This window comes from Lissotriton vulgaris, chromosome 3_1 (assembly GCF_964263255.1).
Source record: "Lissotriton vulgaris chromosome 3_1, aLisVul1.2, whole genome shotgun sequence".
NCBI lineage: Eukaryota > Metazoa > Chordata > Amphibia > Caudata > Salamandridae > Lissotriton > Lissotriton vulgaris.
Genome location: NC_141689.1, coordinates 1,695,364,215 through 1,695,436,303, shown reverse-complemented (window position 1 = coordinate 1,695,436,303; position 72,089 = coordinate 1,695,364,215).

Sequence of the window (72,089 nt, the reverse complement as noted above, 5' to 3'; positions counted from 1 at the left end):
GCAGCAATATTATTGTTAATGAGGCGATAACCCTCCTTAACCTGTGTGGCTACTAGGTTCCAAAAAGATTGATGGTCACCCTTTTTTGCAGCATCCAGAAGGCCTTCCCATCTCCCTTGATCCCATTCCTTTTTTTGCTTCAGTGACATATTTGTTATAAGCCGCCCTCCTCACTGATATCATCCTTCTGTCATGTTGCTTTATAGGAGCAATAAGTGCAAGCTTTGCATTTTTACAAGTTAGATTAAACTAGGAGGGGGGCTTCTCTTGCTTATCACAGGCTTGGTTTTCCCAAAAAATAGTTCTTGAGGCCCTTGAACATTACCTAATTCAATTCCCTAATCTTCTGTAGTAACTCACCCTGGTCAAGAACCAAATCTGAACTAAGCAGTTTCACAATAATTGCCTCCACTAATCTGTAAAATGAATCGAACAGCTCTTGTGAGTATACCACGGTACTTCATTTAACTCTACGCCAGTTGGAAGATAATTGGAATCTACTGTCACATGGGTCGTTGTGACAAATTAGCCCCCTTCGGTCAGGGAGATACAAGGTAAGACAAGAGTATTGTGATTGCTGCCATGTCTAAATTAACCTGGAATGTCAATGAGATATGTCCAGAGCCTTACATCTATCCGTATGTAATCTAAGATTGGTGTTATAAATGCGGTTGAAGGAGTGCTTCCCATCCCTGTCAGAGGGAGTTTTACCATTGCTTGCACTGTTTTAGGAGTAGAACATTTATTTGTAAGGTCAGGGGGATCATTTTCTGATAGTGGAAATGGCTAATTCTGGAATGAACCAAACTCTATCTTCCTCTTGTGAGAGATCAACAGTATTGCTGTCCAGGGGCTCAACATGACAGTTAAAGTCCTCACCCAAAATGCTGCATACTCTTTCTGGCAGAGATGCCAGGTGTGCAGACAATATCTCAACAGCTGGTGCTTCCTATTTATTCACCGCAGGTCTAAGATGAACATTGTATACAAATATGACTGTATTCTAGCAAAATGTGAATGCGAAATAGTGAAATGCGCTGTACCACACATTTCCGCATCGCAAATTAAGAAAACGCAATTCATTGAGATTTCTTAATTTGCGAGGCAAGAAATCTGTGAATATTTTTGCGAATTCGCAGTCTGCGATATGCAGGCTACGTAAATTGAAAGTTAAGAAATCGCAAATTAAGAAGTCGCTAAGGAATGTATCAAAAAATCCCAAATTTGGAATTACGAAAATTCGCAAATTTGAGCACTGCAAAATTATCACCAAGTGAATGCAGGTGGTAACCAGGTACAAGCTATTTAAACAGGCCCATGGTGCAATATGAACTTCCACAATGGCAGCGCTATATGTGATAGCCAGGAGGCTGATAATTCGAGCAGCAGCACAAAGAAGGAGGCAACAGGAACGGATCTTCAGAGTGCCAATCACTCTGTTCCAGCAGACTGAGGAGGAGATCCATGAGAAGTACAGGCTGGACACAAATACCATTTTACACCTGATAGAGGAGCTGAAAGCCTATCTGGAACACCCAACGCGCAGGACTCAAACCATTCCCACCCATGTGCAGGTCCTCTGCTCACTGCACCTACTGGCCTCAGGGAGTTTTCAAGGGTTAATAGCAGTGGCAGGTGGGGTCTCACAGAGTTGTCTGTTGCACTTCTTCCATGCATTCTGAGATGCAATGTTACATTGCCTAAAACATCACACAACAGGCATTACAGCAAACAAAACTGGACTTTTATCATATTGCAAGATTCCCCCACGTAATGGGCTGCATAGATGGGACCCATGTGGCCCTCACACCCCCCAGCAACCAACGAATATGTCTTCAGAAACCAGAAATCCTACTATTCCCTGAACATACAGGTCATCTGCAATGCCAAACTTATAATCAATGACATTGTAGCCAAATACCCAGGCAGTACTCACAACTGCTTCATCTTTAGACAGAGTGGGATACACAGACAGATGAATGCTGGCGAGTTTGCTGAGGACTACCTGCTAGATAAATGCATGACACACATCCCTACATACACTACATCTTTGGGGTGTGGGACATTGACTCACCTCTTATTTTCATCCCTGCAGGTGACAGTGCATATGCAGTGCGGGACTTCATCCTGACCTCGTACCTAAATCCAGCCAATTCAAGGGAGCGGAGATACAACTGTGTACACAAATCTACGTGCTGTGTAATAGATCGTACGTTTGGGATCCTGAAGAGTCGTTTCTGCTGCCTGCATAAGAGTGGAGGAGCACTCCCACACAGCCCTGATACCTGCTGCGAGATTGTGGCTACCTGTGCAAGGCTCCACAACATGGCAATGAGAAAAGGCATCCCAATAGAACTGAGTGATACAGATACGTCAGACAATGATGGTCCAGCTCCCCTTGGCAGACCAGCAATTGGAGTTGGGGCAGCTGTGAGATGGCAGAGACGGGCTGAGATCACACAGAATTACTTCTAGGTGAGTAATGATGACATGAGGCAGTAATAATTTAGTAGCAGATCTGTGTTTGTTCATACCTTTAACTGCAGGATGGAAGTTTGTCACACAGTCTGACCAACACAATATGTGTCACTGTCCTTAGCACATGTTAGTTCCACAGGGCAGGTAGACAGGCAAGTTCTGAGTCCTGTAGGAATGGGTTGCCTCACCCATTTGCGTGAATCATTGTTCCAAATTTAACTCCTCCTTGAACGGACTGCTGCAGGCCATTCTGGCGGCTTATTGCCCTCCCTTGGGTCCACAGGTACTGCACCCTGTCTACCACTGCGCCTTCTTGGATCTGGCACTGGTGGGGTGATACCGCTCCTACTGGATGTCTCCTCACTCTCCCCTGTGGCCATGAGTGCTGAGCCACCTGCTTTTTCCGTCTGCAGTAGCTCAACACCAGTGGTGACCTGCGCAATGCCTTTTGAAATGTCATCGCAGGAGTGGGACATCTCCACTTGCATGCTGATGCTGCAACGTGTCAGCTGGCTAGTGGCAGTGCACAGGCGGTTCACCGCCTTGGTGTAGCTTTGCAGTCGTAGGTTTGAGTGCTGGATAGCCCTATGCCTGGCTGCATGGTACCCTTTTAATGCTGCACAGAGCTCACGGATGGCAGCTCCCATGCCCATCATGCCCTCCCCCATGTAGCACAGGTTCTTGTTCATTTTGCATAGCTGTCTGTTAATGGACCTCATTGATTTGTGTTGCAGGCGCTGAATCTGCAGCATGTTGCCCTCCAGTCCTGCAAATACTGTGGCATCTTCGTCAGTGGTACAGCTGGTCCTGGGCCTTGACCTGCGTCTGACTGCTCCTGACTCCCTATGTTGGGGTGCGTGCTGCTCATTCACCTGGGTGACACACTGCCCTGGCTCTGCCTGTCCATCCTCCTCCCCTGTGGACTGTGTTTCATCCTCCAGTGGTGGCACAATGGTGCGCTTCCTACATGGGACAGGTGTTGCCTCTGAGTCTGAGTCTGAGTCCCCATGACCTGCCTGTTCTTCCAAATTGTCACACTCCTCGTAGCCTGCGCTGTCTTCCTGTGTCCTGGCTTGTGCTGTGGAAGGGAGGGGGAATATTTGATTTTGTGACTTTGTCTGCATTTCTCACTCAATAAAGTTTTCTGCATTTGTATTGGCTAACTGCTATCTCTCAATTTTCCCCTGAATATGAATTCATATACTGCATTAACATTGCTAGGTCTCACTGCCCCACTGTTATGCATCTGACTACATCTCCCATGATGCATTGCTGTGTGTGCTGGAAAAAGTGTACCGGAGTGACATGTGTAGTTTATGTTTGGTGCATTCCTGACTGTGTGAATGAGATGGTGATGTGTGCGGCTGCATTTGGCATGCATCTTACCTTGGCTGGTGGATGCAGGGTCAGAGCTGTCTATGTCAGCCACACTACTGACGCTCTCGGGCAGGAGGGTTGACTCCACCATCTCCTCATGGGGTGTTGAGTCGGTGGCAGTAGATGTTCCACCCCCGGTCTTGTTGGCCTCCGCCAGCCTGGCTTCCACCTTCTCCTTTGACCTTTGGCGCATGCCACACCAGCGCTTTCTTAACTCCTCCACTGTGCGCTAGGTCACACCTACTGCATTCACCTTTTTCTGAATGTCCAGCCAGATCCTCCTTTTCCTGGACTCAGGTACCCGGAGTGCCTTCTTGCCAAATAAAAGTCCATGGCTGCACACCATCTCCTCAATGAGCACCTCCTGCTCCCTTTCACTGAATTTCTGTTTTCTTTCTCTTCCTGAACCCTTCTTGTCCTTCTGTTTGTCCTGGGACTCCATTGTAGCAATTTCACTGGTGTGTTGCCTCCTCTGCCTCTCCTCACAGCCTCTGACTCTGCCTCAGGCAATCAGGTGCAGCAAATCACTCCCACTTCCTGGGTGTGATGTCATCAAGCTGCACCTGAATTGTAGATTCCCTAAAATTGTGATTTCTTATTTGTGAAATTCACAAATAAGGAATCGCAAGTAGGTATTCTGAGAAATGTCTGCGATTTTTAAGGAATCACAAACAGTTAGCGACTTTTTATTTACATCACGATTAGCGATTCGCAAAATGCGATTCGCAAAAAATCGCATTTTGAGAATCACTAATCGGAGTTTTAATACATAGGCCCCCTATGTCTCTTGGAAAAGACAAAGACAGTGCAGATCTATGAACAGTCTCCAGTCAGCACAGTCTAATTTGGAGCCCAGTCCTGCAACATTCCATGATAGGATCTTAATACGAGGTGGGTACTGAGTTACTCCTGGCATTTCAAGGTTCCTTTCCTAGGAAATCAACCCAGAGTCTGAAAGCAAATTGGAATCTAGGGATGATGCCCTTTCTTGATTCTCCCTCCCTCTACTAATCTTACTGGTACTGGGCTTACCAGGGGACTTATGTGAGGTGTCAGTGAATTGTTCAGGATCCTTAGTCCTACTACCTGCTGGACTGGGGGTGGGGTTGGGCCTTGTCTCCTCTATAGATAACTGAGAACGGCCTGCTAACTCTGTTTCTACTCTAGCACTTGTCTAATTATTGCCCTGCTGTTCAGCAGAGTGGTCAGCTTGATTCCATTCTCCATCAACCTGATATACTGAACAGTTCACCTGCCCCGCACCCACTTGATGGTGCATAGCCAAACAACACTCATTGCTGGTTACTGCAGGCAGGGCAATACAATCATCCCCCCCTTTGTCAATAAGTCAATCAACTTCTTCTAGGATGTCAAATTGATTGGAAAGAGGAGCATTAAAGACCACACATTTGCGTTGCAGTCAAATACTTGGAATAATGTCTGGGGGAAGCTTTGTTTCAACAGTGTATGGTCATGTTTGACGTAAAGTCTTGGTTTGTAATAGGAGCCTAGGGGCACTAGTGAAATACCCAACCCACCTACCTGTTTGCCTACAGGATCAAAGAGCAAGTTGCGTACCAAAAGATTATTTTTTAACTTAATTTTTACACTGCCCCTTGGTTGATCTGCATGCCCTTGGTCAATCCACCACCCCCTGAGGGCGAATAATATGGTATTTGCAATAGAGAGGGGAAAATCCTTACTCCACTTGAGCCATTCCATTGTTTTGTTTACCAGCTTGTAGTGAAATTCTCTCTGATCCTCATGCAGCTGCGGAATACCTGTCTGAATTGCCACACAAGGGTAAGATGCATGGGGTAAATTTATCACGGGGAGTTTCCGGCTTCTTGTAGAGCAATGAGACCCAGAGGATCCATTGATGCTTCCATTTTGGTGCATTAGTTCCCCCTAAGGGTTCTTATTTGTATGTTGGCCTCATTCTAGGGTATTTCCAGTCTGCTGTGAATATGTGCTAGTAGGGCCAAAGTTACCATATTAAGGAGCACTTCTGGCAGGTGTATTAGACCTAGACGAGGTCACTCTGCTTATGGGGACAGGCCCAGGCACCTGCAAGATTGAGGGCTGTGATTTTTGGCTCTCTTTACGTCCTTGCACCATTGCTGAAAGGCACTCCAGGATTAGGGTAAGTTCCGTACACATGATCTCCTTGACTTTAAAAGGAAGATCCACCACGTATTGGGCCATCCAAGGTGGCTGCCTGTCAGTGACCCCTCCTATTGGGTTGCTAAATGGCTGATCATAGAAGAGAGGGATCGTGATAGGATCAACTTGGGTGCCAGTCTCAAAAAATTTATGCTGAGCCAACCTTCTAGTCCTCTTGGTGACTGCCGGGAACCGGTGATACTCCTTGTGACACAACTCAAGAGAAAGCACTACAATAGAAGAACCTGGGAGTTGGACTTAGTCCTTGTTCAAATCGTAAGATGCTGTATTAGCTATAATGATGGATGTACTGATTGTGTTAGATCGTGAGGTGAGTACAAACCAGAGCCCAAAGACAATCTCCTCTGTGTCAGTTCAGTCTCATGGAGATGACCCCCATCGTCCTCTGCAGCATCCAATCAAACGAGGTAGCATCAGGGTGGTGGGTAGATAACCATATACCCCCAACGCTTTTTCTTTTGTCCATAATATGTACACAAGAATTAGCTAATAGAGCTCAAACACGCAGGGAATGGAGACCTATAAAGCCCTTATCATGTGTTGAGTTCAAAGGGCCTACTTTGTTGGGTTCAGCACCAGTGCAGGGTAACATACCAAAGCATCTGAAAATTATGCTCTAAGCAGGTATATAGGGTGCTGAAGAAAGAGAGGAGAGAAAACTCTCATCCCAACTTGGAAGCATGTGCTAAGGGGGAGGACAAGCCCAAACTCAGCAGAAGGTGGACAGGCATAGATGGGCCTGTCTTGGCTCGGTCTTCACCCAAGTGAACAAAGGGGAACGGGGAATGTCCAAAGTGCTTCATGTGCTGCAGGACTCAACAAGAGCTTCTAAGTGCATCTCCTCCTTGGCTCCCTGGGACACACCATGCCTTGATGGAGTTTGATGGATGTAGTCCAACCCCAGACCAGGCAACAGAGAAGAGTTCAGGGCAGTGGGCAGGGAACCTCGGACACAACCCCAATTTCAGATTGCCCTCAAAGCAGTACTCAACTTTCCTCAACAAGGAGGTGCAGAAGGCTTAAACTTCCAAAGTAGCTCTATGAAGTCACCATGTTAGTGCTAGCTATCTCCCCCAATTGATAGGCATGACTTGTGGGTTGTGGTCAGGTAGGGTCCCTCCTAAATAGAATAAAAGGAGTACTCCCTTACCATGGGGTAGCTGTGTCCTCATATATCTGTCAGGGAGCAGTGATTCATCCAGTTTGTGAAGGCTTTTTGATATTGTATGCATTGGTGTATGAGCCAGGGGTAGGACCAATCTAATTGTATAACAAGTACCCTGTTGAAGGTCTCCGCTAATGGAATGCAGTAAATTTGTTAGTATTGGTGAGAGGAAAGAGAACTACAGTTGATTAAGAAAGAAAACATATAAGCTTCCCAGAACCACAGCCTTCCCATCCAACATTTCCTCCATTATTACATTTTTACTGTCCTTGATGATAAGTTGTTTAGAGATATTGAATAGTAACACTTGGGACATTCAAATTAGAGCACCGCTGTCATTGTGTGTCCCCTGCCTGCCCCTACGACTTAGCTTGTAGTTTTGCATCCTCCCTTCTGTCAGAGGTGTTTCATTTAGTAATGCCATGTGTGTGCCCGTACATTTCAAAAGGAAATGCTTGCTTACAGTGGACATCACATATGCATTCCATGTTCAAAAACTCTACTCACATCATGTATACTTAGTGAGAACACTTAGGCTCTAGTGCAAGGCTTCTCCACCCTTACCAGAACCAGCCTCAACCGGCCTGACCCATGACCAGATATAGCCCCAGCTACCATTAGTGTAAAAACCAAGAAATTTCCTGTTGATTCAAATACACTTGAGATAACCAGTTAACTGTGGTGTTTATGCTGAACATCGCCATAAGGAAATAGCTGTGCATCAAGGCGGGGGGCCTGGCTCTGGGCAGGTCTGACCTATGTGAGCCCTCAGGCATTAGTTGCGCTCTACACATGTTATTTGCCTTACAGTACATTACAATAATCCACCATCCTCCTGAGTATCTGGTTCAGCCATCTAAGGATGACATATGTTTCTGGATATTGAACCCACAGTGCAAATATTTGCTTCTTCTGAATAGCAGGTGCCTACTCTTAAATTCTCTACATATGCCTTTGTACTGCATTGTCACATACTAATGCTGGCTACTTTCACTCCAAACCCGTGCTCTAGTGACTCTGATATTACTTTAATTAGAGGAGGGTGTCATTGTGAGGGGATTCCCCCAATGTTAACATTGTAATCCTCATTACAACATTGCTCTCAAAGAACTAGTTAGAGCACCTCTGTCATAGGAAGATAAGTTTGTGTCCGCTGCCTGCCCCTACCACTTAGCTTGTAGTCTTGCATTCTCCCTTCTGTCAGAGGCGTTTCATTTAGTAATGCCATGTGTGTGCCCGTACATTTCAAAAGGAAATGCTTGGTTACAGTGGACATCACATATGCATTCCATGTTCAAAAACTCTACTCACATCATGTATACTTAGTGAGAACACTTAGGCTCTAGTGCAAGGCTTCTCCACCCTTACCAGAACCAGCCTCAACCGGCCTGACCCATGACCAGATATAGCCCCAGCTACTGTTAGTGTAAAAACCAAGAAATTTCCTGTTGATTCAAATAAAATTGAGATAACCAGTTAACTGTGGTGTTTATGCTGCACATCGCCATAAGGAAACATCAAGGCGGGGGGCCTGGCTCTGGGCAGGTCTGACCTATGTGAGCCCTCAGGCATTAGTTGCGCTCTACACATGTTATTTGCCTTACAGTACATTACAATAATCCACCATCCTCCTGAGTATCTGGTTCAGCCATCTAAGGATGACATATGTTTCTGGATATTGAACCCACAGTGCAAATATTTGCTTCTTCTGAATATCAGGTGCCTACTCATCAATTCTCTACATATGCCTTTGTACTGCATTGTCACATACTAATGCTGGCTACTTTCACTCCAAACCTGTGCTCTAGTGACTCTGACATTACTTTAGGGGTGCCTTCTGAGATTTGCCTCTGTTTCATGGAGAGAGACAGACTCCTGCCTGCTTGCTGCCCAGCCTAACCCGCTACCTTTCGCGACACCCGCTTCGCGGGTGCCGCTCATTTGCATCCTGATTCTGCCTTACCTGGTGTGAGCGGCTCCACAGTCGGTGGAGAGTCAACGCGCTCCCAGAACGAGGCATTTGCAATCTGCAGAGCGCGTGGAGCCTACCGGGGGACTGCGAGGACCAGCAGCCTCAGCTCACACAGCTGGTGCCTCTTCCCCCGGCGGCCACGCCCCCAGCCTCCGCTGATAACTGCGCCTGGGTCCCCTGGCCGAGTGGGTGCCTTCTGAGATTTGCCTCTGTTTCACGGAGAGAGACAGACTTCTGCCTGCTTGCTGCCCAGCCTAACCCGCTACCTTTCGCGACACCCGCTTCGCGGGTGCCGCTCGTTTGCATCCTGATTCTGCCTTACCTGGTGTGAGCGGCTCCACAGTCGGTGGAGAGTCAACGCGCTCCCAGGACGAGGCATTTGCAATCTGCACAGTGCGTGGAGCCTACCGGGGGACTGCGATGACCAGCAGCCTCAGCTCACACAGCTGGTGCCTCTTCCCCCGGCGGCCACGCCCCCAGCCTCCACTGTTAACTACGCCTGGGTCCCCTGGCCGAGTGGGTGCCTTCTGACATTTTGCCTCTGTTTCACGGAGAGAGACAGACTCCTGCCTGCTTGCTGCCCAGCCTAACCTGCTACCTTTCGCGACACCCGCTTCGCGGCTGCCGCTCATTTGCATCCTGATTCTGCCTTACCTGGTGTGAGCAGCTCCACAGTCGGTGGAGAGTCAACGCGCTCCCAGGACGAGGCATTTGCAATCTGCACAGCGCGTGGAGCCTACCGGGGGACTGCGAGGACCAGCAGCCTCAGCTCACACAGCTGGTGCCTCTTCCCCCGGCGGCCACGCCCCCAGCCTCCGCTGTTAACTACGCCTGGGTCCCCTGGCCGAGTGGGTGCCTTCTGAGATTTTGCCTCTGTTTCACGGAGAGAGACAGACTCCTGCCTGCTTGCTGCCCAGCCAAACCCGCTACCTTTCGCGACACCCGCTTCGCGGGTGCCGCTCATTTGCATCCTGATTCTGCCTTACCTGGTGTGAGCGGCTCCACAGTCGGTGGAGAGTCAACGCGCTCCCAGGACGAGGCATTTGCAATCTGCACAGCGCGTGGAGCCTACCGGGGGACTGCGAGGACCAGCAGCCTCAGCTCACACAGCTGGTGCCTCTTCCCCCGGCGGCCACGCCCCCAGCCTCCGCTGTTAACTACGCCTGGGTCCCCTGGCCGAGTGGGTGCCTTCTGAGATTTGCCTCTGTTTCACGGAGAGAGACAGACTCCTGCCTGCTTGCTGCCCAGCCTAACCCCCTACCTTTCGCGACACCCGCTTCGCGGGTGCCGCTCATTTGCATCCTGATTCTGCCTTACCTGGTGTGAGCGGCTCCACAGTCGGTGGAGAGTCAACGCGCTCCCAGGACGAGGCATTTGCAATCTGCACAGCGCGTGGAGCCTACCGGGGGACTGCGAGGACCAGCAGCCTCAGCTCACACAGCTGGTGCCTCTTCCCCCGGCGGCCACGCCCCTAGCCTTCTTGTACTTTATTGGCCCCAGCTCAACCGCGACGCGGGACGCGCGTGGGACGGAGCACGGGGCGAAGCCCGGGCCAAGGGCGGGCCCGTTGTTGCCCGTTAGTGACCGGTAGAGACCGGACCGGGCCACCCCCTTTTCACTCCGGAAACTACAGCCAACAGACTACAATCATGCCACCCAAAACCAGGAGTAATACAAAGACCAAATCCAAGAACGCCCAGGAGGTAGCACAAATAACCGGGCCTATTGATTTATTCATTTCACGAATACACGAGGTAATCAATCAGAGCATCTCCCTTCTTGAAAAGAGAGTGTCACTGGACCTTATGAATGCGAAACGATCGTTCCAAGGCACCTTAGCAACCGCTACTTCCCCCATTCACCTTGACTCCCAAAATTGTTCCCTTCCCGTGACTGTGTCTGCCCCCGACATTAATACAGTCCCATCTATAGTAGATCTATTTGTAACGCAGTCCGAGTCCGACCTATCATTAACCTCAGACAACTTAGAGGCAACCCCCGATTTGGCAGCCTGTCAAACCCAGGAAGGATCCCAGACCAACATAGACCTGCACCTTCGAGGAGAAAGGGAAGGAGCCATTTCAAAACTAGGCAGTACAAAACCCACTGATAATGTAGCAGTTATGGCTCTCTGTTCAGGTCATGTCATAGAGCAGCTAAACCTCACAACACAATCCCTGCAACAAAATACACTACCCCCTCCTGTAGCTAACCTCCCTCATTCTACAATCCCCAATGAGGCTAATGATAACCTCTGCAGAACATGTAAAGTTACCTCACAAGTTCTAACTACAACAAAAGACCTCCTGTTCCAGTATCTGAAACCTATCCAACTAAGCATCAGAAACCTGGAAGCTCAACTGGCCATACTTTCTGCAACATTCTCGATACCAATACACGCATAGAAAAAAAGGGGCAGCGAAATGTCCCACAGTCTTCCAAAACTCATCCTCAATCACAACCACCCAAAGTAATAAAACGACCAACCCCGACCACTCTACCCCCAAAAAACCAAAAACAAAATACTTCGAACCAAAATTTACAAAATACAACGCCCCGACCACAGCAGAGTAAAACCACTGTGGTGCCGAACCAACAAACACCTAACACAGGCTCGGCAACCCTAGTTACTCCAGGACTCGTGACAAATAATCCTAGCAAACCTCACCCCATAAAAAAGCCAACACCTATCCCATCAAAATCAGCGGCCCCCCAGCCTTCTCCTAAAAATATCCCCAAAAAAACACCAGGACTCAGACGCCCAGCTCACCTGCCTCCAGAAGCCACCCCATACACAATAGTACTTACCGGTGTACCAGAATTAACTGACGACACACCTGAAACTGCATGGTCACTTAAAAACAAGGTCATGCAATGGCTAAGCATCAACAGGCCACTAGAATCCCATCACTCGGGAGGGATCTCCACAGTCCGCAGGGTAGTATGGGTAGGTAAAACAACAAAAACGACCCGCGGAGACTGCATCATAGTAACATGTAGAGACCCCTCCACAGTGGATTATATCTGCGCTTGGCCCTCGCTGGAGAAAAAGGGGGGAATTGATGCTCGGCATCTCTCTTTCTTTTATCCTCCAACAAGACAACATCACTATACCCCCTCCTGGAACTGGCACCAGCCCCAAAATGAACCATGGAAGCAGATGGAGTATACCTACGACCACGGAACCAGAAATGCCCCGAGAGATTGGCCAAGGCAATACTGGCAAGATAGACCCTTCCAATCATACGAAGGCTGGCAGGGCTTTCCAACACAAAACCGCTTCGACTGCCTCGAGATGGTCGATTGACCATTCAGGGTTGAACCTAAGAGTATAAACACCATTATCACATCACAACAAATAAATCCAATCCAGCAGCGAGTACCCTCGGAGCCTATTCCCTGTAACCAAAAAAACCCAATCCCAGAAACTATAATTGTCTCCCCTAGGACTTCTAACAATGTTATCTATACAATCTCCACAAACCCTGATGGAACCACCTTTGGCCCATACCACCAGCAAATCATAATTCTTAAAGATTCTTCTAACCCCTCACAGGCCCAGAAACACCAACCGACAGAAACCAAGACTGTGAATACCCCGTTAGTAACACCAATCCCTCACTTCTCCCCTGACCCCACAAACCTGAGTTTCTCCACTGCATACTGGAACATTGCAGGCTTGTCCTCAAAAATAACACTGGGGTTATGGCTCGACACAGCCAGGGAACATCCGATACTGTGCCTTCAAGAAACATGGTGCACAATCCCATTACACCTTGCGGGATATAAAACTCTCTTCACCCCAGCAGTTCAGGGAAATATGGGCAGACCAAAGGGGGGGCTCACGACCTATGTTGCTAATACTCTCCCCCTCAGAGTGAAATTACTAAAGGAGTCTCCAACATTCCAAATTATGCAGATAACATCTTCCAAAGACAACAACTATATTTTCATAAACTACTACAACAACTCTGGTACCTCGGACTGCTGGTCAAACCTAGAAGAGATCGCCACATTTCTATCCTCTATCCAAAACGATAACAATACATCTACAACTCATATAATCTGGGGTGGTGACTTCAACTTCCCTCTGTGCCCAAACCACAAAAACGGAAACTGTGGACTTCAAAACAAACTTGGTAACCCCATACCCCACTTCGTGCACTCGATATGTGGAAACAAACTTAAGGACATCCTATTTTCCTTAGACTTGGACTACGTAAACAAATTGGTTGACCCGCAGCAGGATTTCTTACCTACTTTCCATGGGCGAGGCTACTCAACAACCATAGACTACATAATAGCCTCCCACTCACTCAAAGGGCAACTAGGGAATTTTGAAACTGGGTCAAACCCAACAAGTGACCACTACCCGCTCAGTATAAAAATCAACATCAAACTGGCAAAAGTTTACCCTGTAAAGTCGAGCTCTCTCAACCAGCAAACACTGTCTTTGAACAAACTGAATGGTTACACAGTTAAATGGGCCAAGATCGACCCAGAAGAGGTGACACAGAGGGTCCTTGGAAAAACTGAACATTGGCTATCCAAATGTATGTCTCTGGAGACACCACCCCAAATAATCGTCAGTTGCTTCCAAAGTATCCAGGAAACAATAAGGGATGAGCTATTTGTCAACTTAAAAAACAAGATTATGTCCCCTACCACGAGATGGTTCGACACCGCCTGTCGGAAGGCACTTTCATCTCTTAAAGAAGCCCTGCATAAACCTATGAGAGACCCCCAGGAAATTTCTAACCTAAGAAAAATATATAACTCTGCCAGGCAAGACCGCAAAAAACAAATAAAACAAGATCTTTGGCTACGATTACACGACAGTGCCCGAAGAAAAGACAGCACCTCATTTTGGCAAGTCATAAGATCTCCTTTCTTGGCCAATAGCACAGAAATTCAACATCTTGACGTGGCAATAACCGAGGAAGACTGGGTTTCCCACTTCGCAAAAATCTTTGGAACACCTTCAGACTCCGCGGTAGATAATGTAACACACGAGGCCCAGCCAGTGAGAAATAACACCTATCCGATAAAGATATACTTCCATCTCAGCGAAATCATAAAAGCAATCAGGGCTTCTAAAACTGGTAAGGCCCCTGGCCCTGATGGCCTTCCAATGGACTTGTTCCTTCATGATGTAGACTTTTGGTCGCAGATAATCACCCGGGTCATGTCAGCAGTAACTTCGGTCGGCCTTTTTCAGTCATGGTCAACATCAATCCTCTTACCCATCTTTAAGAAAGGCGACCGCAACGATCCCGCTTGCTACAGACCAATCTCCCTTCTGGACTCCATGGGTAAGATTGCAGGTCGAGTACTCCTGGACCGATTACAATCTTGGGCCCGGGAGAAAAACATCATAACCGACCTGCAATATGGTTTCCAGAAGGGGCTCGGGACCGTGGAACAGGCCCTCAATCTTGTTCTCCTGGCTGGTAAATACGTTCACGCCAAAGGAGGTAACATCTTCCTCATCTATGTCGACCTAAGCGCGGCATTTGACTGCGTCCAGCATGCGAAACTTTGGCAAACACTCAGCGACCTTGGTGTGGATCCCCCGATAATAACCTTCCTACGAGAACTCTACTCTAACGCCGTAGGCCGAGTAAGATTTGGTACCAGCGGTGAACTGTCCCGTTCATTTAAAATAACGAAGGAAGTAAGACAAGGATGTGTACTGGCTCCCTTCCTGTTCAACCTTTATACAAACGGGCTTGAACAGGCTATGCTGGAAGGGAGTCAGGACCTACCCTAGATAAACCATCGCCCGATACCCACACTCTTGTATGCTGACGATTCAGTCATTCTAGCACGGACTTTGAACCAACTTCAGATACAAATCAATAAATATGCAGCATTCATGGATTCACTTGGTCTCAAAATAAACATAAAGAAAACTTTCACAATGTATATCGGTCCAAGGATCAAAAACCCCAAATCAATAATGGTTGACAACATCAAACTGGAAAAAACCCCAGTCTACCCATACCTGGGAATCCTAGTGGACGATGCAATGAATTGGCGAAAGGCAATTGAATCCAGGAATCTCCACTTCCGTCGCGCAACATCGGCACTTACCTCTTTTTTGAGAAAATTGGGGAAACCAGCGCCACCTGAACTCCTGACTATATACTATGCAAAATGCCATAGTGTGGCCACCTATGGAGCTGGAATCTGGGGTCATGGACGTATCGATCAACTACAGGTCACTGAAAACGCTTTTATAAAATACATTCTAGCTCTCCCTCAAAGTTCCCCGATACTAGCTTCACACCGGGATCTTGGCATGGAAAATTTCATTGACACCATCCGATGCCAGCCTATCCTACTGTGGCATCGAATATGGTCCAACCCTGAATGTCACCTAACTCGCTCCCTCATCACTGACTGTTTAGCCCTGACAAAATGGCGAAAAATCCCGTGGCTAACCTATATATGTAACTTCTTTAAAGACCTGGATCGCGAGTCCTATTTTGAAGAACATCCTTCAGTAGAAGACATTTCCAGGAAACAGTTAAAGTTAATGTGTATGGGCCACTTGAGGGATCTACGGAACCAGGCAGAGATCACAAAACCACTAAACGAAAAAATTTGTGCCCAACAGTCTGGAAAATGCATACAGCCCTATCTGACGTATTTTTTATCTAATCATGAAAAGTTTTTACTAACAAGACTCCACTTTAACATCTTTTTCCGTTTAGTTTCATTTCCGGAAACTCATAATTGGTCGCGCAACCTGATGAACTGTCCCTGTGACGGAACCTCCCCACAATCTACGATCCATGTTATTCTATTCTGTAAATACTATAAACTTCCAAGGAAAACGTGGATTATCCCGATCCTCCGAACTAGTGGATACAGACAATGCTACCCTGCATTTCTTTATTTGCAATCCTTGAAATCGTTACATGAAGCTAAACTCATAGTGACTTTCCTTAAAGCAGTCTTAACAATGCGTCGTAATGTTTCAAGTTAAACCAGAACTATACAGAACTGTAAACCCTTTTTTTTTTTTTACCTAAATTTCTTTACAATTCGACTTATTTTATCTGATTCATGTGTTCATAATCTTTTTGTATGTACTTTTTATGATTATTCAAACTGATAATCGAATAAAAGTTGATGAAACTGAAACTGAAACTGATATTACTTTAATTAGAGGAGGGTGTCATTGTGAGGGGATTCCCCCAATGTTAACATTGTAATCCTCATTACAACATTGCTCTCAAAGAACTAGTTAGAGCACCTCTGTCATAGGAAGAGAAGTGTGTGTCCCCTGCCTGCCCCTACCACTTAGCTTGTAGTCTTGCATCCTCCCTTTCTGTCAGACGTGTTTCATTTAGTGATGCTATGTGTGTGCCCATACATTTCAAAAGGAAATGCTTGGTTACAGTGGACATCACATATGCATTCCATGTTCAAAAACTATACTCACAACATGTATACTTAGTGAGAACACTAGTGCAAGGCTTCTCCACACATAACCAGAACCAACCTCAACCTGCCTGACCCATTACCGGATATAACCCCAGCTACCCGAAGTGTAAAAACCAAGAAATTTCCAGTTGATTCAAATAAACTTGAGCTAACCAGTTAACTGTGGTGTTTATGCTGCACATCACAATAAGGGACCAGCTGTGCATCAAAGAGCGGGGCCTGGCTCTGGGCAGGTCTGACCTTTGTGAGCCCACGGGCATTAGTTGCGCTCTACAAATTTTATTTGCTTTACAATACAATAATCCTCCATACTCCTGGGTAACTAGTTCAGCCATCTAAGGATGACATATGTTTCTGTGTATTGAACCCACAGCACAAATATTTGCTTCTTCTGAATAGCAGGTGCCTACACATCAATTCTCTACATATGCCTCTGTAGTGCATTGTTACATGCTAATGCTGGCTACTTTCATTCCAAACCTGTGCTCTGGTGACTCTCATATTACTTTAATTAGAGGAGGGTGTCATTGTGAGGGGACTCCCCCAATGTTAACAGTGTAATCCTGTTCTCATTGCAACATTGCTCTCAAAGAACTAGTGGTTAGTGATGTAGGTGCAGATTTACTAAGATTTTGCATCTGGGTTGTGTCACTTTTGTGGCGCAGCCCTATGCAAAACCATTTGTGGCATTTACTAGGCCATGCAAATCCACGTTCATGACTGCATTCGAGAGGTGATCCATGGATGGGGCATTAGCATTTCCATGCACCCACCAATGGAGTTTGTTGCAATCCCAGGATTATTACAGTCAATAAACTTGGGATTGAGACAAAATGGTGTGCCTTCCATACCCAAACGTAACAAGGAGAAATATATTTATTTTAAATGTTTTTAAGGATTGTTTTTGTGCAGAACAGTACTCTTTACTGCATAAAAGCGATCCTGCTCATAACGCAAGCACCCTTGAAGCATGGTACAAGGATTCCTGCATTGCACTAGGCAGAACACATCATGTCAGCACAAGTAGGAAGCAGAAGCAGAAGTGTGCCATATTTTAGTAGATATGGCTCATTTCTGCTTTTTCCGTTTCACACAACCCAGCGCAAAATAGTTTCTTGTTGCCCTTTCTTGCTGGAAACTGTAGTACATATGCCTGTAGTTTCTAGGAACTACAGGAGGTTGTTGGCTGGATACAGAGTGCCTCTTTGACAGAGGTTTGGGTGAGGGCATCCTCTAATTAGTAATTTCATGTTTTTGACAAAGAGTTACTGCTACTAAAAGTGCAACTTGTTGGTTCTGTTGCAACTGAGAGAACACAATGAACAAGACCGTGCCTTGCGGCTATACTGTGGGGGTCAGTATAGCCACTAGGCCTGTTCTTGTTCATGGTGTTCTACGGCATAATCACTGTTGTTTCAGCGTGGCTAGTCTTCACTATTCTGGGTGCTCTTCTCCCTCAGTGACCCACCCTGTTCCGCCCAGTCCCATGCAGCTTGTGGGTCCGTAAATAACAGAATGAATTGATTTGTCTTAATCTTTAACTTGACCGAGTTGTGGAGGACTTATCTTAGACTCATGTCTCTCAGTTTCTTCCTAACCTCTGAGAAATTAGCCCTACAGTGCTGTTCCAAGAGGGTATAGTCTGGGAATATCATGACTCAGGAAAACGACATTCTTTCAGTGCATGCTGAATTATAATGCCTCTGTTTTGAAACTTCACACCACAATGGACCTGTGAGTAGAACTTGATGGTGGGGGCCTCAATGCATCTCTTTGGGCTCCTACCACTGTGAAATAATTGGACATGCCGCAAAGGGCCGCTGTCATGGTGAGCAAGAACTCAACAAACTCAGTAGGTTTGGCACCCCCACAACCTGTCATTTGTTTCACCAATCCCTGCCTTTCACACCTTACACTCATCCTTCCAGGTAGCAGACACGGACTGTCAATTCCTGCAATTTTTTCTGCCGGTCTGTGGTTTGAGGTTGGATTTCGTGAATCACAGTGTCGGCATGGTGAACCCTACCGAATAGTTTGCCCTGATTGTCCCATACAAGTCCAAGATCTGAGGCCACTACATTTACTTTGGTCTCACCTACGGATTTCAAGATCTTGTCCAGCATTGTTTGCACCACATTCTTGGAGGCAGTAGCTGACATGAATGAATGAATGAATATAAACTGTATAAAGCGCTAACTTATCCCACGGGCGTCAAGGCGCTAACAAGAGAGCAACATGCAGACAGGAAGGGACACTCAGACAGACTTCGAAGGGAACAGCCAAGTCTTTAACACCTTTCGGAAAAGAGTGTGAGAGCGTTGTCCAGAAATTTCGTCAGGGAGAGGGTTGCACAAATTGGCTGAAGCAATTGAGAAGGATCTCCCGCCCCATCTCATTCTTTTAAACTTAGGAACAGTGAGAAGATGCTTGCTTGCTAACCTGATATTTCTAGTCGGGACATAATGGTGAAAGAGGGCTGTAATGCCGTCAGGACCCAGACCATAGTAGGCATTATGAGTAATGCAAAGTGTTTTAAACATGATCCTGTTGTCCATAGGGAGCCAGAGCCGAGAAAGAAGAGAGGCAGAGACGGAAAGATGTTTAGGCAAGTGAAACACCAACCTGGCAACAGCATCCTGCACCAGCTGCAAGCGCCGCATCTGTCCCTTGTTTATGCCCAGATAAAGGGCATTACAGTAATCCAGTCTGGATAATATTAGAGTAACGACAACTTGTTTGTGTGCCTCAAGCAACAGAAACTGCGAGATCTTCCTCATGAGCCTTATTAACCCAAAACAGGTAGCCACCGTACTGCTGCTCTGCAAATTCAGGGACAAAGAATTGTCCACCAAGACTCCCAATTTTTTACCCTGGGATACAGGGCTTGGGCAAGTGCCCAGAGCATCAGACCACCAGTCCCCAGACCAGATGTCAACCTTCTCCCCAAAAATGAGAACCTCCGTCTTCTCGCCCTTCAGTTTCAGATAGTTTTGCACCATCTAAAACTAGACTGCTTGCATACAGCTTTTAAAATGGCAAGCAACGTCACTGATGTTATGAGTGATGGATACCATGATCTGCGTATCGTCCGCATATGACAACACCTCCAGAACAAAATATTTTACCATTTTTGCCAGCGGGGCGACGTAGATATTGAATAATGTAGGGCTCAGGGAAGAGCCCTGAGGCACCGCGCATGGAAGGGGAGTAAGATCTGAGTAGAAATTGCCCAATTTTACTGTTGGGGTCTGCTCACTGAAGAAAGAGGCAAGAAGCCCTAAAGCCGAGCCCCCAACACCTATCTCCATGAGACGTTCCACGAGTCTCAGTGGAGATAGGGTATCAAAGGCTGTGGTGAGATTGAGTAAAATTAGTAAGGTGGTAAGACCTGCACCACCTGTGTACGGATGTTATCAAACACTGGAGTGAGCGCAGTTTCAGTACTATGACTGCTTCTGAACCTATGTTGAGAGCCATCAAGAATTTGATGGTCCCTCAAGTAGGCACTCAGATGAGAATTCAGGTAGGATTCTAAAATCTTTGCTGGAACCGGCAAGAGGGAGATGGGACAATAGTTTTTCAGTTCCAATGTATCCAGAGAAGACTTTTTCAAAAGTGGACTAACTACTGCCACCTTCCAGGCCAGGGGATATTGCCCCTCCGAGATAGCTAAGTTTAGAACAGTGGTAAGATGCGGTAAGATAGCACCTTTTGCAGTTTTTAGTATTTTCAGGGGGCAAGGGTCCATTGGAGATGTGAACTTGATTCCTTCTAGTAGGAGACAGACTAGGAAAGGAAAGGAAACTAGAAGTCGTATTAATGCTAGAACTTTCCATAGAGTGGAGTTCCAACTGGGCATCAAGGTCCTTCTTTAGGTTTAAGGCTTCTAGCTGAGCATATATTTCTTAAATCTTGGAACAGAAGAAAGCTGAAAGCCTGTCACAGAGCTCCTTTGAGGACTCCACAGGGTCAATAATTGAGGGGGAAATTAGGGAGTTAACATTGTTAAAAAGCTCTTTGGGGGATTTAATCGACTCAGAAATGTTAACAAAGAACCTTCCCTTCTCCTCCAAAACAGCTTCTTCATATACTTTAAACCATTGTTTGTGCACTTTTCTGCCTGACTGTGTTAAGTGAATGTGCCATAATCTTTCCTGCCTCCTACACTCCTGTCTAAGCTCACACAATCTGTCAGAAAACGAAGGAGCGGAGGGCCTTTTCCTTGCTGAATAATGACCTTTTATAGGAGCTAAAGTGTCCATTACTACTAGTAACTTCTGCAGCTAAATTAGCACTTAGATGGCCTGGAATCTGATAATTTATCAGAACATTTGCAACAGTCTCATTAAGATTCTGTTTATCTACCACTTTCCTATTTTCAAGTCGCGTGTTCCCAGAAGCCGAGACCCTTGAACTAAAGGGGATGGCAAAATGGTCTGACCAAGCTAGCGGAAGGGGCTCTTCCACCCTAATACGTTGATCATAAGAGAAAATCCCATCCAAGTTGTGGTCCGCTGCATGAGAATAGAATGTGACCAGTTGTGAGAAGCTAGAGTAGTTCATATTTCAAAAAGGGTTTGAGTATCATGACTTGCGCTATTCTCTAAATGAAAATTAAAATCCCCAAGAAGTGTAAAGTTAGTTCTTTCTAGATAGGGCTCCAGAAGATTACAAAAGTCCTGACTAAAAGAGGCCCTAGGAGGCCGCTAACAGAGCACCCCTGAAAAACTTTCAGTGGGATGCATGTTTATAGAGAAACATAAGGCCTGATACTGATCAGTAGGTGAGGTGAGTGGATTAGAGCGACAGGTAAATATATCTTTGAGCCAAATGCCCAGTCCACCCCGTCTTCTTCCTACTGTATCCAATCTTATCAGAGAGTATCCCGCAGGGATAGCCTCTACCAGATCAAGACCAGAGCAATCATTAGCCCATGTTTCAGTTATGAACACCCAGTCCGGATTATGTTGTAAAAACATAATCTTTAAAAGCAATATTGTTTTTAGTCAGGGATCTAACATTAGTGAGGAAGCCCTGATCTAACTTCTCATTTGTGGAGGAAGTACCAATGTCCTTGGTAATGGCCCCACAACCATTGGCTGTAGCCATGGTTATTTCCCGTTCCATCCTCACTGCTCATTCACCCATGTTATTCTCTTACCAGCTTCACTCCTACCTTTGAGAGTAGTCACTCTAATAGAGCAAGTACTACCTCACCGGTAGCACTTGTGCATGAGATTAGTCCGTACAACCAATTTGCTATTGATGGTTCACAGAGCACTATTATTAGGTTTACAAGGGTTTTAGGTCACCAGCCTGCCTCACACAACTCTTACCCTATTCAAGATTAACTGCCATCTAGCTTGTCGGGAAATGTGGGGGCATGAGCAGCGGGTCTTGGTCATATCTTTAGCGCTAGTGCCAAGGCAGCAACACTCAAACAGCTTGCCCTCCCTCTGCATGGTGTGAGGCTATCCCCAGAGGTATTCCTCCTAGTCCCTCTGCCTCTTATGTATAGTGATTGAGCTCATCCCGGCCCAGGAAGAGTCCTGGGTCAGGTCGACAGTCAGTGGGCCCTCCTCCACTGCTTGGGGCTTCATGTATGGGTCTGTTGCCTTATTCTTGCACACAATAATCTTCTCTTTTGCCCAAGGGATTATGGCAAGGGTCAAGCCTGTATCTGAGCAGTGGGGGGGGGGGGGGAGTTGAGGGCCCTATGCTGCACCCAGTCAAAGTTAGTGCATTCTTCCACTGGGCATTACACATAGAAAGGTTAGATACGTCCTTTGTTTCACCTGTGCTCCCACCACCAGGGCACAGTGGATCCTGAGTTGAAATGGCAAGTGGGGACAAGCCAATAGTTGAGCTGTTACAGAAGTGGAGGGTAGTCTCAGATACTTTGTGCAGTTGTTAGTTCCACCCTCCCCCTGGATTATGAGGCACTAATGGCAGGGAAAGGAGTGAGGCATTTCACTGATTCCCTCTTCTTTTTTTGAGTCATGGAGACCTCAAGTTTCTGATGCTGTGGGGGCACTCTAGGCCCCAGCTGCCATCCTACTGGAACACTCTCTCTCTAAATGGCACCCTCCAGTCGGTGATGCAGTCCCTAGCTCAAGGAGATGCTGCCATAAGGGGCCACTCTATGTGCTCCAGGTATTTCTTGGTTGTTTCAGAAAGGGAATGCCTTCTTGAGCACTAGAGGCTCTTTTTTGCTACACAGTCCCGTCTCTGGTGATCACCAATGGGGATCTTTGGTCTAGTAGGAGCCCGGTTTTACTATTGGATATGGATGTAGGCCAGGCCAGCCGTGGAGCTCATGCCACCCATTTGTGCAGCCCTGCCACACCCCCTCCCTTTATTGTACCAAATCTTTTCAAGAAATCCTGGGTCTGCCCCAGTCTTATTCCACTCTGAGCATCCTATTTGGCTCTGTGATTGCTGCTTTGGGTATTCTCATAAAATATGCCTTTGAAGATATAATCAGTAGATGGAACTCTGTCTGAAATTCTAGTATTTTGGGATTGGCTAGATGTAGAAATGGGATTGTTGGCTGACAGGGGTGTGAACTCTGGTCAAGCAGCAACCACAATCCTTGTCAGGGTAAGCGACAAGCAAACCTCAAATTAACCTGAGCTCAACCTCCTGGTAGCTTGGCACTGAGCAGTCAGCCTAAACTTTGGGGTAGTGCGCAAAGTATTTGTGCAACTCTTCAAACAGTAACACAGTAAAAACCTGCCACAAAAGGATGCCACACCAGGTTAGACTTGTAGAGTGATTTATCATGAATAAAAAAAGACCAAAACAACAAAAATCCAATCAGAATCCTAGATATTCACTTTTAAAGGTCTTAGTAAAAATAGCACTAAATGAATTCAAGCACCAACTGTGGGTATCATGCTCTAGACTTTGACAAAGTCACAGGTTCAAGCCAACCATGATGGCATGCAGGCCTGCTAACAGGACCGAGTTAGGATGGCTGAACAGAGTACCTTATATTCTGCATATTGTTGTGAGGATCCACGTCGAAGACCCAACGCCTAGTCTAAGTGATGCATTGGTTCTGAGATGCGTGAGGCTGCCGTGCTAGGCCCTGCATTGTCGTCGATGATCCCCTCGACAAGGGCTTGCAATGCAAAGTCTGACGTTGAGGATGCATTGCACAGTTTTGGCAAAGATTTGATTCCGAGGAGCTGTAAGGCTGCAATGTGGATTCCAGCATCATCATCGAGGATGCCGTTGACAAGAGATGCAAGGGCCTGCACCGAGAATGTGTTGCACAGTAGCAACTCCATTACTGTGTCAAGCAGTGATGCAAGCCTTAGTGGTGGCTTTGATCCACTCAATAAAGGCAGTACCTCAGTTCTGCTCAGGGTTGTGCAGCAGAGGAGCTGTGTCAATTTTGCAGCCCTCCCAAAGGCTGGTAGAGACCCTCGGCCCACGCCCAAGGGTCCAGGACTGGGTTTGTACCACTTGGCAGGGTAGAATCACAGATGGCGAAGTCCAGGTGTAAAAGAAAGGTTGTTGGAAGCCTCTAGTTGACCTGAGGTTTCAAAGCAGGAGGTCAGCTGACTGGCCAATGGAGTAACTATGGGGTTCTGGGTTCAAGAACTGAAGGCCCAGTTCTTCTCACCCGTTCAAGAGGTATCAGCCAGGAGGTCAGTTTAGCAAGGCAGCAGGCCAAACGTTTAGCAGAGTGGCAGTCCTTCAGCAGCACAGCAGTCCTTCTTCTTGGCAGATTATCCACAGGTCCAGAAGTCAACTGAAGAGCTGGTGTCTTAGGTCCAATATTTATACACAGGTCTGCCTTTGAAATTGGGGTTTCAAGGCTAACCTTTCGAATCCTCAGGATCAGTTTGAGGCTCAATCTGGTCCACTCCTTCAATTCCTCAATTTCGAAAAGCTTTAATAGCACAGAAGTTTGAGGAGATCACGTGGGGGAAGGAAAGAAAGGTGAATCAAACCATAAGACCTCTGTACAGCCCTGTTAAATGGCAAGACAAGAATACTCATGAGATAGGTTTACACAACTGTTGTGCTTATTTTTCAACATAGTGCCCCATCAAGTATTTACATCGCTTTATTATGTTTGAATCTCAAACAGCTATAACCAATATAAATATATCACATGCAAAAAATGTAATGTTACTCCTTGTGACTAGTGAGACAACCAGAGTCTCAAAGGTGAGTCCAGACTGTTAGAAAGACACAGTCCCAATCTTTTATGAAAGGTAGACTAATATAGTCTTGTAATGGATATCATTATCTCTGAATAAAGTAAGAGAATTCTTAGCTACATTTATAGCCAAGAAACAGGGTAGATAGCATGCCACAGTCTAGGGAACTCAATATGTGGCTTGCAATTCAGGGAATTCCTTGCAAAGTTTCTGCTATAGAAAGTAATCACCAACAACTTCAAAGTTTAAAATGCAACCTCTGAGCTCAGTCCTGAATACTGAATCCAAAAGAATTAAAGCAGAGGACTTTATTCATGGCAAAGGGAAGAAACTAGTGTAGATACACTCTTACTACACCTCCAACAAACATTTCTTCTGACAGAAATGTATCACCAAACTGCAACTTCCATGAGGAAATCCGAAAAAATTGCCGCCACTGTGAATATCAAAGTACCTTTTAAATGCTTTTGGGTTATGACTGGCTGACGTTGTTGCTTCCGTGTATTTGTGTAACTCTTCCTGGTTGCTGTGAATCATACTCACCGTCCCTCATTGCTGATTCCCTGTTACCAGCCGAATGGATGCTGCACTACTTCCACCATTTGGGTGAGGCTGCGATATATCATCTGGTAAGCATTGAAAGCAGTCCATATGCATGTGACTCCCAGAGGCTCTGCCCTGTTTAGTTATGGCAGCATTCCCGCCCTACTATACTGGCCACAGTTCAACTTGTAACTTAGGGAGAATCTTCTATAGGCTTTCCATTGAAGTACACAGATGCATGCCTTCCCTGACCAGGCACCATGCCTTCTCTACCTGGTGCCAGACTAACTGCAGGGGGTATGCAGCCCTTTGTGTGGAGGCAGGACACTACCTATTCAAGTGTAAGCACGGCTGTGCCCAGCTCCTCCCTCCCATCCTACCAGTGATGGCCTGCCCAGGCACACCTAAGCTCTCAATTGTGTGAGGCTGTCTAGAAGGAATAAACAAAGCCCAGCTGTCAACTACATCCAGTCATGTGAGCCAGAGGCAGGCTATAGCACTAAAAGGCTAAGGCAGGAAAATGCCAGCTTTCTAAAACTGGAAAAAATACAGTTGATGGACTGAATGAAGAACAATGTCTTACATTCACCCCAGTACAAAGATCTGGGCCTAAATACATCGTTTTTTTGCACTCCACACCACCCTAGGTCAGACAATGGCTATATGCAAATCAGCCTTGACCCTGTGCCTCATGGGAACAGTCCAGCCCGAACTACCAAGCCATGTCTTTCCTAGACCGGAATTAAGCATCCAAGGACCGGTTTCTGGCTATCAGCTTTCTTCAGCCTGGATTGCTTGACTCCAGTGATGTGGAGAGCCTGGGACTCACGTCTGAGCATACCCAGCCCACTCGGGGTGAAAATTGCAAAAAACACAGTTGATGGACTGAATGCAGAACAATGTCTTACATTCACCCCAGTACAAAGATCTGGGCCTAAATCCATCGTTTTTTTGCACTCCACATCACCCTAGGCCAGACAATGGCTATATGCAAATCAGCCTTGACCCTGTGCCTCATGGGAACAGTCCAGCCCGAACTACCAAGCCATGTCTTTCCTAGACCGGAATCAAGCATCCAAGGACCGGTTTCTGGCTATCAGCCTTCTTCAGCCTCGATAGCTTGACTCCAGTGATGTGGAGAGCCTGGGACTCACGTCTGAGCATACCCAGCCCACTCGGGGTGAAAATTGCAAAAAACACGGTTGATGGACTGAATGCAGAACAATGTCTTACACTCACCCCAATACAAAGATCTGGGCCTAAATCCATCTTTTTTTGCACTCCACACCACCCTAGTAAGCATGGGCGAATTTTGCGAATCTCGCGTTCGCGAATTTTGCGGATTTGCGAACTCGCAATCCGCAAAATCCGCGAATTCTCGCGAATTTGCGGATTTTTTTTTTTTGTGTTTGCCACTCTCTGTCACCACTGCCACTCTCTGACTACTCATGCCACCCTCTGGCCCACCCATGCCACCCTCTGTTTCATCACAGCACCCTCTGGTTGTCCAGTCAGTGTACATTATTGTGGCATAGCAAAGCACACCTTCCCTGCCTCAAGTGACCTGAATTAATTTGGGGCTGATTAATGTGTCACAGAATATTTTTTTAGCTGGCACCTGCTTCCTTAGTGCTTCCTGATTAGTGATCTTTTGCACTTGCTAAGTGCTTTCATTGTTGCAAAATTAGTTACAACACCTGCCCTGCCCCAGCTGACAATAATGAATTAGGGGCTGATTAATGGATTTGAACTTCCAGCCTGGCTCCTGCTTGTCTCCCTTAGCTGTAATTCAGGACCTTTGTGGCATATGTGTAACTATTCTGAGGTTCAGAGCAGGGTCACATAATAGTTGCAACTGGCAACTGAACTCTGGAGGGGCCCCTCAGGAAGCACTACACGAAATGGCTACTAATGATGAGCCTGAACTTTTGAACTTGGTAAGTAGTTTCAGTTTTGCTAAGATCGTATTTCTGCAATTTAGCGCTTATTCGCGGGGCGCGAAGTTGTACTGGGAAGCCGCGAACTCACGCGAACAGTGCGAGCAAGCCATAAAATCCGCTGCTCGCGGATTTGCGGATTTTGTGGGAGATTCGCGAATCTCGCGGATTGCGAATTTACCGAGAATCCGCAAAAATCCGCGAGCGAAACGGATTTTCCGCCCATGCTTACACCCTAGGTCAGATAATGGCTATATGCAAATCAGCCTTGACCCTGTGCCTCATGGGAACAGTCCAGCCCGAACTACCAAGCCATGTCTTTCCTAGACCGGAATCAAGCATCCAAGGACCGGTTTCTGGCTATCAGCCTTCTTCAGCCTGGATAGCTTGACTCCAGTGATGTGGAGAGCCTGGAACTCACGTCTGAGCATACCCAGCCCACTCGGGGTGAAATTTAAAAAAACACGGTTGATGGACTGAATGCAAAACAATGTCTTACATTCACCCGAGTACAAAGATCTGGGCCTAAATCCTTCGTTTTTTTGCACTCCACACCACCCTAGGTCAGACAATGGCTATATGCAATTCAGCCTTGACCCTTTGCCTCATGGGAAGAGTCCAGCCCGAACTACCAAGCCATGTCTTTCCTAGACCGGAATCAAGCATCCAAGGACCGGTTTCTGGCTATCAGCCTTCTTCAGCCTGGATAGCTTGACTCCAGTGATGTGGTGATCCTGGGACTCACGTCTGAGCATACCCAGCCCACTCTGGGTGAAAATTGCAAAAAACACGGTTGATGAACTGAATGCAGAACAATGTCTTACATTCACCCCAGTACAAAGATCTGGGCCTAAATCCATCATTTTTTTGCACTCCACACCACCCTAGGTCAGACAATGGCTATATGCAAATCAGCCTTGACCCTGTGCCTCATGGGAACAGTCCAGCCTGAACTACCAAGCCATGTCTTTCCTAGACCAGAATCAAGCATCCAAGGACCGGTTTCTGGCTATCAGCCTTCTTCAGCCTGGATAGCTTGACTCCAGTGACGTGGAGAGCCTGGGACTCACGTCTGAGCATACCCAGCCCACTCGGGGTGAAAATTGCAAAAACACGGTTGATGGACTGAATGCAGAACAATGTCTTACATTCACCCCAGTACAAAGATCTAGGCCTAAATCCATCGTTTTTTTGCACTCCACACCACCCTAGGTCAGACAATGGCTATATGCAAATCAGCCTTGACCCTGTGCCTCATGGGAACAGTCCAGCCCGAATTACCAAGCCATGTCTTTCCTAGACCGGAATCAAGCATCCAAGGACCGGTTTCTGGCTTTCAGCTCTCTTCAGCCTGGATAGCGTGACTCCAGTGATGCGGAGAGCCTGGGACTCACGTCTGAGCATACCCAGCCCACTCGGGGTGAAAATTGCAAAAAACACGGTTGATGGACTAAATGCAGAACAATGTCTAACATTCACCCCAGTACAAAGATCTGGGCCTAAATCCATCGATTTTTGCACTCCACACCACCCTAGGTCAGACAATGGCTATATGCAAATCAGCCTTGACCCTGTGCTACATGGGAACTGTCCAGCCTGAACTACCAAGCCATGTCTTTCTAGACCGGAATCAAGCATTCAAGGACCGGTTTCTGGCTATCAGCCTTCTTCAGCCTGGATAGCTTGACTCCAGTGATGTGGAGATCCTGGGACTCACGTCTGAGCATACCCAGCCCACTCGGGGTGAAAATGGCAAAAAACACGGTTGATGGACTGCATGCAGAACAATGTCTTACATTCACCGCAGTACAAAGATCTGGGCCTAAATCCATCGTTTTTTTGCACTCCACACCACCCTAGGTCAGACAATGGCTATATGCAAATCAGCCTTGACCCTGTGCCTCATGGGAACAGTCCAGCCCAAACTACCAAGACATGTCTTTCCTACATTGGAATCAAGCTTCCAAGGACTGGTTTCTGGCTATCAGCCTTCTTCAGCCTGGGTAGCTTGACTCCAGTGATGTGGAGAGCCTGGGACTCACGTCTGAGCATACCCAGCTCACTCGGGATAAAAATTTCAAAAAACATGGTTGATGGACTGAATGCAGATCAATGTCTTACGTTCAACCCAGTACAAAGATCTGGGCCTAAATCCATAGTTTTTTTGCACTCCACAACACCCTAGGTCAGACAATGGCTATATGCAAATCAGCCTTAACCCTGTGCCTCATGGGAACAGTCCAGCCCCAACTACCAAGCCATGTCTTTCCTAAACCGGAAACAAGCATCCAAGGACGAGTTTCTGGCTATCAACCTTCTTCAGCCTGGATAGCTTGACTCCAGTGACGTGGAGAGCCTGGGACTCACGTCTGAGCATACCCAGCCCACTCGGGGTAAAAATTGCAAAAAACATGGTTGATTGACTGAATGCAGAACAATGTCTTACATTCACCCCAGTACAAAGATCTTGGCCTAAATCCATCGTTTTTTTGCACTCCACACCACCCTAGGTCAGACAATGGCTATATGCAAATCAGCCTTGACCCTGTGCCTCATGGGAACAGTCCAGCCCGAACTACCAAGCCATGTCTTTCCTAGACCGGAATCAAGCATCCAATGACCGGTTTCTGGCTGTCTGCCTTCTTCAGCCTGGATAGCTTGACTCCAGTGATGTCGAGAGCCTGGGACTCACTACTGAGCATACCCAGCCCACCTGGGGATGAAAATTGCAAAAAACACGGTTGATGGACTGAATGCAGAACAATGTCTTACATTCACCCAAGTATAAAGATCTGGGCCTGAATCTATCGTTTTTTTGCACTTCACTCCACCCTAGGTCAGACAATGGCTATATGCAAATCAGCCTTGACCCTGTGCCTCATGGGAACAGTCCAGCCGGAACTACCAAGCCATGTCTTTCCTAGACCGGAATCAAGCATCCAAGGACCGGTTTCTGGCTATCAGCCTTCATCAGCTGGATAGCTTGACTCCAGTGATGTGGAGAGCCTGGGACTCACGTCTGAGCATACCCAGCCCACTCAGGGTAAAAATTGCGAAAAACACAGTTGATGGACTGATTGCAGAACAATGTCTTACATTCACCCCAGTACAAAGATCTGGGCCTAAATCCCTCGTTTATTTGCACTCCACACCACCCTAGGTCAGACAACTGCTATATGCAAATCAGCCTTGACCCTGTGCCTCATGGGAACAGTCCAGCCTGAACTAACAAGCCATGTCTTTCCTTGACCGGAATCAAGCATCCAAGGACCGGTTTCTGGCTATCAGCTCTCTTCAGCCTGGATAGCGTGACTCCAGTGATGCGGAGAGCCTGGGACTCACGGCTGAGCATACCCAGCCCACTCGGGGTGAAAATTGCAAAAAACACGGTTGATGGACTGAATGCGGAACAATGTCTTACATTCACCCCAGTACAAAGATCTGGGCCTAAATCCATCGATTTTTGCACTCCACACCACCCTAGGTCAGACAATGGCTATATGCAAATCAGCCTTGACCCTGTGCCTCATGGGAACTGTCCAGCCTGAACTACCAAGCCATGTCTTTCCTAGACCTGAATCAAGCATTCAAGGACCGGTTTCTGGCTATCAGCCTTCTTCAGCCTGGATAGCTTGACTCCAGTGATGTGGAGATGTCGTATTTTGACGATGGCTGGGTTAGCGCTTAGCTTTGCTACACGTTTCTCGCTTAAATTGGCTATACATGGAAACGCCATTTTATATGTAGCGGCGGCCATTTTAGATCATGAGCGGCCTCGTGGCCAGCGTGCCCTTTAGTCCTTTGTCCGTTCCACTGACCACTCGAGTCTGCCCAGCAACAGGCTATTTTTAGTATTGGTCAAGCTCACACATGCGCAGTTCACACTGACCAGTCACTCCTTAGGAATGTGCCGCAAACTGACCAGTGGGTTTGAAACCCTCCAATGAGCTGGCAGTGTTCCAAAACATGCCCTTATATGTGCATAATGTTCTGTAACTTTGTGCCGCTTGTTCGTTTTATTACCTGTAGAATTGTATAAAAGAGGGGGTCACACCGATGTTCGGTGTGATACCTCTTGCATTACCGAAGGGTGCTGTATGAGTGTACCACCACCCCATGGGGTCTTAATAAACTTGTTCTTTGACTTTTACAGTTTCCGTGCCAACAGTTCTTCCAATGTATGTGGGTTATCTTCGGAACATGTAGGCCTTGGGAACCCGATACAACAAATTGGCGACCACGAAGGGACTCATCGGCGACTCGGATGCCCGAAGGAGAGGTCGTGACGAAGGATTGGACACTCGCCATGGACGCGCGCTGCCACTAAGTGACCCGAGTCTTGGCACCCACGGTGTTTTTTCCTTTCCTTCCGATCTGACCTACCAGGTGGCGCCGGTCTCCGACTGAGTTTCGATCGTCTGTGTTGCTGGATAAAGTGCCGTTTGGCTGATTCGATTAAAAGACCTTGGCAGTTGGAATCTGGACCTTTGAGACTTTGGGTAAGATTTGTGATCGGTAAGGTAGTCTGCGGACGCTTATTGAAGTTCTATGATTTGTGATCGGCGGTAAGGTAGTCCTTGGACGCTTGCCGAAATTCTGTGACCTATGACTTTGATTTGAGTTAGCTAACATTTGTGAACTTGTGAATTTGTGAATTTGTGAACTTTGAATCTATATGTGTAGTGCACTTCACATAGGCAGGCATGTAGAGATGTTTCTCTAACTTTGTTTTTTTTCTCTGAGCGGCACATTTGTGTGAAGTACTGTAAGTGCCATTTTATACGGTGTCACGCTTTCGTGATACTCTTTGAACATGCCTGTTTTCAGCACGCTTCAAGGGATGTGCTGTCTTGGAAATGGTACCACAATTAGGTTAGCGGAATCGCAGCCGGCTCCCCCAGAGGGGACACCAAATCGCGAAATGTACATTAAACATGGCCTTCCCCCTATAATGTACAGTAAACTCTGGCATAAGTATACCAAGTCGGATCCTGAATTGCAATGACCACTACATGGGTCGTTCGATTTGCAAAAAGTGCAGTTTGTGGAGCAATGTCTGTTTCAACGCAGGTCTAGACAAAACATGTTTGATTGTGTGCGAATGTGGGAGAAAGCGGTGCGTGAGCGAATGAAACGTGAAGTTGCCTTGGCGGACAAAGAGCAGCGCAAGGCTGCTCGGGATAAGGCTTTACAGCTTGAGGAAAAAGAGGCTCAGGAGAAAAGAGAGAGGGAGGAACGGGAACGTAAATTGCAAACGACGGGTCAATTCCCTATTCGTCGACCGCTTTATCCTGTCCTTAATAATGAAATTGATGATTTTTCATTGCTAGATCGGTCACCGCCTCCGTATGTTTCGCCGACGGCTCCAGCTGAAGATTCGGGTGATGATGGGCAGGATAAGTCGGAAAAGAAGGGTATAACTGCTCTCAGGTTTACCACAGAGAGGTCCGCGCATTTACGTAGTTGGGCTCGTAAAGTGAATAAGAATTGTGTTTCACAGGCTGAGGTGGTTGCGGAGAGGAGTAGGTGGACAGATCATGAATTACTGTATTTTCTGTCTAATTTGGCGGATGAAGTTGTTGCCGCGTATCGTCAACTTTCAGATACGTTTGAACCTAAAGCTGTGTCAGTATGTCGTGAGAATTTGGATAAAGGTGTATTTGATCTTGCAGATGTTGATGACCTTTTCAAGCAACTGATCCAGCTGCGAGATGAAACAACCAGATTGCGGGAGGAGCGGAAAAGGAAGCAAAAGGAGTCCGAGACGGAGAATAGCGAGCAGATTAAGGAGTGTTCTCTCCGGGGTTCAGATAAGAATTCTGCAATGCATGTTATGCCTATGCGTGAAGCTGCACCTTTGTATGTTCCACCGAAAGGGGAAGGTACAGATGATGATAGAAGGTCAAAAGATGCGAAGGGGTATTTTGTATATAATTGGGTGTATACGCCTTGGAATAGAGCGGATGTTATGGCATTGAAAAATTCTTTACCTGATCTTCGTAAGAATCCGGCAGCATTCTACGAGGGGGTGGAAGGGGCTATTTCATCTTGTGTGATGACTCTGGTTGATATAGATTTGTTCTTTGGGTTAATACTTCCGCCTGATATGTGGAGACAGATTTGTAAGAATAATGATGAAACAGTGCTAGGAGGTACATGGAAAGAGATTAATGAAGCTGATTTAGAAAGGAAACCAGCATGCAAGCCTTGTCAGTTGATATTAGACCTTCCAGCGGCTATTTTGATTAAATTAAAAACGCTCGTTCCTTCTAAAAAGATCGATTGGACTATGTTAGCTTCGTGCAAACAAAAGCCTGATGAAACGGTTTCAGATTTCTTTACACGCTTCGAGGAGGCATTCCATGATTACAGTGGTCAATCTTTAACAGACGATACGGGTCGGCATTTGTTTGTAGATAAGTATGTGACTAATCTCCTACCGGAGATTGCAAAACGATTGAAAACGAGTGAAAGTTCCTGGGCCACGGCGACCCCTGCGTCTTTGCTAACGATGGCTCAGTATTATGAGCGGCAGGAGATAGAGGCTAAAGAAAGTGTTGATAAGAAAGCGAAAGAATTGAAGACGAAGGTGATGTTGGCACAGGTTCGTGGGACTCAGAATAGAGGGAGTGATAGAGGAAGACGAGGTGGAGGTACTACGTCGTATGGTCGTACGGATATAGCGGAGGATCAGTGTGCCTACTGTAAGGAGTTTGGGCATTGGGCTGATGATTGTCCGGTACTTCGTGAGCAGCGTAGTCAGCGTGGTCGAGGAGGTGGTAGGGCGAGAGGAGGTTATACGGGAGCAAGAGGTGGCGGAAGTGATCGTGGAAGGGTTGAGGACAGGGGCCGTGGCCAGGATGAACGAAACACGTTTGATAGACGGAATCAATATCAGATTTCGGAGGGTGAGAATGTGGAACACCAAGATTATGTACATGCATAGGACTGCGTAGGATGGGGTGCGGAACAAATTGAAGTGCCTGTAGATCAGGAGGGTCCATATGTAACAGCGGGTATTTTGGGTTCTACTGATCAATTCCTAGTTGACACCGGGGCTACCCGTAGCGCTTTGTCTAAAAGGTTGGTTCCGAGGGCTCCCCTGTCTGGCGAAATGATTACATGTGTAGGGTTTGATGGCACACCCTCCCCTAGCCCATTGTCAAAACCCCTAGCGCTTTGTCTCGACAAATTTTTTAGTTTTGGCCAATTTTTGTTATCGCCCTACACACCAGATAATATCCTGGGCATTGATTTGCTTAAATATTTTCGAGCAACGATATGGTGCGCTCCGGAGGGAGTGCGTGTCATTCTCAATGACAATTATCCTGACCCAAATAGGTTTTATACTATACAAGACATTTCAGCTTTGGCCTCTCTCCCGCACACGTTATGGGCGACCTCAGACACGGATGTGGGGGAGATGCGTATTCCACCTATTCACATTACTGTTAAGGAAGGGGCTTCTCTGCCACGTGTGCCACAGTATAAGATTTCGAAGGAAGGAGAAATTGCCCTGACACATATTGTCCAAGATCTGATTGCAGCTGGGGTGGTAGAAGAGGTTTCTTACAATGTTTGTAATAGTCCTATTTTGCCGATTCTGAAGAGAGATACTGACGACAAAATTTATCGGTTTATTATTGACTTGAGAGAGATCAACAAAATTGTCGTTCCCCAATACCCGGTGGTGTCCGATATTACGACCTTGCTTACGATGGTACCACCAACGGCTACGACCTTTAGTGTAATTGATTTGAAGAATGCCTTCTTTTCTATTCCTGTCCATCCCGATAGCAGATACCTGTTTGGCTTTACGTTAAATAATAAATCGTATAGATTTTGTCGTGTTCCTCAAGGGTACACTGAGAGCCCGAGTATCTACAGCCAGGCTTTGAAAAGACAGCTTGACTCTTTTGAGTTGCAGTCGGGGGTTGTCCTTATCCAATATGTGGATGACCTCCTGCTTGCCGCTGATTCTTATGCACAATGTGAAGAAAGTACGATTGCGCTGCTTTCTTTTCTGGCACAGAATAATCATAAAGTTTCCAAGAAAAAGCTTCAATATTGTAGACCCAAGGTGACCTACCTCGGTCATCTTTTGTCTAAGGAGGGGCGTGCATTGACATCAGATCGAATTCAGGCAATTTTAGACACACCAGTCCCCCGCACACAGAGAGATGTACGTGCCTTCATAGGGTTGACGTCCTTTTGTAGACAATGGATCATGGGTTTTTCACACATTATAAAGCCCTTGCTAGCGTTACTGTCCAAAGCTACACCAATGCCCCTTGAATGGACAGATGAATGTCAGAATGCTTTTGAACAGTTGAGACAGGCCCTTTGTTCTGCACCCGTGTTAGGCACACCAGACTACACAAAACTTTTTACATTGTACGTGCACGAGAATGATGGGTGCGCGTTGTCAGTGTTAGTGCAAGAACACGGGGACAAGCAGAGACCATGTGCGTATTTCTCTGCTATTCTTGATCCTGTAGCACGAGGATTGCCTGGGTGTTTCCGAGCGGTAGCAGCAACAGCAGTAGCCATGCGGCAGAGTGAGGGAATAGTGTTATCACATAAACTGCTGGTGTTAGTTCCTCACGCAGTAGATGCCCTGCTAAACCAAACAAAAACCCAATATCTCATGAGTGCACGTTTAACAGGATATGAGCTTACACTGTTGGCGCCACATATTACACTGAAAAGATGTGCTACTCTGAACCCTGCCACTTTATTGCCCTATCCGGTCGAGGAGGGTCAGGAAGAAAAACATCACGACTGTGTTTTCCTGACCGAGGAACAGACAAAGGGTCGTATCGACTTACAGGATATCCCACTTCCAGATGTGGATGGGGATCTGTGGGTCGATGGATCGTGTTTGAGGCTGCCAGATGGCACGACTTCCGCAGCTTATGCGATCACGACACTTAAGACAGTGGTGGAAACAGCTAGAATACCACAGAAATGGGCTCAGGCAGCAGAGCTGATAGCCTTAACAAGAGCCTGCGAATTGAGCGCTGGTTTATGTGTGAACATATACACAGACAGCCGGTATGCCTTCGGAATAGCGCATGACTTTGGGCTACTCTGGAGAGAACGTGGGTTTCTGACTTCTCATGGAGAACACATTATGCACGGAGAACTGGTGCGTGATCTCCTAAATGCGTTGCTTTGTCCAAAGAAGGTAGCGATCATAAAATGTAGCGCCCACAAGAAGATCACTGATAAAGTGGGTCAGGGAAATGCCTTTGCGGATAGCATAGCGAGACAAACGGCTATGTCTCGAATTGACTCCCCCATGTACGTGACAAAGTCTCAAGCTGAACGATGGAATGATGCTAGAGCTGAGATATTAGATATTCAGAAATCAGCTACTGAAGCTGAACTTGCGGCATGGGCAGTAGATGGGGTGCTAGACGATGAAGGGTGTTGGAGAAGCAAAGACATGGAGAAATGGAAATTGCCTGCAGCTTACTTGCAGGTGATGGTCCAAATGGCACATGGGTTGGCACACGTGGGGGCTCTTGCAATCACTCGACTGTTGACACGAGTTTGGGAGCATCCCGAGATTGCTAATACTGCTAAGAGAGTAGTGCAGACCTGTCTGATATGCTTGCAGCACAACCCTGGAAAGGGGACCCATACTCCGAAAGGAGGGTTCGTCCCACCTTCTGCACCATTCGAGCTACTCCAAATGGATTATATCCAGCTTGAGCGCTGCAATAACCTGAAGTATGTCTTAGTGGTGGTATGTGCTTTTAGCAAATGGGTTGAGGCTTTCCCCACGAAAGACAATACTGCTTTGACAACAGCTAAGGTTTTGCTCAAAGAGTACTTCCCTCGATTTGGAATTTGCAAATATCTGTGGAGCGACAATGGGCCTCATTTTGTCGGGAAAATTGTGGAATATGTGTTGAAGGGGTTAGGGATTCAGCAGAAGTTTCATGCTGTGTTCCACCCTCAATCTGCAGGTCTTGTCGAGCGGTATAATGCCACGTTGAAATTAAAACTGGCCAAGATCGTGGCGTCCACGTCATTAAAATGGCCGGATGCCTTACCGCTAGCATTGCTCTCCCTCAGATCAATACCCCATTCTCGAACGGGCCTCACACCATATGAAGTGGTGTTCGGAAGGCCGATGAATATCTGGGGGGTGCCTAAGCCGCGATTGATACATGATGTGCCTTGTGTAATGATGAATGACTATTTGGCACGATTAACAAATGATTTGCTTTCTATTCATCAACAGGTTCGAGAAGCGCTCCCTGACAACTCTACTGGAGAGGGCCATGATCTTCGTCCTGGGGATTTTGTGATGATTCGGTCGTTTGAGAGGACGAATAGCTTGGAACCGAGGTGGCGTGGCCCCGAGCAAGTCCTCCTCGCTACTCGGACAGCTGTACGAGTGACCAACAGGAAGCGGTGGATACACTCAACCCACTGCCGTCGTGTCTCTCCTGATCTGGCAAATCCTGTTGTGTTGACCGATTATAAAGAGATTTTGGAAAAGGAAAAGAGCCCAGCTGTGACGTCGGCCGAAGTTGAGGGAGCCTTCCCGGACCACACTGCTTCTGGACGAGAGCGCTACAATCTACGGCCACGATAAAGAAGAGTTTCTTTTTGTGTTTTTATGACTGGTTGGTTACCGCTCCAGGTTTGTGAAACGGAAACCGGGAATTCCAAGGGGGGGGGATCAGTTCTGCCAGTGTAGCGACACCCGTCTTGGCCCGGAGAAGAAAACAACGGCTACCTCGGAGTTCAGCACCATATTTTTCTTTTTTTAGGTATACACGCATGTGTATTTGAGACTTTGTGACCAATTTGAATTATTTGAGACTCTGCAAGAACTTTTCTGAACTATGGCATCATCAGCATCACGAGATAAGCGACTCTTGGGTGCCATTCTCTTTGTTTTGACTATTGTGGTGATCGCTGTAATAGCCTGGGTAGTTGAACTTGTGGTACCTGCACGCGAACATTTGCTGCCGACTACCCCGGCTCCATCTGAACATTTTCATTTCACCCTGCCCTATCACGAAGAACGGCACCGACAGACTTATCTGAACAATAGTTTTATTCAGATCCTACATCATACGCACAATATGACAAATACCTCAAATTGCTGGGTGTGTGGGATGTTGCCTGGGCACCAGAAGAAAGGGGGTACTCCACTCATTCCTCTCCCGTTTTCGCATAATGGATCTTGCAATGCCTTGTACACTCTCCTCTTTACTCTGAGATGGCCAACAAAAGGGGGAGTGCTTTTTCGTTTGAATAAACTGTGTCACCATGACCGGGATGGGTATCCACAAGCTGAGGGTACTCGATTCGAATGGGAGGAATACCGCCCTGATAATGTGTCTGCTTCACGAATTTACAGCAATCAGCGAAATATCAATGTATCGAATGCACATGTCATTAATGGTATTGCTACTAAAGCGGATCTATGTATACGCAATAAAGGTGTAATTTCTGTTGGGAAAAGTGAATGCAACACCACACTCACATTTGACAGTCCTAATGGTATATCGTTTGTAACATCCCGCAATACTTACTTCATCTGTGGAACGAAGGGTTATCATCAGCTTCCATTGGGATGGTCAGGCACTTGCTACGTGTCTTTTGTATTACCTCCTGTATTCATTGCCCCACCAATGTATCACAATCACTACATTTTATATCATGACTTTGTTTTAAACCGTGCCAAACGCGCTGTTGTTTTAGACGATATTGATCAAACGGACACTACTTTGCAGCAGTATGTGGACTTTAATTTGGGCCTGTTTTCCTTCGTTGGGGCAGCTTTGAACAGTCGAAAAATACGACAGAGAGCCTGGGACTCACGTCTGAGCATACCCAGCCCACTCGGAGTGAAAATTGCAAAAGACACGGTTGATGGACTGCATGCAGAACAATGTCTTACATTCACCCCAGTACAAAGATCTGGGCCTAAATCCATCATTTTTTTGCACTCCACACCATCCTAGGTCAGACAATGGCTATATGCAAATCAGCCTTGACCCTGTGCCTCATGGGAACAGTCCAGCCCAAACTACCAAGACATGTCTTTCCTACACCGGAATCAAGCATCCAAGGACCGGTTTCTGGCTATCAGCCTTCTTCAGCCTGGATAGCTTGACTCCAGTGATGTGGAGAGCCTGGGACTCACGTCTGAGCATACCCAGCTCACTTGGGATGAAAATTGCAAAAAACATGGTTGATGGACTGAATGCAGAACAATGTCTTACATTCAACCCAGTACAAAGATCTGGGCCTAAATCCATCGTTTTGTTGCACTCCACACCACCCTAGGTCAGACAATGGCTATATGCAAATCAGCCTTGACCCTGTGCCTCATGGGAACAGTCCAGTCCCAACTACCAAGCCATGTCTTTCCTAGACCGGAAACAAGCATCCAAGGACCGGTTTCTGGCTATCAGCCTTCTTCAGCCTGGATAGCTTGACTCCAGTGATGTGGAGAGCCTGGGACTCACGTCTGAGCATACCCAGCCCTCTCGGGGTGAAAATTGCAAAAAACACGGTTGATTGACTGAATGCAGAACAATGTCTTACATTCACCCCAGTACAAAGATCTGGGCCTAAATCCATCGTTTTTTTGCACTCCACACCACCCTAGGTCAGACAATGGCTATATGCAAATCAGCCTTCACCCTGTGCCTCATGGGAACAGTCCAGCCCGAACTACCAAGCCATGTCTTTCCTAGACCGGAATCAAGCATCCAAGGACCGGTTTCTCGCTGTCTGCCTTCTTCAGCCTGGATAGCTTGACTCCAGTGATGTGGAGAGCCTGGGACTCACTACTGAGCATACCCAGCCCACTCGGGGTGAAAATTGCAAAAAATACGGTTGATGGACTGAATGCAGAACAATGTCTTACATTCACCCCAGTACAAAGACCTGGGCCTAAATCCATCGTTTTTTTGCACTCCACACCACCCTAGGTCAGACAATGGCTATATGAAAATCAGCCTTGACCCTGTGCCTCATGGGAACAGCCAAGCCCGAACTACCAAGCCATGTCTTTCCTAGACCGGAATCAAGCATCCAAGGACCGGTTTCTGGCTATCAGCCTTCTTCAGCCTGGATAGCTTGACTCCAGTGATGTGGAGAGCCTGGGACTCACGTCTGAGCATACCCAGCCCACTGGGGGTGAAAATTGCAAAAAACACGGTTGATGGACTGAATGCAGAACAATGTCTTACATTCACCCCAGTACAAAGATCTGGGCTTATATCCATCGTTTATTTGCACTCCACACCACCCTAGCTCAGACAATGGCTATATGCAAATCAGCCTTGACCCTGTGCCTCATGGGAACAGTCCAGCCCGAACTACCAAGCCATGTCTTTCCTAGACCGGAATCAAGCATCCAAGGACCGGTTTCTGGCTATCAGCCTTCTTCAGCCTGGATAGCTTGACTCCAGTGATGTGGAGAGCCTGGGACTCACGTCTGAGCATACCCAGCCCACTCGGGGTGAAAATTGCAAAAAACACGGTTGATGGACTGAATGCAGAACAATGTCTTACATTCACCCCAATACAAGATCTGGGCCTAAATCCAATTTTTTTTTGCACTCCACACCACCCTAGGTCAGACAATAGCTTTATGCAAATCAGCCTTGACCCTGTGCCTCATGGGAACAGTCCATCCCAAACTACCAAACCATGTCTTTCCTAGACCGGAATCAAGCATCCAAGGACCGGTTTCTGGCTATCAGCCTTCTTCAGCCTGGATAGCTAGCTTGACTCCAGTGATGTGGAGAGCCTGGGACTCACGTCTGAGCATACCCAGCCCACTCTGGGTGAAAATTGCAAAAAACACGGTTGGTGGACTGAATGCAGAGCAATGTCTTACATTCACACCAGTACAAAGATCTGGGCCTAAATCAATCGTTTTTGCACTCCACAGCACCCTAGGGCAGACAATGGCTATATGCAAATCAGCCTTGACCCTGTGCCTCATGGGAACAGTCCAGCCCGAACTACCAAGCCATGTCTTTCCTAGACCAGAATCAAGCATCCAAGGACCGGTTTCTGGCTATCAGCCTTCTTCAGCCTTGATAGCTTGACTCCAGTGATGTGGAGAGCCTGGGACTCACGTCTGAGCATACCCAGCCCACTCGGGTTGAAAATTGCAAAAAACACGGTTGATGGACTGAATGCAGAACATGGTTGGTAGTTCGGGCTGGACTGTTCCCATGAGGCACAGGGTCAAGGCTGATTTGCATATAGCCTGTGTCTGACCTTGGGTGGTGTGGAGTGCAAAAAACGATGGATTTAGGCTCAGATGTTTGTACTGGGGTGAATGTCAGACATTGTTCTGCATTCTGTCCATCAACTGTGTTTTTTGCAATTTTCACCCCGAGTGGGCTGGGTATGCTCAGACATAAGTCCCAGGCTCTCCATATCACTGGAGTCAAGCTATCCAGGCTGAAGAAGGCTGATAGCCAGAAACCGGTCCTTGGATGCTTGATTCCGGTCTGGGAAAGACATGGCTTGGTAGTTCGGGCTGGACTGTTCCCATGAGGCACAGGGTCAAGGCTGATTTGCATATAGCCAGTGTTTGACCTAGGGTGGTGTGGAGTGCAAAAAAGATGGATTTAGGCCCAGATCTTTGTACTGGGGTGAATGTAAGACACTGTTCTGCATTCTTTCCATCAACTGTGTTTTTTGCAATTTCCCCCCCGAGTGGGCTGGGTATGCTCAGACGTGAGTCCCAGGCTCTCCAGAACACTGGAGTCAAGCTATCCAGGCTGAAGAAGGCTGATAGCCAGAAACCGGTCCTTGGATGCTTGATTCTGGTCTGGGAAAGACATGGCTTGGTAGTTCGGGCTGGACTGTTCCCATGAGGCATAGGGTAAAGGCTGATTTGCATATAGCCAGTGTCTGACCTAGGGTGGTTTGGAGTGCAAAAAAACGATGGATTTAGCCCCAGATCTTTGTACTGGGGTGAATGTAAGACATTGTTCTGCATTCTGCCCATCAACTGCGTTTTTTGCAGCTTTCTAAAAGTGGCATTTTTTAAATTGTAATTTAAAATCCAGATTTCCCATAAATTAGGATTTTTCACTTCAATTCCAAAGACACCAAACATGCATGGGTACCTGTTCCGATTTGGAAAAATTACACTTATAAACTGTAATAAGGTAACTCCAATGTTATCCTATAGGAGACACTGGCCTTGCAGTAGTAAAAAACAAATGTAAGAGTTTCTCACTACCAGGGCATGTCCACCATTTTAAAATACATTGGGCCCTGCCCTCTGGGATGTCCAGGGCCTACCCTAGGGGTGACTTCTATGTAGTAAAAAGGAAGGTTTATTACGCCTGCTCGATCTGGCAGTTTAAAAATGTATGCACACAAGTTGCAATGGCAGACCTGAGATCGTTCTAAAGTGCTACTTAAGTAGGTAGAACAATAAGACTGCTACAGGCCCACTAGTAGCCTTTAATTTACAGGCCATGGGCACACGGAGCACCACTGTACTAGTGACTTAGAAGTAAATTAAATATGCCAATTGAGGACAGTCAAAGTTACCATGTTTTAAGGAGTGAGCTCATACACTTTAGCACTAGTCAGCAGTGGTAAAGTGCCCAGAGTACTAAGGTCAGCAAAAATGAGATAAGAAAAAATAAAAGGAGGAAAGCAAAATGTTTGGGGGACACCACCCTAAGCCTGGCAGGTCTAACACTGGGTGAGTGGCGAATGAGCAAGTAACCGTTTAGTAATAGAGTTTAATAATTTGTTTTTTTTTCAGTCCTCCATGCCATTACTATTGCCTAACTCATAGTTCTCAATTGCTGGGTTTCGGTCTTGTGATCATCAGATCTATTCATTTGTCTGCAGCAAGCATTGAATTTGCTGACCCGACATGCGCCTGAAATTAGCATGCACAGTTTTTCTTGTTGGTACTGGTGTAAATAAATAATTGTTGGGTATTCAGAGCACTGAAAATATAACACAGACCGCGTTCTTTATTGTTTCAAGTATCAGAACGCACACAGAAATAGTGTTTTCTTCATCAATTTGTTAGCATCCTTTGACCTTATTGATATGGCAATCGTGGTTTCGATGTTTTTCAACCAAAAGCTCAGGATTAGCCATATGTTGTGCTGTGGTCATGGGGTGCTCTGCCACACCTAAAAAGGAAAATGTTAGTCCTAAAGAGGGAGTCCCTTGACGGCCATGGGGTGGAGCGTTTCCTTTTTTATGATTATATAAAAAGAGTGAAGGATGGAAGGGCATGCAAAGTGCACTGTACTGTTAGTACAACAAAGCGGAAATGACGGCGGACTGATACTTCTGCACCTCATGCTAGTTTCAAATAATTTACACGTCCTGTGTAACAAGCCTGGGCATCAGCTGTCAGGTGACGCCTCTGTGATCCAGATCCTATACAAAGCAAGTGGGGGGCGCGTGCCGGATAATGAAGTTCAGAGAATGATAGTGGATTTTCAAAGAAAGTCTTTATTTTCAATTCTTAATTTCCTTACGATATAGAAACATGAACTCAGCCACTTGAGTTCAATGTTTCTATATCATAAGGAAAGATCAAATTGAAAATAAAAACTTTCTTTGAAAATCCACTACCATTCTCTGGACTTCATTATCCGGCTCACACCCACCCCTTGCTTTTCACTGTACTGTTAGATTTAAGTGTTCTATGGAAAGAAGGCAATTGTTGGGTTGGTAGGGAAGCGCTGATGTCTGTTATCACCCAATGGAAGCAGTGATTTAATTGACGGCGACACTCCACAAAAAGTTCCACATCAAATATGACTTCCTCTGTCGGAGAGCTTTATATTTAAATTAGCATGGCGCTTCGATTTGCACTGCACTAATTCATTACTGTCCCTAGGTCCATCAGTCAGTTAATCCATGTCTATATATATATATATATAAAACCCCTACCTCTTTGGATGTGCATTGCTGGGTGGTTTCTAACATGGGGCTTGTGTATGCTGGTCTATGTCAGTGGGGACTTGTATATTTGATAGTCTGTGTACTGGGGTGGTTGTGTCACTGATTGTCTGTGAATATGAGTGATGTACGTCTTGTAGTCTGTATGCATGGCCGTCTGCACATCTGTGTGCCCAGGAATTCATATATTTATTGGCTTGATATAGTGGCTGCATTTTTGTTGGTCTGCGCACAAGTGTGTATACAGGCTTGGTTAGGTTTTGTATGCTCATGGGTGTCTCTAGGCACGTTGTTTGGTCTGTTGTTCATACATGCTTGATCTTTTTCAGTATATGGGCGAACGTTGTGTGAATGTTCTCTGTCTGTCTCTGTGTGCAAAGAAGCTATGCCTCCTAAAGTCAATTTTTATTGCTACCGGCTGATGAATTTGCTTGATGCAGATTTACTAGGGGATCTTCGGTTTAGTAAATATAGGGGGATATTCTCAAGGATGTGTGATAATTACCGCAAATTGACCTTAACGCAACTCTTCACATCGCACTCTATCGTGGGAAAATAATGCTGTGTTAACTAAGTATTCATAACACGGAGGCCCCATGCGATAGGTCCACAACAACTTGTCAAATGTCCATGATAAAGTCAATGCGACGCTGCAAAAATGTGAAACACTAACTCAAAACAAGTAGCAAGAGGGCCAATGGCAATACAAAAAGCAGCTAAAACCAGCACCTGGCATGGAAAACCCATGCGTCATGCAGAAAAATGCACTATAAAAGCAACAAAAAGAACACACCAAAAACAATCCAAAGTGCGTAGCACCATGAATGCACCCGGACTGAGTGCAGAGGCCAATCCGAACCCCACAAGCACCACAAACCACCAGGGTCGGGGAAGGGCAAGGAGAAGAGGAAGAGGAAGACTGTGTGCAGTCCACAAGAAAACCAGATCAGCGTCACGGAGGTGACAGAACACTACCATCACTGACCCACAATTAGACTAATGTGAATGCAGTCGGAGTGTTGAGGAGGTCATAGGAGTAGGCCAAGAGGGGCTGGCTTGATGTCAAAACCAAGCACATACCCAATGCCAACAGGAAGGCAGCATCAGGAGTTGATAGTCCGGACACAGCTCGAGAGGACCTGACACAACATCAACAGGGTGAGTATTGACCAGTGACTTGGCTGACGGGGGTAGATGTGCACTATGGCACACATGCACAACGATGTGTAGTACACTGCACATCCACAATGACCCTGGATCATGTCCCTGAACCCTGTGACGCACTGCTGCACACACACATAGCAAAGACAACACATCCATATTGACGACAATGTACAAACCCGACACTGCAGAACAGAGGACACAATTGGTGCAGCACATGAGCAGAAACAGGCCAATTACATCTAACAGAGCAGGAAACTGTGAGATGTAAATGTATGCGAATAACCTCACATCAGTCATGTAGTCCAAATGTTCACTGGCACGCATCAAAATCCTGCACCTCCCAAACAGTCACAATGTACATTGTAATGCAGTCTGCATGTAAACAAGAACAATGCGCCCACATTCATGTCAACACAATGTCAACATCCATCTCCCCTTCACATGCAAGAGGGACACACAACACCTCCAGCAGAGCAGAGCAGACAACTCATCCGTGACGCTGGAGAGGACCACCACACCTCTGACACCGACGCCCTACAACAGCTCATGGACATCCCATGCAACTCACCATCAGGGCCAGGGCAGCCAAGCTAAATAGAGGAGAACCCAGCCCCTGCACAGACCACACAGCAGGAGGCACCCACCAGCACAGCTGGCCCCCAAAACTTCAGCAAGCCACACATGGCATTCCACTGCCAGGTGGCAGAATGCCAAAAGGGGGTGGCCGAACAGGTGTGGGTGAGGTCCAAACCCATGGAAGACAAACTAGATCACATTCCTGGGTGCCTAATTCCCTTCAGGGACCACCTACACCCCACAAAGAAGACCCACACTGCGACAGAGACACATGCATTCGCACATTTCCAGTACAGAACCACACCCAGAGTCACGCATATCATTCACACACCCAAGCTGGACCTGCGTACGAACGCCCAGTCCTCTTACATATTGAGTGGGTGACGACAAAGCTACATGTCCAAGGTCTAACCTGCTGCCTGCGTGACATGCTTGCGTCCACTGTACACAGCACAATGTAATGTTGTAGGGCCCTGACCCTCATGCATACATTATGACCACACAGACACACGCAGATAGTTTGTGGAACTGGCTGTACTCACATGTACAGTGATGTCTGTGCTGGATGCGTGTGGGTTGAGTGTAAGCCAGCCCTCACGGAGTGGTTGGTTCTGGCAACAACTAGAACTGTGAACACTATTTGAATGGAAACAAGCAAACAGCAGAATTACAGAATCAACTGTGGAGCATCATGGAGGTAGCCAGAGCATGTACAGTGGTCACCCAATATGCAAACATGAGTGTCCGTGAGTTGCAGTGCATTGAGTTTGGAGCACTACAGCTGAGTGCGCTCATATGAAGAAAATTTCTAGGATTGCGTCCCTTCGGGATATAACTGATGCAGCTGTAGTGGGGTGTGTTACACCTGCATCATCTCCCTCATCATCATCCTAGGTCTCCCACACTGCCTGAGGTGACATTGCTGCATAATCGCCCCACAGCACAAAACACAATCAGTAATGGTCCATGAGTTGCGGTGCACTGAGTTAGTGGCCCCCGGAGTGCTGAACAGGGTATCAGGCAGATGATGGCATCTACGGCAGGTGTGAGCATCTCCGTTAGTCTGCCAGTACCACTGTTCTACATTGGCAGCTGGTGGTTGGAGGTGGCCGTGAAGGTGGTGGCATGTGCCTCCTGCGGTGATGCGACATCTGGGCCGGTCAGGACTCGATTTGATGTGTGAGCCATGGTGTACCGCAGTGGAGGCCGGAGGCAGCGGACGGTGACTTGCGGTGTCCAAGGAGCATGTGGCGGACGGTTGCGGGGGACAGTGGAAGGTGTCCTACAGAGCATGATGCAGAGGGCATATGCCATCCGGGAGCAGCAAATTGAGGAGTGAAATGCTACAGCGTCTTTTTCACCACCAATTCGGTATCAGCCACATGAGGATGAAGACAACCCCCAGTTCATAGACTCAGATGCCGCAAAGTTCAACCAAAGAGTATCCATGAATGTCGGTGAACAGACTTAGTGGCACCGAGGCTGAGAGGGGATGCAGTCTGCGATGATGCCGGTACAATGATATGAACTCGACCATTGCCAAATCAAGACTCAGTCCCAAATGTGTGGCCTACTGGACTGCAGTGTACGCTGGAGGTAGCAGTCCGCAGTTGTCCACAGCCACGTTTCGTTGGCTCGCGATGCACAGAGTTAGTGACACCAGGGCAGTTGTTGGTAGTGTTCGATCACCTCCGTAACAATGATCCTTTTTCCTCCTGACTGAAATGCGTCATCCTCTTACACCTCTCCTTGCGTGCAATGATATGAACTCTGCCATTGAAAAATCAAGACTCAGTTCCAAATGTGTGACCGACTTAAGCGCAATGTAGCCTGAGGGCAGTAGTCCGCGTGTGCCCACACGTGTGGTTGGAATGCTATGCACAGACTTGGTGGCACCAGATCGGAGGGAGTATAGTGACAAAAAATCTGCATAAATAATGTTCTCTGCCATAGTGTAATCACAACTTAGTTCCAAATGTGTGACCAACTAGTCCTCTGTGTATGCTGGTGGAGTACGTCAATGAGAAAGGAGTACTGCAGGCCTGTGTTGCGGAGGCTAGCAATTGTCTGAGGAGGCTGTCAGTGTCACGGCCCTCGGGCTTGGAGCTTGCACTGGCAAGTGGTGGGCCCTCTTTGACACACGCCAGTGAGCAGTGACACCTGGATGCGTAAGGTTGGAAAAGACTGGTTTGGGGACCAGCGGCCTGGGTGCAACAGGCGCACAGGATCGCAGGCAACACCGTTCATTGCGATGGTCTCGTGGCGGGGTGAAGGGGCTGCCCTGGCAGGGATGTTGGGCATTATGGAAGAGGACCACGCCCAGATTTACGTGCCTTTTATTCACACCGCTACGCTGGCCTGGCGTACGCCGGGCCATCCCACTCCACTCAGACTTACGGAGGGAAGTAACAAGCTATATTTTCTTGAGCTTCCTCACTGGGGTGACATGGTTGCGTCCACTGTCCACTACACTCCATACAGCAGCGGAGTGTATCGACATGGATATGTGTGTGGTCTGCATATTGCAGTCTGGCCATCACATCCACGCCACACTTGGCAATGTGTACATTCTCATTCATGGGTCACTAACTCTGCTATTGTGTGGCTGTGGTGCCATGCCGTTGATGGCGTATGTACATGGGTGGCCCAAGTTCCCACAGTAAGTTCTGCTGTCATATCTGGTGGGTGGGCATGTTGTTTTGCATGTTGTATGTGCATTCCCAGTGGTGTGCGTTGAATGATTGTGGAATTAAGGTGTGTGGTATGTTCATTTGGTACTTGCCAACGAGCAGTGTTTTCCGTAGGTGCCATCCTGGTAGCGCTGGATGATGATGGACTGTCCGAAGATGTAGGAATCATGCACACTGCCTGGGTGGTTGGCATCAACGTTGGTGGAGATTTCCCGGCGGTCCGCTATTGCCTGCATATTTGATGGAATATGTGTGCTTTCTGTTGAGGTTATTGTGTGCAGTGTCGGCATTGGGCACGTGTAGGACATGTGAGGCGTCAATTGCCCCCAACACGTGCGGGAAGCCAGCTATGGCGCAGATGGCTTGCTTGGTCTCCAGCTGTTCCTGCGCAGTGTGGGGGAAGTATAGGTAGTGGGGTACCAGGCTGATGATGTCATCCACGACCAGTGTGTGGAATTTGCATTGTGCTGGCTGTGAAACTCCTCCAACTATGGCAGTTATTGGTTGGAGGGTACCAGTGGACCACACGTGCAGCACAGCCATCACCTTTGTCTGAGGTTGTATGTTGGTTATCCGCTGTGTCGGTACGGTCAGCCTATGGGCAATGGTGGTCAGGATGCTGAGGATGGTTGTCCCGTTGTGCCTGTAGTGGGCAATGACATTCTCTGGTGTTGGGTCTGTGAGGTAGGTGGATTTTCTGAGGGTAGCTGTCTTTGTCTGGACTGCCTCAGTGTTTTTCCGGGGTGGTAGGGGATATCCTGGGGGGTGATGGTGGTGGGTGTTGTGGCCCTCATGGGTGTTGGGCCTGCATGATCAGTAGCTCCATGGCATCTGTTGCCCTTCAGGTGTGGCTCTGGCCTTTGTCTCTTTTCTGGTGCAGGCTGTCGTCCGACTTTACACCAGGTCAGAGCAGGTGTTAATTCCATGCAGCTAAGGCACTTATTGTCTGTTTTGTGATCTTATCGCGGATCTGGCTCGTCGTTGAGAATGTTGCGGAGTGGTGTTGTCACGGGAACGCCTACTCTGCCTCTCATTAACGATAGTTTAGCGGGTCATCTGTGGCGATGTTTTTTGCGCCACTAATGCAGGTAAACTGGTGATAAGAGCTGTTAGCACCAGCTTGCGAATGGGGCGATAGTTTTATTGTGAGTTTGGCTGCGATAAACTGCTGATAACTCGGCGATAGCTCCTTGAGAATATGCCCCAATGTTAGTAATCTTGATTTTTGGGTGTAGTCTAGTGAATCTATCAGGCCCATTCACATTTCTGGCTCCTCTGCTGTGCCCCAGAGACAGTAAACATTTAGGTATTTTGCGTCTTACATTTAAAAATGTGATAAACTCATAACTTAGTTGATACTTCACAGTTAAGAAAACAATTTTCCTTTTCCCATAAATCACAAATATATGACCAAGTGTGCATACCCATTTAGTGATAAATAAAAAAAATATTGTTTCTTGTTTCTCATTGCTTCTCCCCTCACGGTGATGGTATCGTCTTGTGGTGAGTGGGATGTACTCAGAATGTTTGTTTACAAAATTCCATCAGAGACAATTAGGAGACTCCAGAAGAGGGTGGGCTAAGGTTGGTGGTATTATTGTCCTTGTAGGGGCACATTGTAGTAAATGTAACTTGAATGTACGTTGAATGTGTAGACATCCCAAAGTGTCTTATTATTAGTCCTGATAGGTAATATATTTTGCTACGCATTACTATTCATTTGTCACACCTATACAAGTTGTTCTAAGCATGTATATACATTTAAACTGGCAGAATTTGAATACTATAATCTGAGCCAAAAGGTATCTGAGCGCTGTGCAGGGGTAAAGGCTGAGATGCAGCAAGTAAATCTAGGAGGAGGGCTCTGGGTTATGAAAGGTAAGGTGGGCTAGTTATAGTGTCATGAATAGAACGGTGTGTCTTCAGCTTACACTTAAGCTGAAAAAGATAATGGATGATGGCTATGAGGATGTGGTCTCATCTCCTGGGTGTGCCCTTTTGCCTAGTTGTTTTCTTCCTTACACATATTCATCTTCAGTCCTGGCTGATGATATGCTAAGATCCAACAGGGAAAAGCCATATCTGTGCCCTTAGGAAACTGAAAAATCTTTAGGTAAATTTAAAAAATGCATATTCAAACATAAGGGTCAGTATGCTGAGAAATCTGGATTCAAATGTCAGCTGAACTTTCTCAAATTGCAAGCCACATAGTGGAAAATTGTCATGAATTAATTATATTAGAGCAAATAGCCAAGGACACAGAATGCATGCACCATAGTTGTATCTCGAAGTGAATCCACTTTGATTTATTCAGGTACCAAGAGCATGGTGCAGCTCTCCCTAGCCATAGGGTTCAGAGAATGGGGCACCCAGGACCCGGGGAAATGCTAAACTCGACCTTAGAGGCAGTTAAGGAAAAGTAGAATCTTTCAGCTCACCTAACATATGGACGCAAACATTGTCATTTCACTACCTAGTTTTCATAATACCTACTTGTTTCTTCCTTCACTTTTTTGCCATGTGTTATCCAATGAACAGTAAGACAGCCAGAAGAATACACAGCCTTATCCGTGAAAGTGCTTGGAACAGTGTTAGTTTTCAAAGTATATAACTGATTGTGTGGGTGTACCTTGAGACCCCTGTCCCAAAGAACTGTGTTTCACGCAGGACTTTATGCTAAAAAACTGCCTTGATCACCCAAGTCTTCAAATGACTGAAGCGTGAAGGGACGTTCCTCAAGAGTGGGGAATGCCGGGAGTCCAAGCTTCTGGTCTGAGCTGGTGTGCTTTAGGAAGAAGCTGACAATGAGTCTTTTAAAGCCTGCATTTAATGAATCTAGCTCGCATGGAGAAGTGACAAAAGTTATCAGTTTGGGGTCTCCTTTCACTGACTGAACTCTAAGGGGCAGATTTACAAGGACTGACGCATCCCTGCACATTGGCAGATATGCAAGTGCGACACAACTCCAGCAATGTTCAGGGACCGCCCATACCTAACGTGCTGCACCACTCCTTACGCATGCCTCAAGCAGGCGTAAGGTTTCGTTTCAGCGGCCTCTGAAAAGTGACTTTGCAAAATCTTGTAGATTTCAATGCATCACTTTTACGAGGCTTTTTCCGATGGAATGCCCACCCTGAATTCATGAAACCTGACTCAGGTGTAATGTGGCACAGGGCTTTACAACATGACGCATCTCCCTAGATGGGTCACGTTGTAAATAAGTTGCAACATGGTGCATGGTTTACGCTGCCGCTGCGTCACAGAAGTGATGCAAAGGCAGCGTAAATGTGACGCAAGGGGCTTGTAAATCTGCCCCTAACTTCCCAATCCAGGAAGAATACTTTTCCTGATTTAACTTCTGTACCTGAGGTATCATCAAAGCAAATACAAGGAGATGATGGACGGAGCACTGCAGCTTTTCTGACACCCACCCCCAGTCACAGATCTGGGTTGAATCCATCATCATTCTTTAGCTCACTTTGCCACCTCAGTTCAGACCCAGCTATATGCAAATCAGTCTTGAGCCTGTGCCTCATGGGAACAGTCCAGCCTGAACTGCAAAGCCAGTTCTTCCCTGAACCGGAAACAAGCATCCTTTGACCGGTTTCTGGGTAACACCCTTCATCAGCCAGGCTAGCTTGAATCCAGTGGCAAAGTGAGCAAGGGACCCACGTCTGGGCATACCCTGCCAACTTAGGGCAAACAAAGCAAACACAAGGAGATGAGGGACTAGGGAGCACTGAAACTTTTCAGACACTCACCCCCAGTCGCATATCTAGGTTGAATCCATCATCATTCTTTTGCTCACTTTGCCACCTTAGTTCAGACCCAGCTATATGCAAATCAGTCTTGACCCTGTGCCTCATGGGAACAGTCCAGCCTGAACTGCCAAGCCAGGTCTTCCCTGAACCGGAAACAAGCATCCTGGGACCGATTTCTGGGTAACACCCTTCATCAGCCAGGCTAGCCTGAATCCAGTGGCAAAGTGAGCAAGGGACCAATGTCTGGGCATACCCTGACAATGTAGGGCGAACAAAGCAAACAGAAGGAGAAGATGGACGGAGCACTGAAATTTTCAGACACTCACCCCCAGTAACAGATCTGGGTTTAATCCATTGTTCTGCATTCTGTCCATCAATTGGTGAATGTATGACATTGTTCTGCATTCTGTTCATTAATTATTTTTGCAATTGTCACCCAGAGTAGGACGGGTATGCCCAAACATGGGTCCCGTGCTCTCCATGCCACTGGAGTCAAGCTATCCTAGCTAAAGAGGGCTGAAAACCTGACACTGGTCCTAGGATGCTTGTTTCCAGTCCAGGGAGGACCTGGCCTGGCAGTTCGGGCCAGACTGTTCCCATTGGATGCAGGGTCAAGACTGATTTGCATATGGCTGGGTCCAAACTGGAATGGCATGGTGAGCAAAAAAACGATGGATTTAGGCCCAGATCTCTGTACTGGGGTGAATGTATGACTTTGTTCTGCAGCATTCTGTTTATCATTTGTTCTTTTTGCATTTGTCACCCTTAATGGGACGGTTATGCCTAGACGTGGGTCCTGTGATCTCCATGCCACTGGAGACAAGCTATCCTGGCTGATGAGGGCTGAAAGCCCGAAACCAGTCCTAGGATGCTTGTTTCCAGTCCAGGGAGGACCTGGCCTGGCAGTTAGGGCTGGACTGTTCCCATTGGGTGTAGGGTCAAGACTGATTTGCATATGGCTGGGTCCAAACTGGAATGGCATGGTCAGCAAAACAATGATGGATTTAGGCCCAGATCTAAGTACTTGGGTGAATGTATGACATTGTTCTGCATTCTGTCTATCAATTGTTCTTTTTGCATTTGCATCCGAGTGGAACTGTTATGCCCATGCTCTCCATGCCACTGGAGTCAAACTATCCTGGCTGATGGGGGCTGAAAGCCCACAACCAGTCCCAGGATGCTTGTTTCCAGCCCAGGGAGGAGGTCCTAGGATGCTTGTTTCCAGTCCAGGGAGCACATGGCCTGGCAGTTCGGGCTGGTCTGTTCCCATTGGGCGCAGGGTCAAGACTGATTTGCATGATATGGCTGGGTCCAAACTGGAATGGCATGGTGAGCAAAAAAACGATGGATTTAGGCCCAGATCTCTGTACTGGGGTGAATGTATGACATTGTCCTGCATTCTATCAATCAATTGTTGTTATTGAATTGAGGTATCATCAAGGTAGCACGCAGCGCTTTATAAAACCCCTAATTAAAAAAATAAATGTCTAATTCCAAAGCATAATTATTTTGTGCAGCTATTTGCGATTGGCTTAATTACAAAACCTCAAACTTATTACAAAACCACAAACAATGCAAACATGTCATTGTACATCAAGTCCCTTCCCTGGGTGGAATGATACATGCATCGTTAAAATGGACTTGCGTCACACACCAACGCTAATGCAAATTAGCTTCTCCATTTTACTTTAATTAGGCCAACATCATTTATCAAAGGCTTCAAGATATGGAATAGATAGGGGACAAATTAAATCTGCTTTAATTTGACGGCATGAATCGACTGCACCGCAAACACAAGAACTAATAAATAGCTCTTTGTATGTGCACGAATAGGTGTGCTTTACAAAAGGATTTCAACAATCTTCAGTGAATTTTGGGCTCTCATGTAACTCACTTTAAATCTGCATACCCATAGCTTCTGCTTGTGACTTCAGCTTTGGGGGAACCCTCACGAGAGCACTACAAATAGCTAGGTAATGGGGGTTTGCCTAAGAGACACCGGAAAGTGTTATCTTTCTGATAATGCATAACTGTGTTCTCCAATGCTTATTGTACGCCAGGAAGATATGCTTATTAATAAGAGCAATGTCTTTGTAGCTCAAAGTGGATATGAAAAATTAAAGCTGCACATGCAGTCAATCACATTAGTGAACATTTGGTCCAATCTCTGACATTAACCACGAAGTAACCCCACACAAATTGGATTGATGAACTAATTAAAATGCACAGGTAATCCTTCACTAAATGTCATTGCTTTTTCCATTATGATTGTTTATAAAGCTTTGTGGTACATCGCTTGGTTAAATCACACCCTGGCACACAATGAAAGGGTACTTCATAATGCGGAAAAAATGGCAAACAGCATAGTTCTGCACCCAAGACAAAGCAAATATGATTAAACAGCTGTTGTAATAGATACCATCTTACAGCTGCTCTAACGGGAGCTAGTATTTGGTCAATTGTTATTTGGAGAAAAGGGGAGGGAGGGAGAGAGGAAGGTAATTAATGAATTGCAGCATTTGCCAAGTTCAAACCTTCTTCTTTTCTATCGGTGACTCGGGTTTTGTGAGATAACAATTCTCTTCCAATCCAATACTGGTAGACATGTTGGCATGGTTTGTCACATTTACGAGTGCACATTCACACACAATGGAAAACGTTGTGCTCATAACTGAACATATGTGTACACCAAAGAGAATTTGGGTGCACAAAAACCATTGTGAATTTGGTCCATAAACTCTAGGGGTTGCCATCACTTAGATCGCCAGTTCAGCCAGGAAAACCCATCCCTATTGTATTGCAGATGAGGCAGCTTTCACCCTATAGGTGTTGGGAGGCCCTCACAGCGACAAGTATTCACGGCTAAGAAATGATTACATATGCAGATATTTAGGAGTAGATAGATGTCCAAAAAGCTAGTTACTGATACTGTGTTTACACTGTTCTTATTGTATTAGTCATAGCTTATAACTACATCCTGTCCTACCTTCTTTTTCTCTTGGGTAAAGGTTTTCTACCTTCCGACTACCTTTTAGCCCTGTACATTATGTAGTGTGTCTAGATTATTCATTTATCTCTAATTTTCTGTCCCTCTGTCTTTTTCTCCTTCTCTCTCCTTCTCCCTTTAAAATTCATTCATTCGCGCTATACTTAATGTAAGTGACTGTCTTGGATTTGTTCCAACAACCTTCTGTCCAACTTCCACAGGCACTCAACTTCACTACTTAATGCCTGTTACATTACAAAATGGTACTCTGGCGGTCAGACTACTGGTCAATCAGAGACTAACATTTGCACCTTCTACATGGTGATGTTCCGTATTGATCAACCATCTTGTTATAGCTACCAGGTATGCATTGCTCCTCAGCAACATATTCCTTCTGCTGCCCACTGTGGCCATGTATATTTGTCCGTTCCCTGCAAGTGATGCAAAGGGAGCACTAAAGGTGTTTTCCATTCTCGGTACCCCAGATAAATTTAAAGAATCAGGTTCTTTATGCGGAATGATGCAAAATTGCCCTTAATCCAGAGTGGGATAATTGACAGAAATCTAGGGCATGTCACAGCATTCCTGTTCAAACGCCTCACAACCAGCTCCAGCACTATAAGTACTTTTGCACAATTAAACATCATAGCTCTGGGGTCCCGCAAGGATCTGCCCTAAGCCCCCTTTTGTTTAATGTTTATCTTGCCCCTCTTTTCTCCCTCATTGCCAACTGGGGAGTCACCGCAATATCTTATGCCGATGACACCCAGTTGGTTTTTCCCTACTCAGAGGTTTCAGAAGTGGCATTTGCAAACTTTAAGGGGTGCCTTCAGGATGTGAGATGGGTAAATTTGCCTCCAAAGGAGTTTGTTTTCAAAATTGTATTTAGTTAGTTATGCAAATAAATTAAATTCAGGTAGCTTAATAATCCTGAGTGAGATTAATTTCAATGAATCAGATAAACAAACATATAATTAAGACTGAATAAGCATGACAATACTTAACATTGAAACAATCAACAATAGACATCTAGTGATCTTCTCTTTGGGGAGTTACAATATTAATTTTCTTCTGTCCTGATGATGGTCTTAACGAGTTGCCCATAAAGACCGAAACGTCGACCTTCAGCTTTATCCAAAGGAGAATTTATACATCTGTATTTTGGATAGGCGGTTTACAGGCCTTACAGAGAATTTGATTTATTTTCAGATATTTTTCCTGTATTCCTGTTTCCTTTATATATTTACTTGTATTGTATTTTTCCCTTTATGATTCAATTTTGATAAAATCTACTATTTTGCCTATACACATGTCTATTGTTGATTGTTTCAATGTTAAGTATTGTCATGTTTATTCAGTCTTAATTATATGTTTGTTTATCTGATTCATTGAAATTAATCTCACTCAGGATTATTAAGCTACCTGAATTTAATTTATTTGCATAACTAACTAAATACAATTTTGAAAATAAACTCCTTTGGAGGCAAATTTACCCATCTCACTACATTTTACCCAAGCCCCCAAAGGTATATTGGGTCGCTCACTATATTTAATATGCCTTCAGGATGTGGCATCCTGGATGAATACTAATAAGCTGAAACTGAATCCGGGGAAAACGGAAGTGATCTTCTTTGGCAAAGGCAGTCACCCTCCAGCTGAGCTCTGGTGGCCGATTGAGATAGGTACCCCACCTCCCTGCTCCCAGTGGGCAAAAAATCGGGGGGTCAAGTGGGACGAAAATCTCTCTTTTGTGCCCCAGATTCATCAGGTCACAGGGTGCTGCCTGAGCAAAATGAGGAATCTCCGCCCAGTCCTGAAACTTTTTCCTGAGTCATGCCGGAAAACCGTGATCCATGCCACCATCACATCGAGACTGGATTATGCTAACGGCCTGTATAGTGGTCTCCCGAAATACTTGGTCTAAAGGCTGCAGACGGTGCAAAATGCGGCAGCCAGGCTGCTTAAGCATATCCCCTTCAAAGAGCACATTTCCCCCCATCTTCGGGCCTTGCATTGACTCCCGATTGCCAGTAGAATAAAATTTAAAACTCTTACTCTGGCCTACAGGTCCCTCTACGGTACTTGCCCTAATTATCTGAGAGCCCGTCTGCCCAGATACACACATACCCGCTCCCTTCGCTCAAACGATCAGGTGCTACTGAGTGTGCCGCGAGTCAAAAGGGCTAGATTGGGCGGCCGGACCTTTTCAGCCAACGTGGCCCGTCTCTGGAACTCCCTACCTCCTGAGCTGCGAAAGGCCCAATCAGAAACAAGCTTTAGGAGACAGCTTAAGTCGTGGCTGTTCTCTGAGCCTCTCTAAGCCGCAGACTCCCAGCTAGCTTTCTTGCCATGCCCTCACAGCGCCGGGACGCCTCCTAGTTGAGGCAGCTGTTCGCGCTTTATAAATACCAGTATTATTATTATTATTATTCTTTCAACAGATATATTTTCCAGTTAGGCATAGGACTAAAGAAAAAGCATAAGATGGTATATAGAGGTCCTAGAGATGGATAGTTAAGGTGACTCCTCAAATGAAGAATTGCTTGGAAGTGGGCACTTTTTCGTCTAGGGAAAGTGAGGTTATAGAACATTAACTACCTCATAAGATGCTAAAAGATGGTTAACTTTTGCTTAGAAAGTGCTCCAGGATATCTTCATACTATGCATTTTTTGCACTGAAAGAAGTTCCAACAACCTGAAGAAAGTGGGGCGATTTCACAAAAGGAACTTTTTGAGGCGCTTAGTAACACTAAAGTAGTACAAAATGCTATTTACAAACCTACGAGTGAAAAACTCCACCTCCACTGTTCCTAATTTTTTCCATGGGGAGCTTCACACACATGTAAGTTTACTACTTTGTAATAATTGTGGAGGGACCGGGCGAGTGGCTGGATTCAATTACTAATAAATAGGGGAGGTTTAGGCAGGAGTAAAGGGGGGTAGGGTTAGAGAGGGTTTAGTGAAGGACCTGCACCCATCCATCCAAAAGTTTGGCACCTTTGGGAAAGACCATAATAAGGGCATAACAGAGCCCACACTCCTACATCCTACCCAGCAAGTGGCATTTCTACTACTATCCATTTTGTGTAACAGATTAAGGTGTAGTACCATGGTCTCAAAACACTCGTGTTATGTGCTTTTTAAATCTTTCCCCCACTAACCCTCAACCACATGTAACCTCATATAATACTTTCTCACGTCGTAAAAACTGTGCCACACACACAAGAAATCGGGGTATTATGGACTGTATAAATATGACAGAAAAGGTGCACTTTCTCTTCTTAGTATGCAAACAATTTCACAAAAGGCTATAAGCTGCATGTGGTGCTATTCTAACTGATGGGCGGAGCACCCAATTCTTCAGTTGTAAATATCAGTACTTCTCTACTTTGGAAAGTCCAACTTTCTGTCAAGCTTGCGGAAAGAAATTGTATTCCCCCCTACAAATAGCATGTTATACCCCCTCTTGGCTCTTCTAGGAAATTCTCCAGTGTCATTCCCGGTGCAAATTGACGATTACCCACAATGGATGAATGGATGAATGGAGTGGCAAACCATGTCAAGTCCTGTTTCTGGCCCAACTGGTCCCACTTTCTAAGGGTCATTTTGTTTGCTAGGGTGACGTGCTTCTACTGTTATTGATAGGATCTTGGGAGCCAAGGAACTTCACCTAGTGGTCAATGACTCAGTGCCTGGTTTATCATGCACCATTCATTCTCTGTTTCGAGCAAGTTTTTGCCACTAAAAATCATAACTGAGCTGCTTGATGATATTGCAGAATATTTAGAATTCCCCTACTCTAAAGTATGCCAGATAAACTCATTGCAAAATAAAGATATTGCGTCACAGTCAAATCCCTCTTTAATGTGAAGTGTGGAACACAGACATAGAAACAGTATTTTGGGCAGAATCACCATACCATAGCCTTCTACAAAAGAAAGTAAAGAGTGTTGTCACCCATCAAATCCATCTTGTTCAAGCTGAATATAGCTCTGATATTTTACTCCCTACCGGCGTGCAATGAGCTCCAGTATGTAACCCCCAAATATCTTAACAATTTATTTGCCAATTTAAAAGAAGTGGTAGATGTTCTCTCCCTTAACACTGCTGGGGCAGGGTTCAACACAATTCTTCAGATTCAGAAAGATTAATCTTAAAATATAACACTGTGTGATGACATTATTTCCACAATTCCTAGAAAATGATAGGCAGAGGAGGCTTCAGGACTTGGACATGTTCTTGGACACAGAGATGCCTGTGACGGGGTACGGGTTTTACTTCATTACCTGCAGGGCCGGACTGACTACCGGGCGTTTTGGAATGCTGACAAGCTGGGGGCTGATTCCGCTGCCCTGGGGGCTGATTTCGCTGATGGAGACCTGCGTGTGCTTTAAAATAAACAAAGCAAAACGAATTTTGTTCAGCACACGCAGGTCCCCATCAACGAAATCAGTCCCCAGCTCAGCAGCATTCCAAAACACCTGGTCGCCAGTCGAGCTCTGATTACCTGGAATCACGGTGAGCTCCCTTGTGGACTGCGGGACTGATTCCACAAGTTCACTTGCAAGGTTTGGTGCTAGCCTTTGGACTTAAGGTCATTTGTTGGATGCCACTGTCCTGAAGAGACCCGCGAGTTGTTTTGTTTATGGGTCAAAACTTCAAATATTTTCACGCAGTTATCCTATGGACATTGATGTGTATACAGATATAATCAGGATTGATTTATTTTGCAATGTGGATAACTTATGTTATTAGGATGTGTATATATGTAAAATAGTTTTTTTTGGTTCTTGCACTGAGTATCTTTTCTGCACCATGTGTCATCTACACTCAATGTTTTACTTTATCATGATGATGGTATGAGATTATATATCACACTGTCAAAATATTTTAGGCCGTTTTGTCTCATTCATTGACAAAATATCATACTTACTGTGTGATTGGTTTCCTGGGTGTGATAGATCTGGTTCAAAGTGCTGCCCATGGGACCATTGTGTTTGTGTTCCATATTTGACCTAGGATCCAGCCTGCATATATGGGTTGGTGCTTTGTTTTTAGTATAATCCTTATATTCAGCTATGCACACCCAGGGGGGATTGGGGACTAGACCCTGCACCCAACCCCTGTTGTGCACAAGCCAGGCACAGGGATTGGGAACAGGTCCTTCGGATATGCACGGCAAGGGGATTGGCTGCCTGTGGTCGTGGACATGGGGCTTGACTGCAGGCCAAGTCCTGCCAAAGCTACCACTAAGCCACAGCAAACAGCTATGTCCCAGGGGTGGGCACCCGGGGACATAGCAAGAGCCGCCTGCCCCCTCTTTTGATTTAGTAGATAGGGCCCCGGGGAGATGGTAGTCCCAGGACTAAGAACGTCCCAGGAGAAGGACTGCCAGCCCCCCTCCCATTTTAAAAATATAATTTGGCCTTAGGGATATAGTGGTCCCCGGGGCCTGGGTGGTCAAGTAGGCCCCTCATTACATAGTCAATAGCCCTGGGAAGGTACTGGACCCGGGGATTGGAGGGTCCACGAGGCCCCCCATTTGTTTACCATTATCCCTGGGGAGGGCAGTCCCCGGGATAATGTATATATATATATATGTTTCAAGCAAAACTCCACAAAGGCACCCCGCACTCTCTGACGGATGGTTTTAACACACGTTTATTTCACTCTTCTTCTCCTTCACCTACGCGTTTCGAACTTACAGCAGTTCCTGATCAAGGTATATGTCTATATACATATACCAATAACATAAAATGTATGTTAAAAACAAATCTGTTATTAATTAAAACAATCAACTAATTAAAAATATTTAAACTTACATTTTCCACTCTAATCAGTACAACAGTAGGGAAAGTGTTGGATAGCGGAGGGATACAAATTACTATTCCCACTTCAGTGTGTGCAACAGTAGGGAAAGTGTTGGCTAGCGGGGGGATAAAATGTATTATTCCCACTCCAGTCACTACAAAAGTAGGGAAAGTGTTGGATAGTACAGGGGTAAACATTACTATTCCCACTCCAGTCAGTGCAACAGTAGGGAAAGTGTTGGATAGTGGAGGGGTAAGAATTACTATTCCCACTCCAGTGAGTGCAACAGTAGAGAAAGTGTTGGATAGCGAAGAGGTAAAGATTTCTATTCTTACTTCAGTTGGATAGAGGAGGGAGGACAATTACTATTCCCACTCCAAATAGTGAAACAGTGGAGAAAGCGTTGGATAACAGAGGGGAATAAAATGACTATTCCCACTACAGTCAGTGCAACAGTAGGGACAGTGTTGTATAACAGAGAGGTGAAAATTACTATTACCACTCCAGTGACTGTAACAGTGCAACAGTATAGAAAGTGTTGGATAGCGGAGAGGTAAAGATTTCTATTCCCACTTCAGTTGGATAGTGGAGGGAGGACAATTATTATTCCCACTCCAATTAGAGTAACAATAGGGAAGTGTTGGATAGCGGAGGGGTAAAAATTACTATTCCCACTCCAATAAGTTCAACAATAGGGAAAGAATTGGATAGTGGAGGGGTGGAGGGGTAAAATTACTATTCTATTCCCACTTCAGTGAGTGTAAAACTGAGGAAAGTGTTGGATTGTAGAGGGATAAAAATTACTATTACCACTACAGTCAATTCAAAAACAAACAAAACATCAACAACAACAAAAAATGTTTGCAAAATAAGCAAAAAATCAAAATATGTAAAAAAAACATAATACAAAAATATTTATTATTATAAATAAACAAATTTAAACCAGATATAATGTTAAATACATATCACTATTACCTACATATTATATTAAATAAAGTATAAAAATATTTTTCGAACAAACAAATATTTTAATTATAAATTATTTATAAAAGAACTTTATTACATACATTCATTATATTGCATCCTACCCTCTAACACCACACAATTCACAACACACATCTAAATGTAAAATAAAATGGAATTCCATAATTAACATAATTATCAATTAGATAAATATTATTAGTTTAAAAAGAAATTACAACACATAAAAATAAATGACTTCCCACTCTTTACCTCTATAAACCCTACAAACCACACCTGAAATTAATTACACAATTTCAATATTTAATTTCCACTTAATTAATTAATATTGATTAACAACTAATTATTAATTCATTAAAAAGAAAATAATTCCCACCCTTTAACCCAATAAACCCCACAACCCGCACCTAAATTTAATTTGACAATTTCCATATCTCATTTTTAAATAATTATTATTATTAACAACAAATTAATAATTAATTAAACAATTAATTACTTCCTATAATTAACACTAAAAAATGTCAATTAAATAAATATTAATAATAATTAAAAATCATTAAATTATTACAATTAAATTACTTCCCACCCTATTCCCCTATAAACCCACAACCCGCTATGGAACTAAAAAATGCAAAAGGTAATTAAAATAATTGATAACTACTAAAAATGTAACACATATTTTAAAAAACATAAACAATACTAATGCAAAAAAATACATGAAATACATTTAAAACATAATAAAATACACAACACTAATTATAGAATCTATATTTTAAACAACTATATATTTGCGAACGATATGATTGACTTCTATATTTTTTTATGATATTTCTTATCTTAAATTAAATATTCTTGACAACGATATTCTTGCTGTCGATGTTTCTAAGGACGATATTGGGACTCGATATTCCTGTAGTTCGACATTTCCAACTTGCTATTTTGTCTGCACACTGTTCTGGCTGTAGCAGTGTGTAAATTCCCTATGGGGCATTGCATGGCGAAAATACATTTTGGGACCTCCCTTTTTCTCAGCCCCTGCTTGACGAATCACCCTGAAACCTAAAAGACAGCCGCAGAAGTAAGTGGCAAACTAGTTTATAAAAAATTCATGAGGATTCGTCAAACAACGCCAAACTTATTGGAAAATCAAAAAACGCTTTTCTTACGGAAAATAGGTCCTAACTATAACAACCTACTGGCGACTGCCAGTAGGATATATAGACAGACATATAGACAGACAGACAGACATATAGACAGACAGACAGACAGACAGAAAGATAGACAGATAGACAGATAGACAGATAGATAGATAGATAGATAGATAGATAGATAGATAGATAGATAGATAGATAGATAGATAGATAGATAGATAGATAGATAGATAGATAGATAGATAGATAGATAGATTAGATAGATAGATAGATAGATAGATAGATAGATAAATAGATAGATAGATAGATAGATAGATAGATAGATAGATAGATAGATAGATAGATAAATAGATATAGATAGATAACTTTTTTTATTTCAACGAGGCACAGAGAAAATAAAACCTATTGCTCCAAGAGACAAACAGCAAGATGTGCATCTAGAAAGAGACAGACACAGCAACCCAGAGATGATTCATTGAAGTTCAGTATCTGTACTGCAGCATCACATTTTGACTGCACTATCACCTTTATGAAACGTGAGGCGTTTTCAAACCTGAACTCCCCGCTCAACCCCCTAAATGCGAAACTAACAAGAAGGAAATTAGATAGCCACGAAATGCCATAACAAAATGGATGTGCTTTTGCGGATGACTGGCACCTGAGAGTGCTGGCACAATTAATTCATCCCCACACTTCTCTTATCTTGAAAGCAAAATGTATTCCTCCCCCTGAAGCGCTTCCCATCTCTGACTTTAAATATTCCATAATGGTACACTAATCAATCAAAAAGTTCCACCTCGTACAAACAGAAACATTACTTTTTAAGCATTGCTAAATGCTTTGACATCTTTGAAAAATGGAGTCCTAGATCCTAAAGGTTATTTGTTGTAGGGGAAAGGGAAAGAGTGCCGTGTGCATGCCCGAACAGCAAGCGAGGAAGATGAATCTTTCGACAGACGCATAAAGTACTCGGATTTGTAGTCGCCGACTTCATCACAGGCGCGAGGATATGTCAGGAAAGGCCAGGCCGAACTATAACAAGATACTGCTCGGGTGTATAACTCTTAGCATGATATCCCAGGATGCAATGCAGCGGAGCAAACATCGGTAAGCAAAATAAATCATGTATAATGCAACGCGCGGAAATTGCCGTCGGAGCATCCTTTGAAACCACCGGAGCTTAAAAAGAAAACCGTAGCCGGCCGCAAGCCAAGCCCATGTCAGTATGAGTCAAAGAAAGCGGTATTGGCATTATAAATAGGACACAAATCCATGCCCCTGCTTAAAAATGTGTTAAATAATATATCTTTATACCCGAAAGCAGGGAAGGTAACCATTACGAGCCTAGATCCATCTTGAACAGTGGCAACTTGAACAAGTCATGCTCCGACAGCCGGTAATTTTACTCTGCAGGTAAAATTACAAGTTTACTCGGAGGAATTTTCTTAAGTCTCTGCAAATGGCTATAAAAACTGGAAGAGCTTTTTTTATTTTGTGTGAGTCTTCTGTATTTTGCACTGTGAGCTGCAGCGGGCATTTCCTTTCTAGCATGATATTTTCGAAATAAATGCATCAGGCAGTATTGCTGATTTGCGTTCCACTGTCAGTATTTTCACTATTCCCACAAAAAAGGCCATTAATCGCAGTGGTAACCATGCTTACATTTCGACATGCACTTTCCTCTCTGTGCAACTTGTTCTTCACTGTATGTACCTAATCAAAATTGATCATACGTGTTTCAAGCTGTCTTTATCGTTGGATTGTGTTGTAAAAAATGCCAAATTTGTTGTCTATGTTTTTTGAAACCATAATGCCTAATACGAAAAAACGCAGCTCCAAGCAGAAATATGTTCAAATTTTCCACCAGTGCAAAGGATGCGTATTTAAAATTCCTCATTACCCAGAAGGGATCATTCAGACACATATATTTATGCAAAAATGAGCACAAGTTAAATATGCACCATTTCAGGAGTCGCACCTGTCAGGACTTGGGAGTATTATGGGCTCAGTTCTGCAATTGCTCGGCCAGTTTCAGCAGATCCTGCATGGGGGAGTATTACAGAATGCCATCGGGTTAACAGACGTATGCTTGCTGCTCTTCTGGACACTTTGATATTATAGAAGGAACTGCAGACACTTCAGTCGGCCCTTTGGTAATACAGATCACACCATACAGCGCTGATGAGATTGGAAGGTGGCAAACCCACATTAGCATGAATGTGTGGTCCCATTCTAATGAGAGAAAAAATTCAAGCAGCTAGCCTGCCTATCACCCAGTGGCGGCTCCTGGAGGGAGTGCTGTGGGGCAGTGAGGCAGGGTGGGGGAGGGCAGGGTGGAGGGTGGTAAACCAAGGAATACGGCCAAACAGAGGCAAGTACGTAAATAAATAAACAAAGCAAATTACATTGCGCACGCTGCATCGCCATTTGGTATTTATTTATTTACTTACCTCCATTCTGCCGTATTCCGTGGTTTACTACCCCCTACCCTGGACCTCCCCCTCCCCGCCCAACGGCCTGCAGCACTCCCTCCAGGAGCCACTACTGCTATCACCAACGCGCTGCTCTCTGGGTAGGCACCAGTTCTCAGCTGCTCTTGGGGAATCTGTATAACGGTGTACTCTGCCTGTTAGCTCCTGGTGCACTTAGCGCAATATATATATCCATAAATAGTTATAGTTAGGACCAAGTTTTCATGGGAATAGTATTTTTAAAATTGCTATTAACTGTGGCGCCATTTGACAAACCTTCACAAAATGTTCAAAATTAGTTTGCCACTCATGTCAGCTGCTGTCTGGAAAATTTTGGGGTGATACATCAAGCAGGGCCTGAGAAAAAGGGATGTCCCAAAATGCTTTTTTTCTCCCATGAACTTTCCCATAGAGATTTTAGACATGACTACATCCCGAACCACTGAATTTAATTACACCAAATTTTGCAGAAAGCTAGATCTTGGTCCAGAAACATTGCTTTTTGTAATTTGGTGTAAATCTGTTCAGTAGTTTTGAAGTTATTAAATGAAAAAATATTGTATGAAAAGCAAGAGGCGTAGGTCCATGTGCCAACAGCATTGCCATGATTGGCTGGCTGCAACCTGAGAGAAAAGTTGAGGCCACCATTCTGTCAATCGGGACACGGTTCTTGGGGGGAATATGATAAAATTAGGATATAAGGGGTCAGAATAGAGGTATTCTGACTCCATGGGACTGATGGAAGAGTCTGCAAGGGACCCTGTAATGGGGAAGAAATTGCTCAATAATGTTTTTTTGGGTTCATGAGGATCTGTGGTTCTACCACAGCACTCAGTGCAGCCCCTGTGTAAATCTGTGGTGAATCAAATCCGCCGTTAAAAAAAAATTCATTCACTCACAGACCCACTTACAAACTCTCTCACACCTGTATTAAGTCACTCACACACCCTCCCACACACCCATACAGTCACTGATAAATCCACCCAGAGACCCAGAAAACCACTCAAACACCCACTCCTAAACCTACACAACCACCCACTCACACACCTATACAGATACTCACACACCTCCCTCCATGTGAATTCTTAACATATCTGTGGCTCAAGACCTCAAATTAAAAAATAGACCCATGCACAGACCTACTCATGCACTCTCTCAATCACCCACACAACCACTCATATACCCACTCACACATCCATACACCCACTCACACACCCTTAGAGTCACTCACAAACCATCTCACATTCACTGATATATCCACTCACAAGACCAGAGATCCAACTAACACCACACTCACAGAACCACACAGACACTCACACAGCCATGTACACACCCATACAGCCACTTACACACTCACTCACAGACTCTTACAGCCTCTTACACAGCCACTCACACACCTATACAGCAAAACCACTGACACAGCCACTGACACACCCTTACAGCCCCTCACACACCACTCAGAGACCCACACAGCCACCTACCTACCCAGTCATACACCTATCCATCGCTCACTCACATGCCCACTTACAAAACCACTCACACACCTTCCCACATATCCACACACCCACTCAGAGACCCAGAAAACCACTCATACACCCATACAGACACTTACAGACCCAGTCACACTTCCATACATCCATTCACACACCCAATCACACACCCATGCAGTCACTGATACATTGCACTTAGAGACTCAGAGAACCACTCACACACCCACTACAGACCCACACAGGCACTCACACACCAAATCACAAGTCCATTACACACCCACACAAACACTTACACACCCATAAAGCCACTCACACACCAACTGTATTATAGGTGTTGTTTTGTATTGAATGTGTGCTTTTGGTTGTGAACTTTTTTCCTACTGGTAGGCAGAGGCAATTGGAAACATGGTTACTATGGAAACAGAGTTAAGAGACTGTGGGGGAAGGAAGCAAAAGAGACTGCAATGTGAAACTGAAACACAGACTAGTGTACATACATGTCTCAGTTAGGAGTGCAAGCCTTGGAATTTACAATATTTAACAAAATGGAACATAAATGAAAACCTGTAAAAGCAGATTGTTGGAGGCTTTTGAGGGGTTCTGTGTGAATCCGTGGATGCACCGTGGATTCACGCTTAGTGCCCCGGTGGATCAGGAAAAAATCCACCAAATTGAGTTCCTTTACAGGAAGCATGGTAAGGGTTAAAAAAACAATAGAGACCATTTACAAGTGGTGTAACAAAAATAAAAGATGAAGGGAAGGTCTGTGATTTGATAAGTACAGGAGTATGAGTAAGAGCACATGGGGAAGGGTAGCAATTTGTCAGACGAGGTCTTCCTCAGGATCTGTCGAGTTGATATAAGGGCCCACCTCTCAATACCTCCAATTCTGATTGTAGTAAATATACAGAATATTGAAGTGATCAAGCGGGGGGGAAGGGTGTTGGGAAGGGAACAGCAGGGAGGGAGATCTGAAAAGGAAAAGTTAATGCTGCAAGTCTTTTCTAGTATTTGCAAAAACTCTGCAACAACTTAAATAACTAAAAAACTACTTAAGATTGAAAGGCTTTTGACTTTAAATTCAGCCTAAACTCCAAAAGTCATCAAATGTTACCATATCTTGAATTGTGCATTGAAAACACATTGGCACCTCAGGAATACCAAAGACTAAATGACACTCTCCTTGTAAATAACCTCTTTACAATGATAGCCACGAATATATCTTTGCCTTGTAAATATCTGCTTTACATTGGTAACCTCAAATATCACTTTACTTTAAAAATATTCACTTTGCAACAATAATCTTCAAAACCAAAAACTGCACATGAATTGTATTTCTTTAAACAAAATAAATCCTTTTGCTGTACACTGCAAAATTAATTGCACCAGTTAAGAATAGCGACCAAAAAACCATTCAAGGAAGACTTCTAGAAGATTGAGTCGAAATACTCAGTGAATTGTATCTAAGGAAACAAAGAATGTTTTAATTTACCCAAAGAAACATTCTAAAAGCACATTTGTAAGGATTGCGCCAAATGTTATCCTTTAAAATAACCCAAAAAGGTCCTACCTGTAGAGTACGACCTACTCTACACAATTGAAGGGCGTGGCTGCAGGAGACCAAAACCTCGAAGAAGTAGCTTACTGGCTCCGACAAGTTCTCCACTGCAATCTAGCCACAGGATTCGCCTTCACCAAAGAACCTTCTGCTGGATACCGCTACAGGCTGCAAAAAGAATCAAAAGTGCTTCCCAAGCTCTGATTCCAACTCAGAGCATCAGGAGGAAGCTGCCACACCTTCAAAATCCCAGGAATAGTGAGCAAAGGGGTTTGGGCGTGGTCGCGTACGTTTACGTGACTATGCCCGGTGTTTTAAGCGACCGCTTGCCATTTCTCAAGCATCTCGCGGACGCGTTAAAGCCGCTTGCCAAATCCCACGCATCTCGCGTGAGGCTACCAAACCTCACGCATCTCGCGAACGCGTTCAGGGTGCCAAATCTAACGCATTAGGCGGACAGGGGAGGATAAACACCATATAATGTGCATATTTCAATACAGAAAAAGTATATTTCAAAACAGAACATCATCTACATCATAGAATTGCACATTGTAACCACCAACGCCCCTTAGAATGAAAACGATGCACCTTTCCACACAAAGGCCTAGGACATGGCACATGATGTGGGGCGGGCCCTAGACCGCAGACCACACTAGTCCTGACAGTACTCCCCCCTCCCAAGAGCGTTCTAGGGCCCGGCTTTGTAGGATGGAGGAGGTGGAAGCTGTGTAACAAACGAGGGGCATGTATGTTCTCAGCTGGTTCCCAGGAATCATTCTCAGATCCATAACCTTTTCAGGAAACCAGATACCATAACTTTGTGCCCCTGCACTTAGAGTCCAATATTTTTCGTACTTCATACTCCCAATTGCCATGAACTAAGATCGGTGCTGGTTTGGGTGTTATATTTTGTCTAGCTGGTTTTAGCAAAGATGTATGAAACACAGGATGAATTCGCAAGGTCTTGGGAAGTTGTAGTTTATATGTTACTGAATTGAACTGACGAATTACTGGATATTGACCAATGAACTTGGGGTGAAACATGTTTTTATGTTTTAAATGTAAGTTCTTTGTGGACAACCACACTTTGTCTCCTGATTCATATGTTGGTCCTGATCGATGATGTTTATCATATTGTCTCTTGTACTTTTCTTTACTTTGTAACAGCCTCTTGTGAATTTTCTGGTGAATAGTCTGCATCAGTTGTACTGTGTCTTGAACTGCTGGTGCATTACTCTCTTCTTTAGGCAGTGGTAAAGGGATAGTCTTTGGTACATATCCATAAAGAGCTTCAAAAGGGGATGACCCAGTGGATGAGTGAGGTGATGAATTATAAGCTATTTCTGCAATCCATAACAATTCTAACCAAGATCGTTTGGAATCTGTTACATAGCATCTCAAATATTGTTTTAATGATTGATTTAAACGCTCGGTTTGACCATCCGTTTGTGGATGATAACTGGTAGACATGTTCGAAGTGATCTGTAAACATTGACACCATTGCTGCCAACATTTGGAAGAAAACTGTGAACCTCGATCTGATAATAACACTGATGGCAAACCATGTAATCGTACTACATTCTCCAGAAAGATCTGTGCAAATTGTCCTGCTGTAGGCAATCGTTTACAAGCAATGAAATGTGCATACTTAGTTAAACTGTCTACAACAACCAAGATAACTGAATGCTGATTGACTTGTGGGAGATTTGTGATAAAGTCTAAAGAAATATGTTCCCACGGTTTGGTTGGTGTAGGTAAAGCTTGTAATAGTCCTTTCGGTTTACTGTGATCCGTTTTAAACCTTGCACAAGTCTCACAATTCTGAGCCATTTGAATTACATCTTTTTGAAGAGTTGGCCACCAGAATATTTTTTGTATCTTTTCTATAGTCTTTTTAGGACCAGAATGCCCTGCCATCGGATGAGAGTGTAACCAATTGAATACAGTTTTTTGTAGTTCTTTGGTAGGGAGATAGACTTGTTTTCCATGAAATGGTATACCTTCTTTGATTGTTTGATTCTCCCCTTTCTTTTCCCATTTTTTCCATTGAGAAAGAGGAAAGTTTTCATAGATATTTTCTAGGAATTGGTCAGCAGATAACAAACAAAGTACTTTATCTGGATCTATAATCGCCTGTGGAGCTCCTTCACATCTTTGCAAAGAGGAGTCTTTTCTGGAAAGAGCATCTGCTTTCTTATTATCTTGTCCTGGTCGATAAGTTACAATAAAGTCCTATTCTGCAAAAAACATCACCCATCTTAACTGCCTTGGTGTTAACATTCTGGCTGAACTCATAAATTGCAGATTTCTATGATCGGTATATACTGTTACTGTGAATTTTGCTCCCATTATATAGTGTCTCCATTCTTTGAATGCTTCTAAAATCGCAAGCAATTCTTTTTCTGCGATAACATAGTTTTGTTCTGCTGAGTTCAATTTCCGGGACATGTATGCAACTGGATGCATTTGACCAGTTTTGGGATGTCTTTGAGAAAGAATGGCTGCTATAGCTACATCTGAGGCATCAGCTTCAATAATGAAAGGTTCATTTACATCTGGATGCATCAGAATTGGAGCTGCTGTAAATGCCTTCTTTAAATTCTGGAATGCATCATTAGCTTCTGGAGTCCATTCAAATTTTACCTTTTTCCGTAGTAATCGAGTGATAGGAGCTACTACTGCTGAAAAGTGATCAATAAAACGACGATAGAAATTCGCAAATCCCAAAAAGCACTGCACATCTCGAACAGATTTTGGAATGGGCCATTCAGCTATTGCTTGAATCTTTCTATCAGTCATTTTCATGCCAGTTGGTGTGAGGAGCACTCCTAAGAACTCTACTTCAAATACATGAAAGTCACATTTAGTTAATTTACAATACAGGTTATGTGCTTGCAGGGTTTTCAAAACCTTTTTAACATGACCTTCATGTTTTTCCACAGAGTCCGAATAGATTAAAATATCGTCTATATAAACGATTACAAACAGGTCCAAAAATTCTCCTAGAACATCATTGAGGAAAAACTGAAAGGCCGCTGGAGCATTGCAAAGGCCAAATGGCATTACCAGATATTCAAATAAGCCATAACGAGTTTTAAAAGCAGTCTTCGACTCATCTCCTTGTCTTATTCGTACCAAATGATAGGCCCCTCTAAGATCAAGTTTAGTGTAAATCACAGCTGTCTTGACTTGATCTAAAAGGACCGGAATCAAAGGCAAGGGAT